The sequence below is a fragment of the Mirounga leonina genome, unplaced genomic scaffold (genome assembly GCF_011800145.1).
Source record: "Mirounga leonina isolate KUSES-001 unplaced genomic scaffold, KU_Mleo_1.0 Mir_115, whole genome shotgun sequence".
NCBI lineage: Eukaryota > Metazoa > Chordata > Mammalia > Carnivora > Phocidae > Mirounga > Mirounga leonina.
In genome coordinates this window covers 37,178,207-37,232,936 of record NW_023270268.1, presented here as the reverse complement: position 1 = coordinate 37,232,936, position 54,730 = coordinate 37,178,207, and the positions used below count along the sequence as shown (strand labels likewise).

The 54,730-nt window shown below is 40.6% G+C and overlaps 1 protein-coding gene across 1 annotated transcript; it reads right to left on the bottom strand.

The window, feature by feature from the left end:
• Positions 1–9,338: 9,338 nt before the first annotated feature.
• ATP1B3 (ATPase Na+/K+ transporting subunit beta 3) lies at positions 9,339–53,904 on the bottom strand. The gene is made up of 7 exons (XM_034996069.1): positions 53,589–53,904; positions 29,839–29,967; positions 24,419–24,526; positions 18,653–18,837; positions 16,470–16,520; positions 12,477–12,563; positions 9,339–10,361 (listed from the first exon to the last, which is right to left on the bottom strand). Exons 1-7 carry the CDS (start codon positions 53,695–53,697, stop codon positions 10,188–10,190), a joined length of 843 nt encoding a protein of 280 aa, XP_034851960.1. The 5' UTR covers positions 53,698–53,904; the 3' UTR covers positions 9,339–10,187.
• Positions 53,905–54,730: the final 826 nt, after the last annotated feature.

Genomic DNA, 54,730 nt, shown 5'->3' with positions numbered 1-54,730 from the left:
AGGACCCTGGGATCATGACCTGAGCCAAAGGCAGATGCTTAATGACTAAGCCACCCAGGCACCCCCTGTGAAGCGTTTTAATAAAGAAAGGATGCTGGGGTGCCTGGGTGGCTCAGTCGTTAAGCATCTGCCTTTGGCTCAGGTCATGATCCCAGGGTCCTGGGATCGAGCCCTGCATCGGGCTCCCTGCTCTGCGGGAAGCCTGCTTCTCCCTCTCCCACTCCCCCGGCTTGTGTTCCCGCTCTCGCTATGTCTCTCTCTGTCAAATAAATAAATAAAATCTTAAAAAAAAAAAAAAAGAAAGAAAGGATGCTGTACTTTGTCAAATGCTTTTTCTGCATCTTTTGAGAGGATCATATGGTTTTTATCCTTTCTTTTATTAATGTATTATATCACATTGATTGATTTGTGGATGTTGAACCAACTTTGCAGCCCAGAATAAATCCCACTTGGTCGTGGTGAATAATCCTTTTAATGTACTGTGGGATTCTATTGGCTGTTATTTTGGTGAGTATTTTGGCATCCATGTTCATCAAGGATATTGGTCTGTAGCTCTCCTTTTTGGTGGGGGTCTTTGGTTTTGGGACCATGGTAATGGTGGCCTCATAAAACGAGTTTGGAAGTTTTACTTCCATTTCTATTTTTTGGAACAGTTTCAGAAGAATAGGTATTAATTCTTCTTTAAATGTTTGGTAGAATTCCCCTGGGAAGCCATCTGGCCCTGGGCTTTTGTTTGTTGGGAGATTTTTGATGACTGCTTCAATTTCCTTAGTGGTTATAGGTCTGTTCAGGTTTTCTATTTCTTCCTGGATCATTTTTGGTAGTTGATACATCTCTAGGAATGCATCTATTTCTTCCAGATTGTCTAATTTGTTGGCATATAGTTGCTCATAATATGTTCTTATATTTCTTCCCTTTTGGTTGTGATCTCTCCTCTTTCATTCATGGTTTTATTTATTTGGGTTGCTTCTCTTTTCTTTTTGATAAGTCTGGCCAGGGGTTTATCAATCTTGTTAATTCTTTCAAAGAACCAGCTCCTAGTTTAGTTGATCTGTTCTACTGTTCTTTTGGTTTCTATTTCATTGATTTCTGCTCTGATCTTTATTATTTCTCTTTTCCTGCTGGCTTTAGGCTTTATTTGCAGTTCTTTCCCCAGCTCCTTGAGGTGTAGGGTTAGGTTGTGTACTTGAGACCTTTCTTGTTTCTTGAGAAAGGCTTGTATTGCTATATACTTTCCTCTTAGGACTGCCTTTGCTGCATCCCAAAGATTTTGAACAGTGTGTTTTCATTTTCATTTGTTTCCATGACTTTTTAAAATTCTTCTTTAATTTCCTGGTTGACCCATTCATTCTTCAGTAGGCTCTTTAGCCTCCATGTATTTGAGTTCTTTCTGACTTTCCTGTTGCAGTTAATTCTAGTTTCAAAGTATTGTGGCCTGAAAATATGCAGGGAATGATCCCAATCTTTTGGTACCGGTTGAGACCTGATTTGTGCCCTAGGATGTGATCTATCCTGGAGAATGTTCCATGGGCACTAGAGAAGAATGTGGATTCTGTTGCTTTGGGATGAAATGTTCTTAATAGATCTGTGAAGTCCATTTGGTCCAGTGTGTCATTTAAAGCCTTTATTTCCTTGTTGATCTTTTGCTTAGATGATCTGTCCATTTCAGTGAGGGGGGTGTTAAAGTCCCCTACTATTATTGTATTGTTGTCGATGTGTTTCTTTGATTTTGTTATTAATTGGCTGCTTCCATGTTAGGGGCATAGATATTTACAACTGTTAGATGTTCTTGTTGGATAGACCCTTTAAGTATGATTTAGTGTCCTTCCTCATCTCTTATTATAGTCTTTGGTTTATAATCTAATTTGCCTGATATAAGGATTGCCACCCCAGCTTTCTTTTTATGTCCATTAGCATGGTAATTGGTTTTCCACCCCCTCACTTTCAATCTGGGGGTGTCTTTGGGTCTAAAATGAGTCTCTTGCAGTCTGCATATTGATAGGTGTTCTTTTTTTATCCAGTGTGATACCTTGTGTCTTTTGATTGGGACAGTTAGCCCATTTACATTCAGGGTAACTATTGAAAGATATGAATTTAGTGCCATTGTATTGCCTGTAAGGTGACTGTTACTGTATATTGTCTGTGTTCCTTTCTGGTCTATCTTACTTTTAGGCTCTCTCTTTGCTTAGAGGACCCCTTTCAATATTTCTTGTAGGGCTGGTTTGGTGTTTGCAAATTCCTTTAGTTTTTGTTTGTCCTGGAAGCTTTTTATTCTCCTTCTATTTTCAATGACAGCCTAGCTTGATATAGTATTCTTGGCTACACATTTTTCTCATTTAGTGCTCTGAATATATCATGCCAGTCCTTTCTGGCCTGCCAGGTCTCTGTGGATAGGTCTGCTGCCAATCTAATGTTTCTACCATTGTAGGTTACATATCTCTTCTCCCGAGCTGCTTTCAGGATTTTCTCTTTGTCTCTAAGACTTGTAAGTTTTCCTATTAGATGTTGGGGTGTTGACCTCTTTTTATTGATTTTGAGGGGGGTTCTGTGTGCTTCCTGGATTTTGATGCCTGTTTCCTTCCCCAAATTAGGAAAGTTCTTTGCTATAATTTGTACCAATATACCTTCTGCCCCTCTCTCTCTTCTTCTTCTGGGATCCCAATTATTCTAATATTGTTTCATCTTATGGTATCACTTATCTCTCGAATTCTGCCCTCATGATCCAGTAATTATTTATCTCTCCTTTTCTCAGCTTCTTTATTCTCTATCATTTGGTCTTCTATATTACTAATTCTCTCTTCCGTCTCATTTATCCTAGCAATTAGGGCCTCCCATTTTTTATTGCACCTCATTAATAGCCTTTCTTATTACAACTTGGTTAGATTTTAGTTTTTATTTCTCCAGAAATGGTTTCTCTAGTATCTTCCATGCTTTTTTCAAGCCCAGCTAGTATCTTTATAATCGTCATTCCAAACTCTAGTTCCAACATCTTACTAATGTCCATATTGATTAGGTCCCTAACAGTTAGTACTGCCTCTTGTTCTTTTTTTTTTGAGGTGAGTTTTACTGTCTTGTCATTTTGTCCAGAGGAGAGTAGATGAATGAGAGAACAAAATGCTAACAGGGTAACAATGACCCCAGAAAAATATACACTAAACAAATCAGAAGAGACCCAAAACTGGGGGGGAAAGAAGGAAAGAAAGAAGGAAAAAAAAAAAGTATAAGATCAAATATGATCAGGCTGGTGAATATATCAGTGCCACACAATGGATTTTGGAAGTATTTTGGTCTGTTAGAAGAAACTGCCTCCCAAAATTTTAAAGAAAGAAAAACTTATATATGTACAAAAATAAGGGTAAATACGATGAAGGGATGGAACATGACTGTAAAGATGAAAATTATAAAAGATTTTATAAAAGGAATTGATAAGATAAATTGGTTGAAAAAAGAAAGAAGAGAAATTTTTTTTAAAAAGGGAGAGAATGTGATCAGGCAGGAGACTAGAACAAAGCCATACATTAGAGATTTAGGGTATATTTTGGTTTGTTAGAAGAAACTGTATCCCAAAATTTTAGAGAGGTCAACTTATATATATAAAAAAATAAGGTTAACTACAATGAAGGGATAGAATATGACTCTAAGAATGAAAAATAAAAAAGATTTTGAAAAGGGATTGATAAGATGTTGGTTGAAAAAGGGAAAAGAAAAATTCCAAAAAAAATAGAAAAAGAAATTAACTTTGAAAGACTATAGAATCATGGGGGGAAAGCCATGGATTCTATGTGCAGTATTCCTCTAGCGCTGGAGTTCTGCTGTTCTCATTGATCGGTAAACTTGGTCTTGGCTGGCTGTTCTTGCTGATCTTCTGGGGGAGGGGCCTGTTGCCGTGGTTCCCAAATGTCTTTGCCGGAGGCGAAATTGCCCCGCCCTTGCCGGGTCTGGGCTAAGCAATCTGCTCGGGTTTGCTCTCAGGAGCTTTTGTTCCCTGCAAGCTTTCCATACAGCTTTGGAGTCCAAGAGTGAAAATGGCGGCCTCCCAATCTCTGCCCCAGAGGAGCCGAGAACTCGGGGCCCCATTCCTCAGTGAGCCCCCAGAGAAAAGCATCCACTGCATATTTTTCTCATTTAGTGCTCTGAATGTATCCTGCCAGTCCTTTCTGGCCTGCCAGGTCTCTGTGAATAGGTCTGTTGCCAACCTAATGTTTCTACCATTGTAGGTTACAGATCTCTTCTGAGCTGCTATTCTCTTTGTCTCTGAGATTTGGAAGTTTCAGCATTATATGTCAGGGTGTTGACCTATATTTATTGAATATTGAGGGGGGTTCTCTGTACCTCCTGGATTTTGATGCCTGTTTCCTTCCCCAAATTAGGAAAGTTCTTTGCTATAATTTGCTCCAGTATACCTTCTGCCCCGCTTCTCTTTCCTCTTCTTCTGGGATCCCAGTTATTCTAATATTGTTTCGCTTTATGGTGTCACTTATCTCTTGAATTCTCCCTTCCTGTCCCTGTAGCTTTTTGTCTGTTTTTCTCAGCTTCTTTATTCTCCATCATTTGGTCTTCTGTATCACGAATTCTCTCTTTGCCTCATTTATCCTAGCAGTTAGAGCCTCCATTTCTTATTGCATCTCATTAATAGCCTTTTTGATTTCAACTTGGTTAGATTTCAGTTCTTTTATTTCTCCAGAAAGGGATTCTCTAGTGTCTTCTGTGCTTTTTCCAAGCCCAACTAGTATCTCTGTAATTGTTATTCTGAACTCTAGTTCCGACATCTTACTTATATCCATACTGATTAGGTCTCTGGCAGGCAGTACTGCCTCTTGTTTTCTTTTTTTGAGGTGAATTTTTCCATCTTGTCATTCTTGCAGAAAGTGGTCACTTTTCTATTTGTAGAGTTGCAGCTATTCTTTTCTTAGATCTCCGGCTGAATTTGCAGGTGTTTAGAATTATTTTGATAGCTATCTAGGTGAATTCCTGGGATCAGACAGAATTAAGATCTCCTACTCCTCTGCCATATTGGACCAAGATTCTTCCTCCTGTTGTTCTTTCTTTTGGGATTGAATTCCTCCATCTTGGCATTTGTCTAGGTCTCTGTCTTCTGTGTTAGGAAAGCCTGTTATGTTTCCTGCTCTTTATTTTTATTTTTTAATCTTTAAAAAAGATTTTATTTATTCATTTGAGACACAGAGAGAGAGAGAGAGAGCATGAGCAGGGGGAGAGGCAGAGGGAGAGGGAGAAGTAGGCTCCCCGCTGAGTCAGGAGCCCAATGTGGGGTTTGATCCCAGGATCCTGGGATCATGACCTGAGCCGAAGGCAGACATTTAACCATCTGAGGCACCCAGGCGCCCCTGTTTCCTGCTCTTTAAAGTGATGGCTATATTAAGAAGAGGTCATATACTGCCCAGGGCCTACCATCTCAGGAAGTGTTTCTGGTGTATGCTGTGTGCACTCTGCTGTTGCATTTTGGCTGTTCTTTTCCTCAGATCAGTTCTCTGTAGTTTCTCTTTGCCTGCAGTGTGGACCGTTTGGACCTTGTCCACTGTGTGGCGAGTTTTAACCAGGTGTGTTTTGGTGTGTTTGTTAAAAGAGGCTAGATCTTATTTCCCCTAGAGCTGAAGGTTTGCAGCACTCTGATCAGTAGACTTGGTGCGTGTCGGGGGTGGGGTGGGGTAGTGGTGTGTGGGCTGGTCTTCTAGAGGAGGGCCTGCCGTTGCACTGACTCTTGATCACACTTGCCGTAGTCAGAAGAACCTGCAGAGCGCAGGGGTGCGGGGCTTGGTGTAAGTGGCTCAAGCCTCCACTGTAAGGCGCTGTGCTGCTCACTGAGGTCAGTCCATGCTAACTCACCGGGGTAAAAATGGTATCAGCCGGCTTTGTGCCTGCCACTGTTCAGGAAGTCCTCACAGAGGAGTGAGCAGTCTCCTCTCATTTGCCCTAGGCATCCTTTAGATCCCTGCCTTTGCCCTGTGTGGGAGCCGTCTGCCCACCAGCACAGTGCTCCTGTGTTTTAGCTCAGGTGCATGGTTGGATTTCAGAACTCCAAATCTTAGGGATCCAGCACTGTGCAGACCTGCGCTGATCCTCTGGGGGACGGTCTGCTATGGCTAGTGCTGGTTTGTCCCAGAAGGGCAGTCGCATGAATGCGGCAGGGGCTTGGAGTTTATGGTAAAGCACAGCAAGAAGCCAGAGTCCCAGGTTAGCTGCAGCTGCCTCTGCTTGTATGCTAATGGATGGCACCTGCCAGCTCTTTTGTCCCGTGAGAGGCTGTGTCCTCTCCCAGATGCACTCTAAGAAGGGGAACGGTCTGTCCCAGAGTGACCCCGGGGATCCTTGGACCACGCTGTCCCCTCCTAGGCCTCTGCCCTCCTTCTCCACGGGAGCAGTGCTACGCCCGCCTGACTCCACCCATCGATGGCACGGACTTCTAAAACTTCAGACATCGAGCTCTGCTGCTTGTAAAAACCTGCGATAATCAGTGCCTCTCATTTGCCCCCGTCAGTGGTTTGGGGAAAGTGTTCTTCTTGTGCGATGCCCTGTGTTCTGCCCTCGCTCTATCTTCTCTATGATCAGGGTTCCCTCCCCTCTGCAGCACCCACGATCCTTTTCTCTCCCAAATCCGCACTTCCTATTTTCCACCATGTGGCCTCTTTGCTCCCTTTAGTTGTGCATTTTGTTTTCTCAGTCCTCAGATCAATTTCCTGGGTATTCAGAATGATTTGATATTTATCTGTGTTCGAGGGATGAGGCAAGCAGAGTCCCCCTACTGCTCCACCATCTTAACTCCCCCCCCTTTTTATTTTGGGGGGGGGGGTTAGTTTTGGTTCTCTATGTTGCACTGTATTCCAGATCACTGATCCGTTCTTCTGCATCCTCTAATCTGTTGGTTCCTTCTAGTATATTTTTATTCAACTGTGATTGGTTCTTAATATTCTTTTTGTTGAAGTTGTGAATACATCCACTCTTCTCTCCAGTCCAGTGAGCATCTTTATGACCATTATTTTGAACTTCAATCAGGTAGATTGGTTCTCTCCTCCCCGCCCCATGTGATTTTATCTCGCTCTTTCACGTGAAGCATATTCCTCTCATTTTGACTTTGTGTATCTCTGAATTAGAATAGCTACTTCTATGAAGAAATGGTCTTGTATGTGGTTGTCCCCTTGTGTAGACTGTGTATGCCTGGCAACTTTGGCTGTTTGCCTAGACTTGCAGTGGCACGGGCTGGGTTCCTGGGGCACTCCATGACGGGGTTGCCCTTGCTGGGACGCTAAAGCTGAAGTGGGCATCGGGTGGGGTGGTCTGTGAGTCTCCATCCAGACAGTACCCTGGCAGTATAGCTAAAGCTGATGTTGGCACAGGCCGTGGCAGTCCTGGGGCTTCCCGAGGGCACCCTGGCAGGACAGCTGAAGCTAAAGTGAGTACGCACCAGGGTGTTCCAGTGTGCACCACACTGCTAAGAGGTCATGGCCTCACGGGCAGTAGACTGATTACAGTGCCTGGGCCCAGCTCCCATCTGTGATATCAAGGTGGAGGATGAATGTCAATGGTAGCGATCACCAGCCCCTCCAACCCAGAGTTCCAACAGCTCCCCTCCATTTGGTAGAGTTTCAGTACTGTAACTTTTATATCCATTGCCCTTTTAAATGGCAGTTTTCTGTGCCCTCAGGCAGACCAATCTGTTCAGTCTTTCAGTAGTATTCCACCCCACTGCAACAGTGTCAGGGTTGGGGCTTCCCTTTGTTACGGTCTTGTCCCTCTTACCATTCTCCATGTAGTCTATCTTGTTGTGCAGCTGTCCAGTTAGCAGTCTTACGGAGAAACTGCTCTATAAATATGTGTAGATTTGGTTATGTCCGTGGAGAGGAGTTAAGGGTCTTTCTTTCTACCTTGCCGTCTTGGACCCTCTCCCCCTAACCTGCTGAATATTTAAGTGTCAGCTCAAGTCAACTGACAGTTGAATCTTCGCCTACTAGTCAAACTAGTGCTAGGCCCAATCACCAAGGATGCAAATCCGGTTGTCTTTAGTCCTTTGGTCCCTTGTTATTCAAACTGTGGTTTCCGAATAACCAGCATAGCCATGCCTTAAGAGACTCCATCTCCCAACAATTTCCTCTGGAATAAGAATCTGCATGTTAAGATGTCTGGTGAAGTTCTGAGGAAAATGTGAAATGAAGCAGAAATGCAGACTCAGAGATTGTGTCCAGAGTCCCTTTCATTCCCAGACTCTTCATCTGCATCACGCTGGCCCAGCTCCTTCCGATCCTCCCGTCCACATGACACTCATCTCTTGAGAGGGACCTTCCTAGGGCGGTAGTACCCCACCTCCTTGGACTCTTGCACATCACTGCCATTACCGTGATTATCACGCCATAGCTTGTGCCAGAGCCTGTTCCATTCCCCTCTCGTCTTCGAGAGCCCGTGTCTTTGTCTCCGTATCCTCAGTCTGACACATCATTACCTGGCACACAGCAGGCCTGAGATAGTTGTTAGCCCCTAATTTCAGTAGAAAAAAGCCAGGAATTGGGTAGGTGAGCTGAGGTCACACAGCAGTCAGGGGTTGAGCCATACCCAAACTCCTGAACCAGGGAGGTACAAGTTATCATTCAGTGACTTCTGTGTATATCTCATCCCAGAGCCCACTGCCCCATTTGGGATATCTCCATTCTTGTTTTGTGTTCTAAGAACTAGTTTGTTTTTATCTAAGCTCATTAGAACAGAACTTTCATCTGTTATACTTCAAAGACGCAAAAATGCAAATGTAATGGAAGCCATAATATGAATTCCCCAAGAGCCAAAACTGACAGTGGACCAGCTTAACAGGCGCTCTAGCTGCAGCCCATGACATTGCTCTAGCATCGTAGCATCTGTAAAATGGTTTTCCACTCTTGAGAAAGCGGAAAGGAATCAAAGCCGCAAGACCTTTGCTTTATTAACAGCTCCTGGTTGTAAAGGTTTCTAGAACAAAGATCTGTTATCACCGAGATCTTCGTGGCAGAGACCCCCATGGGGTGGAGAGGCTGCCACTGGGTCAGTGAGGCCCGTCTGGCCGGTCAAGACCACGTGGTGCACTCGTGCTCCCTCCAGACCGCTGTTCCCGGGCCAGATGGCCTGCATCCCACTCGGCCTGGCCCGCACCAAGACAAGGAAAACCGAAAATGTCAGCTTTGGCCTTTTTACGGATAAAAATAAAAAATTGGCTTCAACCACAGATCATATAGGGAGCACACCTTTATCAATGGAGGAGAAAGAATTATGACAAAGAATCATACCAATACACATGGATAGGAGAAAATATTTCACAATAGTCAAAGAATGCTGAAATAAAACTGGTTTGAAGCTTTGAATAAGTTCCAAGTTTTTATATTTTACAACTGATATTTTTATTAGAGTCCACAGTCTGCTAAATAAAAGCAGTAACAAGATATTTCACAAACTATTATACAATTTAAATCCTATGAATTTAATTTCATAAAAAATTAGGTGCATATTCATCGTGGCTAACTTAAAAATGCTGTTTCATCTATGGTCTAAAATACTTTATTATGAGAGATTTAGATCCAGCACTAAAAATAATCCCATCGGTATATATATTTTTTACATGGTTTACAACATAAAGTTTGTGCTCTTAATCAAAAAGATCCACAGACTAATTCAGCATGTAAAAAATAATTTTACAAAACATCAAGTCAACCTTTCAAATCCACTTTTATTTTGTTTTTCCTCCTCCCATACAGAACTTCTCCCCACACCACATTTCTTGCAGCTAGAGTCACGTGATGATGTTCAGGTACCATTTTATCCCTAAAACGTGGCTGGCATCAAAAAATGACAGTTAACCAGTGTTAAATCTATAAAATATTTACATAGCACAGCACATTAAGCTTTAGACACTCGGCAATTAAACCACATAAAAATAAGACCAGACCCCCATCCCACGTGTTCGGAGTTGGTGCTCACGGCCCCCATCTGGCGACTGTACGTGGTTCAAAAGGCAGCAGAGGCAATCAGGCAGTTACGTGAGAGGACACTGAACACTACGGTCTGGAAGCACATTAGCATGTTACCCCAGTGTCATGTACCACCACCCCACCTTTCTCCAAGGTGGTCTCATGATTCTAGAATGGCAGGTCCAGCTGATACAAAATGAAGACAGACAACACAACATTTGCTCTGTGGAGATTCCCTAATTCCTACTATGCGCGTGCTGTGACTTTGAACACAACTCGTCCTAAAAACTTGTCACGATCATCCTCGTTTTTTAGGTTGGGTGATCCATCAATCTTGCACTCGACTGTTACTTCATTTACGGTACTGCTGGTGTCATTAAAGGAGACCTGGACAGCAACTAATGGCTGCAGATAACTCACCTGGCAAATGAAGGAAAATACGTGAATTCTAATTCTGTGGTAACTTCATTTACACTTTTATCAGGAGTTGAAGTTTTAAAAACAAGTTTTAGTCTATTACATGTTTTGTTTTTCTTTTGAACTGGATACTCATTTATTTTTCACTTAAGTTTTTATGGAAGTGTTCAGATGGCTATGAATGTTCCTGTAAGCACTGCATAGGTTGGGTCTCATTATCATTTTTTAGATACTCTATAATCTGGGTTTGAGTTTCCCCTTGCACCCAAGGACTACCTTACTGATTACTTAGATCTCCTAGATCCTTACTTACAGTTGCTGTGTAATTTCATGCAAATATATTCCTAACTGTATTATCATCACTGTGGTTTCTAGACCTTTTCCTTCACTAAAAGGAACTAGGGGGCTGATTCCAGGACTGGGGCAGAGAAAGTACAAGATGAACATGGACTATCTTGTAGTGCCAGAAAGTAAGGAGGTGCTCAGAGAATCGTGGGAACACGTCTAAGGGACACAGGAGCCAGCCTGAAGGTTTCTCACTGGCCAAATCTGGGACAATTTTAGCATCAAAATAAATAGAACTGACAATAAGAGTCCATGAGACTATAAATAAATGGTGGAGAAGGCAAAGCTCTTTCTCGGAGCAGAATGCCAACTAGTAAATGAAGGAAAGAAAGATGGAATTAGAAAAACATCTGGGAACACTCCTATTAGTTGATTCAGGCAAGAATCAACACATGCTTAAAGCTAAGGGAGAGGGCACCTGGGTGGCTCAGTTGGTTAAGCGACTGCCTTCGGCTCAGGTCATGATCCTGGTCCCGGGATCGAGTCCCGTGTCAGGCTCCCTGCTCAGCAGAGAGTCCGCTTCTCCCTCTGACCCTCCCCCTTCTCATACTCTCTCGCTCTCTCATTCTATCAAATAAATAAATAAATAATCTTTAAAGCTAGGGGAGAAACAGAATTGTGTCGACTCTCCAAGTATTCTCTCCACATGATACTTGCTGATTACAAAAGAAAAAAAAGAACTTCACAGCAGAGAAACCTGGCTGTTAAGTGTTCAAGGTTACCATCACACTAATGTGACCCATCAGTGCCACATTCCTCCTGATACTATGTTCTGAAAATGTATTATTTCTTCTCAGGCATTCTTGCCAAAAATGTACAACCTACATTTAATCATGAAAAACATCAAACTCAAATTGAGGAATATAAACAAAATAGGCCCAAAAAAAGTCCTGTACTCATTTTTGAAGAGTACCAGGGCATAAAACAGACTGAGGAACTGTTCCAGGTTATAAGTGACTAAAGATGTAACAATGTGATACCCTGCACCAGGAAACACTTTTTCTTTTGCAAGAAAGAACGTTACTGGAACAACTGGTAAAATTTCAACAAGGTCTGTAGACTGGACGATAGTATTGTTTTAACGTTAATTTCCTTTGGTAACTCTATTATGGTCAATAGAATGTCCTTATTTTTAGGAAAATAAAACAAGCATTTAGTGTAAAGAGGCACCATGTTTATAACTTAATCCCAAATGGTTCAGGAAAAGAAATTATACATAAATGGAGACTGGTAAGACAAATATTACCATTTGGGAAATCTGGGGAAAGGGTCTACAGGACTTCTTTGTATTACTCTAGCCACTTTATTTTTTCACCTCTGTGCACATTCAATGCACATTCTAAAGAAAGAGAAAATGGGGGGCGCCTGGGTGGCCCAGTCGTTAAGCGTCTGCCTTCGGCTCAGGTCACGATCCCAGGGTCCTGGGATCGAGCCCCACATCGGGCTCCCTGCTCCGCAGGGAGGCCTGCTTCTCCCTCTCCCACTCCCCCTGCTTGTGTTCCCTCTCTCGCTGTCTCTCTCTCTGTCAAATAAATAAATAAAATCTTAAAAAAAAAAAAAAAAAAAAAGAGAGAGAGAAAATGGTATTTTATAAGTTTTGAACTGTAGATGTGGGATCTCTACTTGGCATCACCATTTATAGTTAAAGACCAGAGTAGAGGATGCAGAAGTTACACAGGGCATATGTCTGCCTACCCCAGACAAGTGACATTTCAATACAGATGTGCCAGTTCCCCAAGAGTCACAACCACTTACAAACTTGTAAGTACTTACATGCAGTTTTTTCCCATAATATGGAAAATATTTTAAATCTATAAGTCCATTGGGAGGATAAGTTGATAGAGCTGCTGTGTTTTCAGTCTAAAGGAGAAAACAAGAGAAACCTCTTTTTTTAGGCCACAAAACAACTTAAAAATATATAAAGGAGTATCAATTATGAACAGTATGGTGGTTCTACAATGATGTTCCAACTGCATTAATTACAATAATTATTTTTGAGAACAGACGTGTTAATCTTGGCTTAAATCTCTGACACAAAACTATCCTGATTCTTCTCACATTTCCTGGTATTAGCCTACAAGCTTTTCCAGAAGAGTCCCTTCTAACTTATAGCCAGATCTGTTCATGCACTGTCTAAAAATCTTACCTGCCTTCCAACTACCCAATGCCAGTTCTCCAGCCATTGACAGCAGGAAGGCAGCGGTCTATAGGGGACCAATATATTCCTGAAATGATTTAAATACTGTGCTTCCAGACTGCAAACCATGGCTGCCACACTGCAGAATGCAGGATTCAGGCCTGGGAGGCAGCAAAAGTTTCCTGTGATTAGTAACTAACGGTAACCAGAAGGGGAAATTATGATGCAACTGGCAAAACTATTAGGAAAAATTTAAGGTCCTCCAAGCAAAACTCTTAACCAATTCAAAGACCCTTAAATTTATGAGCACATGCAAATCAAAGTAATCGCATTTACTGCAATTATATTCCATGTATTTAAAAAACTGGTAAATGTGACCAATAGACAAATTAATCATCCATAATCCAACTCATTCATGCTATTATCTCTATTCTTCTTGACAGACAGTGAGAATTCTCAGGTAACACATTCTGAATAGGACTAATTTTAACAACTGTAACTAACACACACTGAGTAGATGACAAATCAATGACAAGAGCGGTGGAAGTTTACTAAGCATGAATTAAAATAAAACATTAATAAATGCTTGAATTCTAGATTTAAATGCACTAATTTCTATTTTCAAAAATAGAAATTTTGAAATTTCAAAGCACACAGCAAAACTAAGCGTCTCCTCTAAGGAGAAGTCCTCCTCCTCTGCTTATGTAACGATGAGTAGCACATGTGACAGACAAGTGACACAGCAAGATGACAGCACAACGCACAGAATGACGATACCCCACAAAATGGGCAAGCTCTCGAGATCGAGGTCAAAGGTAAGTGGAAAGAATAGGAGATAACAAAGCTAAGAGAAACTGTAGAAGCCATTTTCAACCACTACCCTACATTTGTACTCTATAAAGAAAAAACAATCACTGTGATGAGTGCCTTTCCATTAACTATTGCTTTTGCTTAACATATTTTCTCTTAATACATGAGCTTAATTCACAGAAACGGAGATGTTCCCCAACATGTAAAGGAGATTTTCTGTGGATTACATTTTACTGAGTTGGTATTTCCAGCCAGACACCCCATTTAACTTCTTTTAGGCCCAACACCCTTCTGTGGACAGGATCAATTACCAAGACGAGAACTGAGGCTCAGTTAAGATCACCCAGGTGTGACTGACTCTTAACTGTTCTCTTGGTTTGTACCAAAAACGTTGGCAAGCTTTTACTTGTACTTTATGAAATATTGAAGTGCATATCTGAAAAGTGATAACTTGAGGGTGAAACATACATGTCCTAGTTTTCTGAGTATATGAATGACATCTTTGGAAACTAGGAGCAACTAAGTCGAAGAATCTATTAACAGTCACTAAATTTTAAAATGAGTGTAAAATGAGTGTATTTTCTTCTACACACTCACCACCCTTAAGATTTGAACACAAACCAAATGTTCTAAGCAGTGTTTATCTCTGGGTAGCATTTACCAATTTTTTTTCTTCTGCATTTTTCTATATATTCCTAAATGAACAGCATTCACTTTTATAGAAAAATAAAATGTTGAAAAAGACATAAATTGAATATTCTATCTTGTTTTTAAATTAAATGCCCAAGAGCATGTTGTCATCAATATTTTGGTATCTTGTGTAAAACACTTAAGCAGATCAAACTATGTAATACATTTATATCTTCTCTTGTATTCTTAAAAATAAGTCAACTAAAGAATTTAAAGAACACTTGATATAGACAAATGTAATGGAAAACATGATGATGATCTGCAGTAAATGTTCCCATCTGCTCTAGAGCCACACCTCTAAAATGGACACATTCCATCTGATGACTCCTTTGTGACTGGCCTAGTACAATGCAGTTTTAACAAACTTTCTAAAAACAAACTGATTCCACAACTAAATAAAATTCCCATCTATGCTTTACATACATCTTCAAACAACAAACTGAAATTTAGTCATCAATCAGGATTTTTCATTACCATTTCCACCAACTATTCTAGAAGCAAAGGATACACAATAGATAAAAATCCATTTAAAACCCTAAGGGAACAGTTAGACGGAGTTGTTTCTACTGGCCAACGGTTTACAAAACTGACATCTTAGGAAAGGAGTTTACAGCTTTTGCCCTTCTGGCCAAAATGTGTTTTCCTTTCTTAGTAGTGTTGGCTCCACAGAGCCACTCTCCCGAAGCTCATCCACCTAGTCTGCTCACAAGCAAAGCAAAAGCTCCCACATACAGGTACACTGTCATGAAATTAGCACTTCTACCTGGCTGAAGTCTAGCACCTAAGTCTTGGGAACTTTCTATTGAAAAGACTTGCCAAGCAAGGAGGAGAATAAAGAGTTACTTTTTCTGAATCTTTCTCGTAGCCATAATGTTTTCTTGTCTTAAGAGATGAGAGAATCTGCTTAGATTTTCAGAAGGATTTGTTTATCAAGAAAAGCTCAGCTTAGATGTAGCATCTGGTTTTAAGTAACATACTGGCTGACCCGACTCTGGTATAAGGAGGTAAAGTGAATTGCCTACGGTTCACATATGTATACTTCAACCCAGATGAGAAACCGTAAATTTCCTGGCTTTTTATTCTACTCTTTTGAATAAATATTCGAAAGAAATTATTAAAGATATTAAAGCAGGAGTTCTCAAAATGTGAGCCCGAGACCATCGGCATCACCAACACCTAGAAACTTCAGTTAGAAAAGTTTGGGCCTCACCTCAGAACTACTACTGAGTCAGAAACTTTGGGAATGGTACCCAACAAGCCCTCCAAGTGATTCTGATGCATGAAGGAATTTGAGAACCACTGAGCAAGAAATTTCTGCCCAAATAAGAAATCCATTCATGGCTAAAAGGAAGACTGTTTTCTCCACAAACAACTTTAGAAGTAATTTCAGTGTAACATTTCAAGTAAGATACTTTGAACACAGATTTGGGGTTGGAATGCTAAATTTTGCACAACAGTAAAATTAAATTTAGAGGGGCGCCTGGGTGGCTCAGTCGTTAAGCGTCTGCCTTCGGCTCGGGTCATGGTCCCAGGACTCCCTGCTCCGCAGGAAGCCTGCTTCTCCCTCTCCCACTCCCCTTTATGTTCCCGCTCTGTCAAATGACTATATAAAATCTTTAAAATAATAGTAAAATTAAATTTAGAGCTTAACATTTTCTCCTAAGAACTCTTACCCATCATTTACATATTTGTCTTAGTTGCACTTGCAGCATGGAGAGAAAACAAAAGAAGTTATGAGATGAAAACTGCATAGCACTCTGGAAAAAGTAGGGATAGGAGAAATATTGCCACTGCCTTAAGGAAAATGTACCATGTTTCATGAACTCTCAGATGCCACTTTGTACACCAATTTATGTATTATTAATAAAGAAAAAATCTTATGATACACTATTAAGACACCATCCATTATAAGGCCAACCCCCATTTCAGTGTTATTAAGCTAGAAAAAAGTGAATCAATGCACATGGAAAACACATCTTTTTTGATTTATCATTTGCAAATTAAGAACGGCTCGACACCCAAAGTTTGGTGGAATTTTATTCTTCTAAGACTGGCACTACAGAGGACTTTTAAAATACTAAGATATACTAAAGCTTTAAAAGAAGTTGGGTTATTTTTTGAATACTAACCTTTGAAGTACATTCTATCCTTGGTTCTCCTTGAGGTTTTAATCCAATTATCTAAGGTAAAGAAAAACTGGTTAATTGAAACATCACAAACATATATAAAAGAACCTCCTGTTTTGTTGCTGGGGACCCAGGGGTGGACGGGTTGAGAGGAATACCAACTCAGCGTATTGAAACTGTTACATCTGCCTTTTAATTTTATTTTAGAGGATTAGAATGGACTTTTCAATATAATAATCTTACCAATTAGCTGTCTTATTACTGTACTGGGGCAATTTAGAAAAATCCGTTACTGAAGAACTGAGTAAAACATAGTATTGCACTTTGCTACCCTTAAAACAAGAAACAAACAAACCTTTAATGCTAACAGTAAGAACTGCAGAAGCATAAAACTGTTTTTCAGGAAAATGTATTAGGTCCAAAACCTCAACATGTTTCCATAAAGTTTCCATGGAGCCTTACCATGTCTCCACAAAATGCATACACTGGGGAGAATCCCATTTTAAATACAGCACAGTTCAGTTGTATGAAATGAGGCTACTTTCATGTATGGAGTGGATATAACTAACTCTTCATGGCAATTTATCCCATCTCTTTTGTGGGAGGATCTTTTTATGTTTTGAATTTACATGCATTTTATATGCAAATGCCTGTAAAATGTAAACATTCCTCCGGAAAGAGAAGTTTTGTGGCAACCTAAGTAATATCAACAGCAGTAACAATCCTTGCCCATGTGATGGGCTTTGGAACAAACTATACTGGGATTCAACCCCCTGCTATACTCAGCATGCACAGCTCATGAATGATCCCAGCTTGGGCCTGATATGTTGTCTTCTTGTCATGTCCTGAAAAGCTATGCCCCATCAGCAGGTGTAATCCTGACCCTCATCATTCAAAGAGGACATACTGAAAGAGAAAATAAACTTGAAGGGATGGTCCTATAGGAGAAGGAACTGAACTTCTCTTGACTTTATACTGGGAGTTGATTTTCCAGGAATCTAGATGTTATGAAGATACTCCTGGAAGGCTGCAATTGTAAAAGGCATTCCTGTTAAGCTAAATAAATTTAATTCATCTTACAAGCTAGATTGTCTAGTGTCCCATTACTCTTGGCTTATTTTGTTAACCTTCATTTCAATGAAGTCTTGCTGAACCATCCCACTGTAATTATTAAGGTACCTATTATGTGTCAGGCAGTGTTTCAGAATGATCTCTAGAGTGTCCTGGGATCATGAGGAAACTGTCATTGTCCACGTGGGGAAAGGAGGGGAGGCTGGAGGGGCACCAGTCTGGGCGCTTCAGGATCTAGCTGGTTCTTTCATTTAGCAGTGCCAAGGGATGATAGCAATTTGCTCATCAAGGGCAACTTTAGTGAGATATAAACTCATGCATGATCTTGAGAGGTCTACACCTGCTTAAAAAGCTGCTTTTTCTTTGAGTAAATGATCAGGAATAACCACCTCATTCTTTACGGGAGGCCTTACAGGTCTCGATAGGACAACTGTATCAGAACACAGCCCTGCAGTACGGTATTTATAAAGCAGTAAGGCACAGGGGTTAGAGAGCACTTCATTACATACGGATGCACAATAACCCCAAGTCATTTTTACTTACACATAGAGAAGCTAATGAGCTTCTTAACTTGCTAATGGCTATATAATTCAGGCACTTCCTCTGTATACCAAAGCAAAATGCTACTACTTTGGTTACAACTATAACACCCTACTGAGCTCATTATAATGCAGTTTTATTTTTATGTCTACTTTTTAATTATATGTACATAAACTATAAAACTATGCTTTGCTACTAAATATTCAGAAAAAGTTTAAACCAAGACCTTATAGATTCTCAATGGAATTTTAAATATTACAATACAAAACTCAAAGATGAGCACTGCACATTAAAAAAACCATGCTTTGGTTATGACAACCTGAATACCTGCCCCTTGAAGCATTCATCTATGCCTAAATGCACATAACTAAGAAGGGAAAAGCTGACGCTGTTGTACTTCCCTAATCCATGATTTAATGAGCCAGCCTTAGTTTTTTTCTGTATTTTCCAAAGGTCAGTTAATACCATGGCTAATCTTTTATGCGAGTCGCCCCTAAATGAGATAAAAAATAGTTGCCAGCTTCTTCACAGAGGCTACTAGAAAAAGCAGCAGCAGCAGCAAAATATGTACATACTCTGTTCATTTTCACAAGAACACAAGGATGTCCTCTGGAGTAGCCAAACTCTGGGTCATCCACACCACTGCATGCTTGAAGTAAGGCAAGAGGAAACTGACATGCACCATAAACTGGACCCTTCTGTTCAAAAAGTGCTCCATCAGGACAGGCAGTGAGATTCTTCTGTTCTTCTAACTTGTATGCTAAAAAGGAAACATACATGTGTACACAGATCAGCCAGAAACAGTTCTTAAACACAACCAGGAACACATCATCCTTTGGATGACACTTTTCAAAAACAAAAACAGCAATGCTGATTACCAGATTATTCTGGGGAAAGAATGTTAAGTTTGTTCCCTTAACTTTTTTGATGTTTACTCCATTTCAACAAGGACACCAGCTGGATTACAGATCAGTCTCTTTTGTCACCATTAGGTGGCGCCAGCCACGGCTATAGCTTTATCTGAATGCCTCCAATGCTCATGGCCCAAAAGATAGCGGTGGTAACCTATAAACTTGTCACATCACTGTGTCGTACACCTGAAACTAAGGTAACATTATGTGTCAACTATACTCCCATAAAAAAAAGATAGTGGTGAGGACATAAAAAGGCATTGCGGCTGCCCTTACGGATTTTACAGTATAATGGGGAAAATAGACATTAAATCTAACAATCCTAACTGAAGGGCCTAAAGATATATAGTGCTATGGCAGTCTAGTCTGCAGGGCCTGCAACAAAGCTGAGCGTCAAGGGGCACCTGTGAGTTAACGTTAACTTAGAGAAGGGTGTTTTTAGCAGAAACAGAGGTAACATCTTAGATAAACGCCAAGTGATAAAGGAGTCAAATGGTCACAACCTGGAGATGGGGAAGAAAGGAGAGGGAAAGATACATAATGGGTTTTTGGCTGTTTGCTCCACACTAGCGCAGTGTTAGGCAAGAATGGCACAACAGTGAGCAAGCCTGATGTGGTCCTGCCCTCAACGAATGCGTTTACTGAGAGATACTCATAAACAGCTAAGATAGGCTACAGCAGTACCTCAGTAAGAACTACTGGTGTGTGGGTAGAACTGGTACCAGAAAAAGGCCACCTAAAGTGAATTCAACCAAAACAGGAACAAAAATTTCAAAGTAAATGTGTGGAGTTTTTTTAAAGATTTTATTAGAGTGAGAGAGAGAGAGTGTGCGCGCACAAGCTGGGGGAGTGGCAGGCAGAGGGAGAAGCAGACTCCCTGCCGAGCAGGGAGCCCGACGTGGGGCTCGATCCTGGGACTCCAGGCTCATGACCTGAGCCGAAGGCAGATGCCCAACCACCAGAGCCACCCAGGTGCCCCAGTAAATGTGTTTATACGAAAGTGTAGATCTTTACTTTGGAAAACAATTGTCAAAATATCTTTGGTTTCATCTTTTATTTATCAAAAATTAGGATATAATTGTAAATTATGTACTCATTTAGGGGCGCCTGGGTGGCTCAGATGCTGGGCGGGGAGCCTGCTTCTCCCTCTGCCCCTCTCTCTCTCTCTCTGACCTTCATGAATAAATAAAAAAACAAGAACAAAAAAAACAATGTAAATTATGTACTCCTTTAAAAGGAGGATTCAAATATTTGGAAGATAGGGTTAAACTTCTACAACACAATAGGTACCTCATGACATTCATCACTTCCTTTTTGCCTTTGGTGGCACAATCATAAAGATCATTTTGCAAGAAATATTCCGAGGCCTTCACCAATTTCCCCCAAGGGTTTGACTGCATATACCTTTTGGTATAGGTCAGTTCATCAGTGACCATTTTTGTATCATGCCATGTTCCACTTCAATACAAAATCATTCTAATGCAAGGAGTTGTAATGATGAATGGTCAGATTATGAAGACTCCCCTCCCCCCAAGTCCAAGGCATGATGGGACATAGATCACTAATCCCAGACAGAGTAACCAAAGAGCCCTATACACCTGACGAAAGCCTAAAATAAGAAAAAGAAAGGGAAGCCTAAAATAGGAAAGGAAAAGGGAAGACCTGAAAGGAAAGGAAAGCCCTGAAAGGAAAAAGGTTAATCTGAACAAAATAAAACTTTAAATTTTAAGCAGTATCCATTGAAAAAAAAACCATGTATCTTTTAAACAGAGATGGTACCTTTTAACATGAGAAAGGCTTTCCTAAAACTCAGCAATGACAACTGAAAGTTAAAAGGGAGGAGGGGTTGAAGGTTAAATTCGAGTTAAAAGTAAGTCCCCTAGAAAGCATAATACAGTAAAACAGAAAATGAGAGAAAAACAAGAGATCCAAGACCCAACTAACAGAGTAATTCTAGAAAGAACCAGAAAATTGAGTTGAGGAAATTATCAAAGTAATAATTTCCTTGAACAGGAGAACCTAAGCCTTCATCCTGAAAGATCCCCATCAAGTTCCCAGTAAAGTGATTATTTTAGAGACTGAAACCAAAACAAATTTTAGAACCCAAAAGAAATACATTGAGAAACAGAATTAAAAAACCAGCCTTGCAGAGGAGAAAAAGGCAAAAACAAAGGAACTAAAATTCTATATACAGCTAAACTATCACCTATAAATGCAGAATTAGGTCATTTTCAGAAATGAAAGGATTCAAAATTTACATCTCATGTCTCTTATGAAGTTACTTGAAATAGATATACCCCATTAAACTAGGCAGTAAATTAAGAAAAAAGAAGGCATGAGCCAAGAAACAGTGGATCCAACTAAAGTGATAAAAAGGAGTCCCCAAAATGACAGCTGGATAGTTAAAGGCCTAAACAATTACCCGTACAGACTATGGCAGGAGGGGAAAAGCTCTAAAGAGTTTTCCAGAAAAAAAAAGGGACTCAAGAGGATACCTCAAATGACAGTGTACAAAATAAGGAAGTCAGAAGAGTGTCTACAGATGATAGAATAAGACATAAAGACTAAGTATAAAAAGGTGACCAATAATGAAACTAAAAATAGTAATTCAATTATTGAACCCGGTGGGTGGGTGGGTGGGGGACGTCTGAGGCATGTGAGGTAAATTGTCATCTGTCATGGCAGGAAGTAAAGATGATGTATAAAAGTGATAAATCAAGAACCAGCAGGAAAATTTAATATTTAAAGATACAGACAAAAATACCGTAAGAGAAAGTTCAAAACCATGAAGTTCTTTCCCACTGAACATGTATCCAGAATCAGATTATTCACAACCTCCATTGCTTCCTCTCTTGCCATGCCACCATTCTACTCCTCTGGATTAGTGTAATGGCCTCCTAACTAGCTTCCCTGTTTCCCCCCCTAGTCTCAAAAAAGCAGCCTGAGTGACTCTTTAAAAATTCGAGTCAGATGATGTTATTCCCTGCCTAAAAACCTCCAACTTGGTCAGCTTGAAAACCAAAGAACTTAACGATGGCCTCTGAAGACCTATACAACCTAGTCGTCCTTTACTTCCCTGACCTTGAGCTCCTACAACTTTCACCTTGGCTTATTCTATCCAGCCCCTCTCACTTCCTTGATAAACCGTGACATTTTAAGCCTCGGGCTAGTTCCCTCACCTTCAGATCCTTCCTCAAGGATCCCCTTCCATGAGGCCTTCCTAGACCACCCTGTTCAAAACTGTAACCCTTCCCATCTCTCCATCTGTGCCTCATGTCCCTCCACTGCACTCATCACCCTCCCATGCACCACTGGACTACAGACTCCATGAACATGTTTCCTGTGTTCACTGACAGAACTTGGAAGAGTGCTTGACACAAAGAAGGCCCTCCAAAAATATTTGTTGAGTAAATTAATAGGATTGCAGCTAAAGAGGACAGGAAATGGTTTTCATTATAGACCTTTCTTTACTATTTGATTTTTAAATCATGGATTATATTCTGACAAAAACATCCTTAACAAACTATCAAGGGAAGGAGATTTAGAAAGACAGCCAAGTGGATGGTGTAGGATCAAGAGGTTTTTGATTTAAGACAAGAGAAGTCAAGGACTTGGATCCAGTAAAGTGAGGCTCTGTATATATTGGAGAAGGAATAGTTAATAATGCTTCCAAGGCACTGAAAGAAGAAGATCCAAAAAGGAGGACTGGTACAGGTGGCCTTAAATGCGAGGAAGGGCATCAAAGCAGGAGAAATATCACAGACAAAATGGCTGTAACTACAGGTCTGTTTTACTGGTAATGGGAAAACTGGTGGAATTCCTATCTGAGTACTTCCATTATTTCTTTAAGGAGGAAGGCAGGTTATATGAAGTGAGTTATAGTGGGAAAGGTAACGGGTTAGAGGTTTGAGTAGAGGTTAGAAATAATCCCGTCAGAGAATTATCCAGAGAAATTCAATGGGATTGCCAGGTAGTAGAGCTGGTCCACTTGAGGGAGGTGGTAAAATATTCATCGTGCTGATTAGTCCTGAGGAAAGTCTTCAGCAGCCTGCTCAGGGTGCAGCCTCAAAGAACAGGCTTCATCCAAGAATTATATGGTTTCATCTAGGAGAATTACATGGCTTCATCCATGTGCATTTTATGACAGACTGACAGGTGAGGGATTTTAGAGTACTGGCAAAACTAAAAATGAAATGAAAAACCATGGAATTAGGGGCACCTGGGTGACTCGGTTAAGTGACTTCCTTCAGCTCAGGTCATGATCAGTCCCAAATAGGACTCCCTGCTCAGCAGGGAGTCTGCTTCTCCCTCTGACCCTCTCATGCTCTCTCTCTCTCTCTCATTCTCTCTCTCTCTCACATAAATAAATAAAATCTTAAAAAAAAAAAAAAGAAAGGGCGCCTGGGTGGCTCAGTTGGTTAAGCGACTGCCTTCGGCTCAGGTCTTGACCCTGGAGTCCCAGGATCGAGTCCCACATCGGGCTCCCTGCTCGGCGGGGAGTCTGCTTCTCCCTGTGACCTTCCCTCCTCTCATGTGCTCTCTCTCTCTCTCACTCTCTCAAATAAATGAATAAATAAAATCTTTAAAAAAAAAAAAAGAAAGAAAGAAAAACCATGGAATTAATAAGCTTGCTAAAAAGGGAAGTTAGGGAGAAGGGGCTGGGATAAAATAAAACAGTCAGTGAAGTGGAAGTCCCAGTGAGGTAGAAGAATAGTGAGGGAAAGTTAAACAGGCAAACGAGAAGGTTGTGTCAGGAAAGCCTTATTAATCAGTCATTTTGGCAATGGGGTCCTATATGTTCTAAGGATTGAATGTAGAGCTCTGTGCCCAAGGAAGAGGTGAGGTGATCAAGAAGCAACAGGCCAGGGCATGTGATGATTATTCATGTGTATGTTAATACCACAGAGTTAAGTTAAACAAAACAAGAGGAAAAACTGGGCTAGGATGACTATTACAGACTGCTAACTCCAAAACCCACAGTGGATAGGTATTTGGTTTTGTTTTTTTAAATGATAAATACCATTCCTTTCCCCCTTCACAAGTACATGGGATCCAAAAGATCCAAATACTTAAGAGTCATTATTTTGTATAATTTAGTTTTGCTTTAAATACTTTTTAATGCAGATATAAATACATTATGTCTCAACAGACTTATTCATGCACTTACTACAGAAAAGTCAAATCAACTGCCCACTTGACTTAGACCCCTATGTCTTTCCATAAGTTAGAATATTCTTATGACTAATTATAAAATCTACTTGCAAGTCCTCTCAGTGGACTGTGTTTAACAGAAAAAAAAAAAAGGTAAAACAGACTCTAAGAAAGATGTTTCTAAAAGTAATCATTATTTGGTTTTCTAAAAGTAATCACTATCATATGGTTTCGCTAATAACTAACATCTTCTACCTCACTCTAAGAAAACATACTTACGTTTTAGAAACTTCCTAAGGTCTTCAATGTACCCTTGATAGGACTTGGGATCAGACACAGTGAATGAATATTCCAATGCAGTTTGTGGTTTTGGAAAAACCGTAAGTCCTATAAAGAGATAAAAGAAAAAGGGGGAAAATTAACTGCAGGAAATTCTCTTCTTTCTCCTTGCTATCTAAAGGGCAGATCTCATTAAATTATATGGAAAACTGTGTTCACAGATATGCTGAAATTATCAAGAAGAACTTCTCACTCCTGATTATGAAGGCACAGATATTTAAATGAAAGAGAACTGCAAATCTTCAAAATAATCTGACATTATCAGTTAAAAACCTCCCCTAAACCTGATTATCCACAGGTAATTATAATTGCTCTGTTCCTGACTTAAAAAGTTATAGATTTTAGTTTGTACTTCCTATTTTCATTTATTTCTATCAAATATTTTTAGGTTTTGCCAATTTGCTATTAACAGGAGAAAAATTTTAGCCAATCAGTCTCCCTACTTCTGTCATTCAAATTACAACTGTATGGAAACATAGAACTTACTCAATGAAAGAGGCCTATATACAATTTTAACTCTATGGTAAACTATTCTTCCTTCAATAACAAACACTGCTCTATAATTAAAATGTGGTTTTCACATGATGAGTTTGGAATATAACCACCAACAGTTTCATATCAGGAGTCAACATCCATGTATACAGAACATGCTGAATGAGTTTATGAAAAGAAAATGTAAGCATATTTATCTGTAAGAAAGGTAATCAGGCTTCCAACTGATTAGATCTATGGGTGCCTGGGTGACTCAGTTGGTTAAGCATCCAACTCTTGGCTCAGGTCATGGTCTGCCAGGTCAGGCTCCCCTTCCTTCTGCCCCACTGCCCCTTCCCTCGCTTGCACGCACACACACTCTCACTCTCAAATAAATAAATAAATCTTAAAAAAAAAACATTAGATCTAGATTATTAATTCAGCCTTGCACCCAGGCTTAAAAACAGTCCTGAAATTTTCACTAGTCTCTAAACATTTCCCATATCAAAGTTATTAGAGATGCCATGCCTTGCACTGAATCTGAAAATTTACAAATAACAAGAGTTGTTCTAGTTTCCAGACATCTAATTCTTTTTTTTTTCATTGTATTTTAATTCCAGTATGGCTAACATACAGTGTTACATTTTATTGTTTTTGTTGTTTTTTTAAATACAGTGTTACATTTTAGATCAGATCCAGTTTTTTTACTTGCCTGTGCTGGGTTTGCATGAATCTTAAGTTAAACTAGATGCAGTGGTACCCAAATAATGACGAAACAGTGTTCCTACATGGCAGAGCAAATCTTAGTCTACACTCAGCACAGAAGACCTCCTAATTAAACTCTCCATTCACCTACATCAACATACCAGAGATCAGTTGTATTTGGATAATCTCCTATGCCTGGTTTTCCATCCACTGCAAAATCTTGTATCTACAATAGCGTTTTAAGACTTTTTGTAAGTCTTAAATGAAGGAATAAAATGTCTTACTGTCCAACATTATTAAATGACCATCTGCATATGTATGAAATTTTTATTTTTTAAGGTTTTATAGCAGGAAGATAGAATATCCTGCAAGTAAAAAAGTAACAGAATCAAGGCAGCTTGTACATAACTGTATTGAAAACACCTAGCTTTGGGGCGCCTGGGTGGCTCAGTTGGTTAAGCGACTGCCTTCGGCTCAGGTCATGATCCTGGAGTCCCTGGATCGAGTCCCGCATTGGGCTCCCTGCTCGGCAGGGAGTCTGCTTCTCCCTCGGACCCTCCCCCCTCTCATGTGCTCTCTTTCTCGTTCTCTCTGTCTCAAATAAATAAATAAAATCTTTAAAAAAAAAAAAAGAAAAAGAAAAAAAGAAAACACCTAGCTTTAAGAAAAATCCAACATAAAATATCCTGATTTCTAAACTAAAGAAATTTTAAAGAAAACCAGGAAGATATCTATGCTTTACACAAAGACTACAAAAGACTACATTCCTTTACATGACTAATTTCTAAGGGACTGTTTTTTTGTTTGTTTGTTTGTTTTTTAATTTTTTTTTTTAAGATTTTATTTGCGAGAGAGAGAATGAGAGACAGAGAGCATGAGAAGGAGGAGGGTCAGAGGGAGAAGCAGACTCCCCGCCGAGCAGGGAGCCCGATGCGGGACTCGATCCCGGGACTCCATCCCGGGACTCCAGGATCACGACCTGAGCCGAAGGCAGTCGCTTAACCAACTGAGCCACCCAGGCGCCCTCTAAGGGACTGTTTTAATGATTTAATTTACAAAAGACCTGAAAGTATAAAACTGAATTTTTTTAAGTTTTTTTTTTTTTTTAAAGATTTTATTTATTTATCTGACAGAGAGAGACACAGCGAGAGAGGGAACACAAACAAGCAGGGGGAGAGGGAGAAGCAGGCTTCCCGCGGAGCAGGGAGCCCAATGTGGGGCTCGATCCCAGGATCCTGGGATCATGACCTGAGCTGAAGGCAGACGCTTAACGACTGAGCCACCCAGGCGCCCCTAAGATTTTATTTTTTAAGTTATCTCTACACCTAATGTGGGGCTCGAACTCACAACCCTGAGATCAAGAGTCACATGCTCTACCAACTGAGCCAGCCAGGTGCCCCTAAAACTGAATTCCTGATAGCAGTTACTTCTCAGACCTTGCCTGACAATGCTCTTGGACCCCTAGTAACTTGCTACTTCACAGCCTATTTGCAACTCGTAAGTAAAAAACCATGGCACATGTGTATAGTACAAGTGCATTTTGACACGGTATGCTTAATTCCTCCAAAGAGTCTTGCCTTATCCCAAATGAAAGGACATCAAGAGAATGTAAAGACTACAATTAACTCCTCTATCTCCTTCCAATTTAAACCACTGGAGTATGAGAATATGTGCAGACAATGTGCATGTCTGTCAGGGTGTGAGGAGCCGTACGTGTTTATGTTATATGTATGTACAGGTTACTTATATGTACCAATTTCAAACTAGCATTTATTTTACCAGGTACAAACAATATTATTGAAATGTCATTTAAAATTAAAAATATGGTCAATGCAAAAAACCCAGTGTTTTAAATACTATATATACTGTAGAAAATACAAGTAGAAAGAAAAGATATTAACCATAATCACTTTGTAAAGAGAAAATTTTGTTTAACAAGCTAATATATATTCATCCAATATTAAATATACATATATATGTGCATATATGTTTATTAAATTACTGATAAGACTTGAAGTACTACAATACAGTTGTAAATAATTTTTTAATTTTTTTTTTTTTAAGATTTTATTTATTCATTTGAGAGACAATGAGAGAGAGAGAGAGCATGAGAGGGGGGAAGGTCAGAGGGAGAAGCAGACTCCCTGCCGAGCAGGGAGCCCGATGCGGGACTCGATCCCGGGACTCCAGGATCATGACCTGAGCCGAAGGCAGTCGCTTAACCAACTGAGCCACCCAGGCGCCCCAGTTGTAAATAATTTTAAATAACTCAGTTTGAAACTGAAATATGTGGAACACATTTTATTGCTTTTATTATTCATGTGATTATAAACAGGATAATATTTCTGAAACAGACTGGATCATGTTCAGTGGTAATAAAGTCACATAACTTAGGTAGCAAGAAAAATAATTGTTTTAGAATTAAGCTACGTAGGGGTGCCTGGGTGGCTCAGTAGGTTAAGCATCTGACTCTTGATTTCAGTTCAGTCATGATCTCAGGGTCGTGAGAGGGAGCTCCATGTTGGGCTCCCGACTCAGCACGGTGTCTGTTTGAGATCTCTCTCTCTCTGCCCCTCCCCCACTCACACACGTGCACAAAGTACTTGCTTTCTCAAAATAAATAAATCTAGAAAGAAAACAGAGCAACAGTGAGAGATGAGGGGGAAATGAGCATGGAGCTAGTCTCCGATACTTGGTCAAATAAACTAAAAAAGAGAAGAGTGATTCCTGACGTTTGCGCAAATATTAGCAGCAAAATAAGGAAAAATCCTTAGAACAAAATGTTCCAAGAAAAGATGCTTGGGGAAACTGGTGCAGTTTGGCTATTGATAAGGCTCACGAATCCATGCTGTGAGCAAGGATCTAGATTCAGGGTTCCTCAGCATTGACACTATTGACATTTTGGGCTGGATAAGTCTTGTTGCGGGGCGGGGGGCTGTCCTGTGCATTGTAGGACGTTTAGCAACATCCCTTACCTCTGCTCACCAGCAGCACCTCTCCAGTTCTAACAACCAAAACTGTCTCTAGACATGACTACAAGGCCCCACAGGAGCCAATCATTGTTGGATGAGAATCACTGCTCCAGAAAGAAACCTCCCGTGACACTCTTACCTTCCCTGGCCTGCCTGCCCACCCTGCCTGCTATCCAAATCCCCCTCTTCCATGAGGAGCCTGCTCTTCTCTATTATCTCAAGAAGTTGTTCACATTTTGGGGAATTACATATACCGGAGTTCTGCACATTGTTATCTTCTTCTATAAAAACTGCCAGCACCTTGAGGACAAGAGCCATGTTCAACAAAAGCAAAGCTGGCATTCAAAAGACTTTTAAAAGAATGAAATCAGGAGGAAGAAAATATGATTTAAACAAGTGTTTCAGTTAAGATTTTTTTCTGTGGTGGAGTATACTAGAGAATTTTTTTTCCTTCCAACAATCAATGGACAAGAATTAAACACAGTAAGGTAAGAGTATACTCATTTTATTCCCTATTGATGTATCATTATTTAGTATTTCTTACCACTTCCATATTAAGCAATTAAAGATACGATGCTTGTATTTTACAAGACGAATGCTATCTAGCCCAAGCTAGAGCTAAACTATATACTTTATAAGTAAATTACTCAAGGCAAAGTGAAATGCTACACAATATTCACAAAAGCCACTCATAACCATATTGGTCAAATTTGGCTTCACTATAATTCTCCATATTCATTCCTGCTTATTCCTGGCAAAGGACTCAAGATTTATCAGCTCAGGTCTTTATATCAGTATGTAAATATTATAGGTCTTCATATCAGTATGTAAATATTAAAGGTCTTTATATCAGTATGTAAATATTAAACAACAAACAAAAAAATCAAAAATTTCACATTACCTAACCCCAAAGTTTAACTTTTACCTATGTAAAAAATGTACAGTGAAGTACGACCAGATTAAAAAAAAAAAAAAAAGATTTATTTTGAGAGAGAGCGTGCGTGTGCAAGGCTATGAGCAGGGGGAGGGACAAAGGGAGAGGGAAAGCAGCAGACTTCCCACTCAGTGGGGAGCTCATCGCAGGGCTTGATCTCAAGTCCCTGAAATCATGAGCCAAAACCAAGAGTCGGACACTTAACCAACTGAGCCACCCAGGCACCCCAAAGTATAACCAAATTTAGTGAAAAGCCACAAAAACTGCAATATAATTACCTGGACTAGGAATCTGGTCACGGTATTTTGGAACTTCATCGTTCAGAGTCTGAAGCATAGCCCACATTGTGAATGAGAAGAGTGCAGCCAGGAACCCATAAAAGACTAGGTAGAAGAGCAAGATCAAACCTGCAAAAGAAAATAAAACTTAGGAAAATTGGAGATACACACGTATGTTGCATGTGTGTGGGAGGTATGGGGGGCATATTAAAGAAATAAACCAACTGTTATAAGGCTAGGATTCCAAGCTTTGCCATGCACACAGCCAAAAATCTCCATATGCAGAACAATACAAATTTGCCCAAGCAAAAGGTATTTCAGCAGGCAGCACCCACCCATCCCAGGACCCCTCATCCCCACTGACACTTGGATACAGATAGCTTCCATGATCATACTCTGGTTCAAGGTCAGAGCTTTAAAACCTCAGCATATAGGGGAATGTTTCCCAAAATGAACTTGATGTCCTCCAGTGAGATAAAAAGATGATTTTAGGTGGAATAAAACCCTCATAGGCACATGTTCCTTTAAGCGTCAAACAGAAAAGAATTAGTACCTCAATCCCGTATTTCACAATAATTATTTGCATAAATTTAAGTTTTATAAAGTGAGTGGCCTTGAAGAACAGCCAAGAAATGTGCACAGAAGGCAAATCATGAAGATGGTATTCAACGAATAATGTTTAGGAAACACTAGTCAAGTAGAAGGCTCACCCAAAAGCGAAGAAAGGACAAGACCAGAAAAAGTGCCCCAATTAATGGACTTCGTAACTCTACTGCTAAGCAAAAAGCAAGAGTTGGCATACCTAAGTTTCAACATCAAGGGCTTAGTCTTTTTTCCTTCACAATCTGGAAACACTAAAACAAATCTATCCTAAGCCAGTGACTTATTTTGGGAATATCTAAAACCATTTTCTTAAATGTCTATATTCAAAGTTCTAACACCAGAAGTGGTCACCATCAAGATTATATATTAGAATAAAGTCACACATTTATATTTAAATGTTGCAAAATTGATCGAAAGATAATAAATCCCCAGATACAGCAATAGTGGAAACATTTAATTCCCCGGAGCTGAGTTAACATCAGCTTTATTTCCCAGTCTTAAGAACATACTTGTTTGTCTGCCTGACTCTATTACCAGCACAGGGGCCAGAGCAGAGGTTCCTATCTATAATCTATGGACTCCCACCACCCCCAGGCAAGGATTAACTTCAGAGTTTTTGAGATTTCTGGTATAATATATTTCTAAATATACCCATTTTTTTATCCCCTGGAGAATTGCTCTACAATGTTTTTCTGATTTTCAAAAGACCCCATGACCCCAAAACAGATAGTGCCAAAAGCTAGGTAACTTTAATTTCTTAAATGTGGGCAGGAAACTGCCCACCCCTCCCCCACCTTCAAGTAAAGGGGAAATAATTAAAGCAATTTCACCTTAATTTAGACTACCATCCACCCATCCTCCCTTGCCCCAATTACCAGGAGGCCAAAATAGGGAACGAGAGGACAGAAGGAAGAAAGGAGGACAGCGTGTCACCTTCAGATAGCATCACTTCCCTACCACACACAGCGATCCTGTTGCAGAAAAAGAAAAGGAAGACCAATCTCAAAGAAGTGCTCAATTTACTATAGAGGGAAATGAAACACATGCAAAGCCCAAAGGCTATTTTAATGAGATACAGGAGAAATAATTCTTTCAGATCTAGATGTTTATAAGAACTAATAGTTAAAATCCTCCATTCAACAGACCATGGTTGACTAACAAGTGTCAGCTGTGTTCCACACTCTATAAAACTCTACAGAAACATGCAGATTGAGGCCATGGCAGTTTGTTGACTGATGCAGTAGGTAAGTGTGAAACAAAAGTGCTAAGAGTTTAATTATTTAGCTGTGTTTAATTTTAAGTCATCCCAATATAGTAATATACTATTTTCAAAATTTGATTTTCAATTTCCAGGAAAAATAATGTAAATGAAATCTGTAAAAAGTTACAAAGTGAATACACATAAAACAGGCACGAACAAGCTACATCCAAATATGCTTTCTAAAGAACCATTACACAATGAAAAAGTGTTAAAACTTCTATAAAGAGATATGTTCATAAAAGATACACAAATTGGGGTGCCTGTCAATTGAGAGTCCAACTCTTGGTTTCGGCTCAGGTCATGATCTCAGGGTCAGGAGATTAAGCCCCATGTCAGGCTTTGAGCTCAATGTGGAGTCTGCTTGGGATTCTCTGCCTCTCCCTCACCCTCTGCCCCTGCCCTCTAAAATAAATAAAATCTCAAAAAAAAAAAAAAAATACACAGGGGCACCTGGGTGGCTCAGTCGTTAAGTGTCTGCCTTTGGCTCAGGTCATGATCCCAGGGTCCTGGGATTGAGTCCCACATCGGGCACCCTGCTCCGCGGGAAGCCTGCTTCTCCCTCTCCCACTCCCCCTGCTTGTGTTCCTGCTCTATGTCTCTGTCAAATAAATAAAAATCTTAAAAAAAACCCACAAATTAATAACCATGTCTCAAATCTGATGCCATATACTAGTGGCCATTAAGTCAACTATGAATGTAAGGAGTATAAAAATAAGAATAGAAGTGATTTCCAGCACTAAAATGAGTTCTCTACTTGAATATGTTCCTTTTGCTAAGACCCAAACCTAATATTTAAAATTAATCTCACTGGGGCGCCTGGGTGGCTCAGCCGTTAAGTGTCTGCCTTCGGCTCAGGTCATGATCCCAGGGTCCTGGGATCGAGCCCCCCATCGGGCTCCCTGCTCAGTGGGAGGCCTGCTTCTCCCTCTCCCACTCCCCCTGCTTGTGTTCCTCTCTCGCTGTCTCTCTGTCAAATAAATAAATAAAATCTTTAAAAAAAATAAAATTAAATTAACCTCACTTATAAATATAAATATATGAAGGATCACTCATAAGGGTAGCAACCTAACCTCCTTTCTCCTACTAAGAAAATAAAATACTAGAAAAACAAGTTGTAAATTACTACTCTTATATACAGCTCCTTAGATGCAGTTTGCAGATAGGCTTAACACACTGATGGGGGATCAAACTGGGGGCACCCTAGGTTAGTAATGGATGGTGCAGATGGAGCCTGTTCAGTGTGCCACGTCTGTATCAATTCTAGTTAATGCAAGCAGGGAACAGCAAATGAAGCCTAAATCATGATTATATTACTGATGTTCCCCAGCTTAAAATCCTTCAAGAATTTCCTTAGGGATGCCTAGGTAGCTGTTGGTTAAGTGTCTGCCTTTGGCTCAGGTCATGATCCCAGGGTCCTGGGATCAAGTGTTGCGTCGGGCTCCCTGCTCAGCAGGGAGCCTGCTTCTAGCTCTGCCTGCCGCTCCCCCTGCTTGTGTTCTCTCTGACAAATAAAATCTTTAAAAAAAAAACTTCCTTAAGTCATTAACCAACTAAAGAAACTAACATGCACTAAACTCTGAAGAAACATCAGCATTTTAAATAGTATGAGGTCAGCAGAATTATAACCAAAGATGTTTATTCACAATAAATATGAAATACCAAAAGGCTTAATTAAAGTCATAATTGGTGTTTTTATTCTTTAAATTTTTTAAAAGAATTTTATTTATTTATTTGACAGAGAGCAAGAGAGCACAAGTAGGCAGAGCAGTAGACAGGGACAGGGAGAAACAGGCTCCCTGATGAGCAGAGAGCCCCATGTGGGGCTCAATCCCAGGACCCTGCGATCATGACCTGAGCCGAAGGCAGATGCTTCACCGACTGAGCCACCCAGGTGCCCTTGGTGTTTTTATATTATCATTATTCTAATAGTATATATAGAAGCACAATAAATGCTACTTCTGGATTTACACTCGTTAAGATCTAAGGGCAAATAGAACAACTATCAAATGGCTAAAAACTTCTACAGTTCTCTAACATAGGAACTGACTCTCTGCTCTTCATTTCTGTTCCTTGAGAAGCCCCAACTTTTAAATCCCTTTCTTCGCTCTCATTTTATTTTTGTTGAGGAAAAGGATGGTAGGACAGATTCAGCAGGAGGCCATGGAACAGGGTGGGTACATGCATAGGCTATGCTGGAGTCAGACGTAGACTGAGATCCTGGCCTGACCACTTTACTTTCTTGCTGTGACCTTGGAGAAGTATCTACTCCCATCTGAAAAAAAGGGGTAAGAGTAATATCTAAATATTCACATTATAGAAAGGAAACTAAAAGTCAAGAAATTTGACAACATAAAAACAAACTTCGAGGGTGAAAAAAGGCCAACAACAAAACTAAATTTAAGGTTTAAATCTTAACCTAATCAATTACACTTTACTCTCAAAAAACATTTTCACGAATGAGGTTTGTTAATGTGGAGTCTATAAAAGAAACTAAGCAGCAAAAAATCTGGCCAAGGTTTACTCCAGGTCATTCAGGGAAGGAAATATAGGTCCTGACCAGCCACTTTGTTTAAACCCCAACTGAGTGTCCGACAATCAATCCGGTTCTGGCACTAACCGCCCAGAGTAGCTCAGACTCCACTAGCTCAGGGCATGGCCCTCCACAAGAATGCCCTCCCTTCCGATGCCACCTGAACTTCTAAACCAACTGGCTACCAATCTGGGAGGCCCCCAATACTCCTTCAGGTTTGAGAATTTGCTAAAAGGACTCAGAACTCAGGGCTACACTTAAGATTACAGTTTTGTTATAAACGATACACACACATACAGGGTGGAGTCTGGGAGGGAATGCAGTTTTTTATGCCCTATCCTCGCAGAATGAGGGAATATCACCCTCCCAGCACATTAATGTATTCCCCAACCTGGAAGCTCCATTAAGTTTCAGTGTCTAGAGTTTTTACTGGGGTTTCATTACGAGGGTATGATTAAATCACTGGCCATGTGATTAAACCCAGTCTCCAGCCCCCTCCTCTTCCCTCCCTAAAGTTCAGGCTAGCTCAAAGTCCCAGCCCTTTAATCACACGACTGGTCTTTCTAAGGACCAGACCCCAGAGAAGCTATTGAAGGGCCTACCATGAGTCACTCCATTAGCATAATATAGATAACTCCCATCAGGAAATTCCAATGGTTTTTAGAACCTCTGTGCCAGGCACCTGGGACAAAGACCATACAAATTCTTTATTATATAATGCCAGGACACATAATCTGGACACATGGGAAGTTACTAAGCTTCATCGAGGCCTGAACATACATATCCACTCAACACACTTTAAGACCCTGTGATCTAATTCCCTAACTTCTGCGAACTTCCTAGTTACTTGATGGTACCTAGATACTAAAGGACTGTGCCCCTCCTCAGAACTCTAATGACTAGAAACTGCATCCCCTTGGTAAATAAATTAGCATTCTGTTCACAGTTTTTTAAAGAGAGGTCTAATTAAAAAAAAAAAAAAATCCTATGGACAAGTACAGGTTTAAAATCCTTTGTATATTTGTATTTTTTAATTTTTTGATATATTTGTATTTTTAAAGTTTACGTTTTATTGAGGTATAATTCACATTCCCTTCACCTATGAGGGGAATTGCTAGGTCTTATAGTAACTTAGAATAAGTACCAGACTGTTTTCCAAGGCAGCTGTACCATTCTACATTCTCACCAGCAGGGTTCCAATTTCTCCATATTCTCATCAACAGTTTTTGTTTTTGTTTTTTTTATTTATTTGCGAGAGAGAGAATGAGAGACAGAGAGCATGAGAGGGGAGTGGGTCAGAGGGAGAAGCAGACTCCCTGCTGAGCAGGGAGCCTGATGTGGGACTCGATCCCGGGACTCCAGGATCATGACCTGAGCCGAAGGCAGTCGCTTAACCAACTGAGCCACCCAGGTGCCCCAGTTTTTGTCTTTTTATACAGCCATCCTAGTGGGTGTGAAGTAGTATCTCAATGTGGCTTTAATTTGCATTTCCCTAATGGCTAATGATGTTGAGCATCTTTTCATGAGCTTATGGGCCATTTGTATCTTCTTTGGAGAACTGTCTGTTAAGATCCTGGATCCATTTTTAAATTGTCTTTTTATTTAAGTTCTAAAAGGTTTTCTTAAAATATATTAAAGATACAAGCTTCTATTCAGACATGTAATTGTTTACTCCAATTCCATGGGATCTTTTTGCTTTCATGATAGGGTCCCTTTAAGGCAGAAAGTTCTTAACCTTAACTAGTCCAACTTATCTATTTTTTTCTTTGGTTGTTTGTGTTGTTGGTGTCATACTTAAACACCATTGCCTAATCCAAAATCATGAAGATGTGCATCTGTTTTCTTCTGAGAATTTTATAGTTTTAGCTCTAATGTTCGGGTCTTTGATTTATTTTGAGTTCAATTTTATAAAAAAAATTTAAATTTATTTTTAAAATATTAATTAATTACATGGTGTTTGAACTCATGACCCTGAGATCAAGACCTGACTGAGCCACCTAGGTGCCCCAAGTTCATTTTTTAAAAATATTTTATTTATTTTGAGAGAACTGCATGTGAGTGGGGATTGGGGGGGGGCAGCAGGAGAGAGAGAATCTCAAGCAGACTCCATCCTGAGCATGGAGCCTGACATGGGGCTTGATCCCACAACCGTGAGATCATGACCTGAGATGAAATCAGGAGTCAGACGCTTAATGGACTGAGCCACCCAGGCACCCCGAGTTCATTTTTATATATGGCATGAGGAAAGGGTCCAACTTCATTGTTTTGCATGTAGATCCCGGTTGTCCCAGTACCACCTATTTAAAAAATGATTTGTTCCGGCGCCCCTGGCTTGGCTTAAAAAAAAAAAAAAAAAAAAGTCCCCACTGAAAGGGTGAGTTTTCCGGGTGTCTGGGTGGCTCAGTCAGTTAAGCGTCTGCCTTCGGCTCAGGTCATAATCCCAGAGTCCTGGGATTGAGCCCCGCATCCGGCTCCCTGTTCAGCAGGGGGTCGGCTCCCTTTCCCTCTGCCCCTCCTCCCTGCTTGTGTTTTCTCTCTCTCCCTCCCTCTCTCTCAAATAAAATCTTTTTTTATTAAAGTTTTCTAAAACTAATCAGCATGTACTATTTTTATAATAAAAATATGTACATATACACATGCATTTGTATCTTATACGTTTATTAAAATAATTAAACAAGACTAAATAACCTGCCTAAGATTAGCCTACTAGTAAGAGACATTCAGATCAGTACCTCTCCATGTGGTACCTTTACCTGGCCTGCTCTCCCTGGCAGCCTCAAGTTGTTATCTTTTTTTTTTTTTTTAATGTTTTTTAAGATTTTAATTTTAAATAATCGCTACACTCAATGTGGGGCTCGAACTTACAACCCTGAGATCAAGAGTTGAATGCTCTGACTGAGCCGGCCAGGTGCCCCAAGTTGTTACCTTTTATAACCTAAACTCCCATTGTCTGAAAAATATCATTCAAGGATTCTATGTTGCTCCAGGTGATAGAAATTTACAGAGTAAGATCTGTTCCTTCTCTCCAAGAGTTTAGTTATCACAAGTGACAGACGTATAAACAAAGAATTACAGACATCAAGGGCTAGGGTAAAAAAAAAAGACAAAGAAAGAATGAGGCATCTCTAGCAGGGAGAGGAAGGAAAGGGATTTCATCAGAGAAGGCTTCCCAGAAATAAGTGAGTTGGCCCACCAAGGAAGGAGAAGAGGAGGGAGCTCTGAGTCAAAGACCAGACGACTAGAGGATCAGCCACATTGAGTGTAACTTTGCTCCTACCCCCCAATATACACTTGCCCCTGGTGTCAAGCAACTACTAACAGTAGCAACAACATCTACTTTGAAGTGGGAGCAGGGAGTGGATGCTTGGGCTAAAAAACTTGGCAATGCCCTGGGTAGGTTGGTGAAAACCTAAAGGAGTAGAGAGTCCCCATACCTAGACTAGCTTTTGGCTGGCATATGCTACCTACATCCCAGATTCCTATAACCGGAAACAAAGAGGAGGAGCAGAGAACCAATAATCACCAAATATTTGAGAAAAAACTAATCTGATAAAGTATCAAGCTCAACAAAGACAGTGACTAATACCCAGAAGAAGTGGGTGCAAATAGAGCAAGAAGGAAAAAAGTATAAATATATTTAAAATACAGAGGAGAAGGTGAAAGGATAGTTTTAAAAAATCAGATTTCATATCCTGATTATTAAAATAAAAAACTCATTAGATAAGCTGAATTGGAGAAGAGTTAAATTCTAAAGAAAAATCCAGACACCTAAGAAAATAAAAAAGCAAACCAAAGACCGGGAGAAAATATTTACAAAACATGTAACCAACAAAGGACTTACCTGCCTTTAGAATATGTAAAGAACTCTTACAACAAAACAAATTTTTTTTTTTAAAGATTTTATTTATTTGACAGAGAGAGACACAGCGAGAGAGGGAACACAAGCAGGGGGAGTGGAGAGGGAGAAGCAGGCCTCCCGCGGGGCAAGGAGCCTGATGTGGGGGTCGATTCTGGGACCCTGGGATCATGACTGGAGCTGAAGGCTCAGATGCTTAACGATTGAGCCACCCGGCGCCCACAACAAAAACTTCATCAAAGATTTAAGGATTGCAAATAATAAGCTCATGAAAAGGTGCTCAATCACTAGTTATCTGGGAAGGGCAAATCAAAACCACAATTAGCTGCCACCACAGGCTCACCAAAATGCTAGAAAACCTAGGGACTGACAATATAAGTGATGGCCCAGCAGTGGAACAAATGAATTCTTATACACTGCTGGTGGGAATAAAAAACAACAACAAAGAGAGAAAGCCCTATTTTAGAAATCAGTTTGGGGGCTCCTGGGTGGCTCAGTCATTAAGCTGCCTTCGGCTCAGGTCATGATCCCAGGGTCCTGGGATCGAGTCCCACATCGGGCTCCCTGCTCGGCGGGATCGCTTCTCCCTCTCCCACTCCCCCTGCTTGTGTTCCCTCTCTCGCGGTGTCTCTCTCTGTCAAATAAATAAATAAAATCTTTAAAAAGAAGAAAAAAAACCAGTTTGACAATTTTTTGAAAAGTTAGCAACATACACCTACAATAGGATCCAGCTAATCCATTCCTAGATATTTAACCAAGAAAAATAAAAGCACATGTTCACAGAGGGTAAGGTGTATGGTTATTCATAGGAGCTTTATTTGTAATTACTAAAAAGTACAAACAATTGATATGCACATCAACAGATGAATTAATAAGTAAATTCTGGTATAGCCATACAGTGGGATACTATTCATGAACTATTTCTCAAGAATAATTATACTAAATGAAAGAAGTCAGCCCCTCCTCGCCCACCCCAAAAAAGTACACAGTACATTCCATGTATTTAAAATTTTAGAAAATACAAACTGAAGTGTTAAAAAGCAGGTTTATTTTTGCTTGGAGACTGGGGAAGTAGGGAGAGAGGACTGATTACAAAGGGGCAAGAGGAAATTTGGGGAGTAATGATTATGTTCGTTATTTTGATTAGTGATAGCTTCACGAGTATAATATGTATATATGCATATATGTGAGTGTATGTCAAAACTCAAGTTGTGCACTTTAAATATGTGCAGCTTACACGTTAATAAAGTGGTTTAAAAAAACAAATACTTAGGAGAAAGGCTAACCTAATGAATTGGCCAGCTAAAGAAAACTTCAGTGAGCTAAAAGCTCAAATCAAGATTTTTTTATAACACTGGGCAAAAAGAGGGAGGGAATATATGGAAATTATTGAGACATGGGGGACAGAACCAGAATATCAACAACAAATCTAAAAGAAATTCCATCAGAAAAGAGAAGAAGTGAAAGAATGTTCAAAGAAGTAACAAATTTTGTGTAACAAATCTACAAAGAAGTAACAAATTTTGTGAAATGCATTTCAAGTTCCAACAAATTGGAAAAGACTGAAAAATACTGGAAAACATCCAATACCCAGACACAGGTGAAGTTTCAGAACACCAAACATAAAGAGAAAATTCTTAATGCTTCTAAAAAGATAAAACAGGCTCTACCTATGGCAGAGAACTATAACTGACATATCTCACTGGCGAAAAATGAAATCTATTCCAAACTGAGGAAAATTATTGTAAACTAAAAGATCAGTCAATTAGGGGCGCCTGGGTGGCTCAGTCGTTAAGCGTCTGCCTTCAGCTCAGGTCATGATCCCAGGGTCCTGGGATCGAGCCCTGCATTGGGCTCCCTGCTCCGCGGGAAGCCTGCTTCTCCCTCTCCCACTCCCCCTGCTTGTGTTCCCTCTCTTGCTGTATCTCTCTCTGTTAAATAAATAAATAAAATCTTTAAAAAAAAAAAAAAAAAAACCAACACAACTAACAGTTACCTAATACATGTAGAACTTCTGTAGTCACCAGGAAATACACTCTTTACAAACTTGGAACACTGTCCCTGAAGGGACCATGACTTAAGTTAAAAAAAAATACAAAAACAAAAGTTAAAAACTTTTAAAAAATTAAAAAAAAAAAAGGCTACATTCTCTAAAACCAAAGTAAATATATTACAAATTAAAACAAAAATTTAGAAAATAGACTTCTAAATAATCCTTGGATTAAAAAGACAACGAAACCTGAAATATTCAAAACTCAAAACAATAATGTAGTCAGAGCAGAAGCAAAGGAAAATCCTTAGATTCATTCACTAAAAAGCAGGTAAGGTTAACAAAAAGGAGCCAGGTTTTTAATTCAAGACTAAAATAAATTCAAGGAAAGTGGGAGATTTAAGATGAAACAGAAATAAATGCAAAAATATTTAATTTGATCAATAAAACCAGTTTCAATTAGCAAACCTGAGAATAGATGAAATATATGATTTTAGGAAAATAAACATTTCCAAATCACAAGGTTTTACAAAAAATAAACAGAGCTCTAACCCTAAAACACATACCATGTCCAAATGGCTTTAGTTGGTTCTCCCAGTTTTCAAGGAATAGACTTTTTCTATAAACTATCCTTTTAGTATGCTCTGTAAGTTACCTAAATGGTTTTTATAAGGCCAGCATATATGATACCAAAACTGGACAGACAGTATCCAATTTCACACATGTATTTTATTTTACAAACGCTCACATAGAGCTTACATGTGTGAATATTGTGAGAATGACACAAGAACAGATATATAGATAACAAAATCCAAGATCCATAAGATGAAGTTTTACAGGTAAGACAGTTGGCATTTCAAATCAGTGAGGAAATAATGGATTATTCAATATATTTTGGGTTAAGTGATTAGGAACAGCCCATTAAAAGATTGTTAAATTTGTGATGTTAATTTAAAACAAATATTTTTAAATAAAAGAATTAAGAGACAAAAGAGAGCAAAGAGAATGACCGTAAAAAACAACAAAAAAACAGAAACTGAGCTAACAAAAATATGCTCAGTTGCAGTTACCAGAGATATTGCAAATTAAACCACCCAGGTATCAGAATCCCATCAAACTGGCAAAAAATTTTAAAGGGTGATAATATCCAATGCTCAGAAAGTCGAAGGGAAACCAGTACTTTTATCCACTGCTGGTGGGAGAATAAATTGGTTTGGTCTATTATATAAAGGAGAACAGTCTATTAATATAAAAATAAACATATCCTGTAAAGAGGTAATTCCATTTCTCAGTTACCTACCCTAGATAAATAGTGGCACATACACACAGCAGCGACTTTTAAGAGAAAAATTAGAAACAATCTGAATATTCATAACAACAAAAAAAATTTTTTTTAAAGATTTTATTTATTTATTTGAGAGAGAGAGAATGAGAGAGAACACATGAGAGAGGGGAGGGTCAAAGAGAGAAGCAGACTCCCTGCCGAACAGGAAGCCCTATGCGGGACTCGATCCAGGGACTCCAGGATCATGACCTGAGCCAAAGGCAGTCGCTTAACCAATGAGCCACCCAGGCGCCCATAACAACAAAATATATATGTATCTCTTGGATATATAGCTCTACACTATGGATTATGTAATGATTCAAAGGAATGAGATAAATACACACTGACATGGAAACACAGGACACATTAATGGGGGCAAAGCAAGTTTTAGAACATACATTCTTCCTATTACTCATGTATAAGTGGAAAATTACTTATTCCTACATATTCCATATATACTCCCACACACACCTAAGAATAGACATATACATATATATAAATGCACTGAAAAAGGACTGGTAAGAAAACTGATAAACAATCATTTTCTATAGGAAAGACTCCACAATTGGTGAAAGACAATCAAGAGAAACAAATGTATTCATGTATTCTCGGGACACTTGGGTGGCTCAGTGGGGTGAGCATCTGACTCTTGATTTCGGCTCAGGTCATGATCTCAGGTTGTGAGATCGAGTGCCTGAGACTGGCTCTTTGCTCAACATGGAGTTTGCTTGTCCCTAATCCCTCTGTTCCTCCCCAACTCACGCACTTCCTCTCAAATGAATAAATATTTTTTTTAAAATGTATTCTTTTTCTCTAATATTCAGTTGGCAATGTTATATATACACAGAAAGGTCAAACGTCAATGAACATCCATAAACACACCTAGATTCTACAGTTAACATTCTACTATATCTTGTATCTATTCACCATTTATTTTTTAAATGCATTTCAAGTTCCAGATGTCAGTATGTATACTTCACCCCTAAACACTTCATCATGCATATTAACTAAAAGAAATCAGGAAAAAACAATGACATTCAATGAAATACACAAACCTCTAATGTGCCAGATGGGTTTTGACAATCACACCCCCAAAAAATGAATAATCCAATTAAAAAATGGGCAAAAGACATGAATAGACATTTTTTCCATTGATGACAGACATGGCCAACAGACACATGAAAAGACACTCAACATCACTTATCAGGGAAATACAAATCAAAACTACAATGAAATATCACCTCACACCTGTCAGAATGGCTAAAATAAACAAAAAACAAGAGGTGTTGGTGAGGATGTGGAGAAAGGAGAACCCTCATACTGTTGGTGGGACTGCAAACTGGTGCAGTCACTCTGGAAAACAGTATGGAGGTTCCTCAAAAAAATAAAAACAGAACTACCAGGGCCCGTGGCTGGCTCAGTCTATATGGAGCATGTGACTCCTGATCTCAGAGTTATGAGTTCGAGCTCCACATTGCTGGGCATAGAGATTACTTACAAATAAAATCTTAAAAAAAAATGAAACAAAACAGAACTACCCTATAATCCAGCAATCACACTACTAGGTATTTACCCAAAGAATACAAAAATACTAATTCAAAGAGATACATGCAATCTGATGTGTAGCCGTAATAGCCAAATCATGGAAACAGCCCAAGTGTCCATCAATTGCTGAATGGATAAAGAAGATGTGGTATGGGGGCGCCTGGATGGCTCAGTTGGTTAAGCGACTGCCTTCGGCACAGGTCATGATCCCAGGGTCCTGGGATCGAGCCCTACATCGGGCTCTCTGCTCGGCAGGAAGCCTGCTTCTCCCTCTCTCACTCTCCCTGCTTGTGTTCCCTCTCTCACTGTCTCTCTCTCTGTCAAATAAATAAATAAAATCTTTGGGAAAAAAAAGATGTGGTATGTGCATGCATACACAGACACACACATACACACACACACTGGCATATTACTCAGCATAAAAAAATCTTGCTATTTGCAATGACATGGATGGAGCTAGAGTATTATTATGCTAAGCAAATTAAGTCAGTCAAAGACAACATACCATATGATCTCACACATATGTGGAATTTAAGAAACAAAACAAAGGAGCATAGGGAATAAAGTGAAAGACATATCAAACTTACTACAGGGAACAAACTGATGGTTACCAGGAGGGAGGCGGGTGGAGGGGATGATGAGTAAAACAGGTGATGGGGATTGAAGAGTGCACTTGTGATGAGCACTGGTGTTGTATGGAAGTGTTGAATCACTGTATTGTACACCTGAGATATTACACAGTATGTTAACTAAAATTTAAAAACTTAAAAAAGGGTTTTGGTAAGTGCATTCTATATGACCTAAGCACCCAGCAAGCGACATAACATTACACCACCCTACCAAGTTCTCTGGTGCCCCTTCCCAATCCCCATAACCACCGCCTTAGAGGCAAATACCATTCTGGGCTTTTTTCCAGCACTGATGAGTGTTGCTTGCTTTAGAATTCATATAAATGAAATCATATTGTATGTATTCTCTTAGGTAAAGCTTCTTTCCTGCTCAGCCTAATTTGTAAATTCATCCATATTCTGTATATTCATTGTTTGTTCCTTTTTACTGTTGAATAGTATTCTGCTGTTTGGACATACCAGTTTGTTTACCTATTCTCCTGCTGATGGACACCTGGGCTGTTTCCAGTTGGAGCTACTATGACTATTCTTGTACAAGTATTTTTGTGAATGTATGTTTTCATTTCTCTTGGGTGTAGAACTGCTGGGTCATGGGGTAGGTGTATATTTACTTTTATAAAAAACTGCCAGACCTTTCTCCAACGTGGATATACCATGAATTACATTTTATTTTTATTTTTATTTTTTTTTAAAGATTTTATTTATTTATTTGAGAGAGAGAGAATGAGAGACAGAGAGCATGAGAGGGAGGAGGGTCAGAGGGAGAAGCAGACTCCCCGCCGAGCAGGGAGCCCGATGCGGGACTCGATCCCAGGACTCCAGGATCATGACCTGAGCCGAAGGCAGTCGCTTAACCAACTGAGCCACCCAGGCGCCCCCATGAATTACATTTTAAAAATCATTACTGTTAACAGTGATTACCCAGGAAAGCTGAAGAGGACAATGGACTTACTGTTTATTCACACATCTGTACTGTAAAAATTCAAACAACAGTGTTATTTTCATTATTTGAAAAGAACAAAGCCAAGAGTCTACATCTCATTTAAGACCAGTTCCGATTTCTTGAGTCAGCCTACACTGACGCTAACTTCTAAAGAGGTCAGCAAAGCACAGTAGCTGCCTGTTTTTGTAAATACTGAAACATAGCTAGGTCCATTAGTTTACTGTCTATTGCCACTTTCAAGCTACAACAGCTGAGTTGAGTAGTTGTAACGGACACCAGATAGCTGGCAAAGCTAAAGAAAAAGCTTGCTACCTGCTGTTCTAAAACATTTATTTACTTTTTTTTTTTTTCATTTCAAAGTGACATTTAGAAACTATCTTCTGCAACTTTTCTCCTACAGAAGAAACTAAAACCAAGAGATTTTAAATGAGTTATTCTAAGCTTAGCTGATGTGTGGAACTAGAAATTAGGTCTATATTCTGAGCAAGTCCTTGTCTGGTCATCTCAGGATATTAGTATACTTCTACGATTCATGAAGTAAAAAAAATTATACACACACACACGCCCACTGGCTTACTTTTGCTGTGGTGCCCTATCTGGAAACTTCAAAATGAATTAGTTTAGTGGGGCAGAATCATGGTAAGATAAGGGGAATTATGCCTTTACATACAAGTACCTCCACCAGTAAGACTTTCTGTGTGGAGCTATACTAACTAACCCACAATACTCTCACCTTTAGCCAAAGGAATAGGTGAATCACAAGCTGAAACTGATTAAATGACAATTTGTGCACCCCCCCCCCAAAAGAGTGTTCTTACTATGTGTTAGATGCTACAGGCATATGCAAATGTAAATCCTGATTTGTGAGAACATCTAGTTAGTAGGAGCAATGTATATAAACAACCATAATCTAGGATACAAAGTTTTAGGTGTTATAGGAAATAAATGTATTATTTTCACCTGGGCATATCAGAGAACACTTATGACAGCTGACACTCAAAGCTAGGTCTCTGAGGTAGGGAAGAATTCTTGATGCAGAGAGGAAGGGTATGGGGGAGGGAATGAGCAGAGCATTCCATATATACCCATTTTGGCTATGACATGTGGTATATGAGAATAAGGTGGGAAACGACAGGTTATAAGCCTGGAAACTTAGTTTTAAGCCAATACGTAATAAGCGAAGACTGCCAGGCTGTTTGGAAATTATTTAAACCTTCAGAAAGCAGTGGGGATCCAAACACAATTTTGGGGTATGGGAAGTAGCACAATCAAAGCTGTAGCCTTAAAAATAACCTGATAGCAGTGAAGTTACACTGGTTTAGGTCACAATGATTCCAATGGACTCCTTGGATCTTTCTGGGGATGCCTCAGGAGTTAAAAGCTCACCTTCCCCAAAGTCAGTAACACTACAACTTTTTTTTAAGCAGCAGGTAAAAACTGGAAAGCCAGTGGTCTATCTGAATTGGAACAACTATGGAAAAGTCACAAAAGCTCTTCATCTGGTGCTTTAAGTTTTTAATCAGAGAATTTATAAGAAAAGGCACTACCAGACCCTGATACAGCGGGGCCAGGGTTGACGGGAGTATTAAGAACTATGAAATTTGAAACAGATGGTTAGTATCATGAAGCTATGAAAAGTGAGCACCCTGAGCTCCCTCTGAATGTGGGTTTTCATAAGATATGGTGGGGGGTAGAGCAGGAATAGGGCAGAGAAAATTAATTCCTGATTAACTGTAGTAGTGACAATGAGGGTGTGGGTCACAGATTTAAAAATGTTACAGAAGTAGAACGGACATGATCTGGCCAGGTTTAGAGCCCAAATGACAGAAAAGATAGTGACCCCTGTTTACAAAAATTGCAATTATAGGAGCAACTCAGAACTTCAGTAGAGGAAGGGGGAAAAAAGCTGTTTGCCAGGCAATATACAAGGCAGTTTAGTAACAGAGCTACTCAAGACATCTAAGCCTCTTCCTCTGGGGTTTGAGATATGCAGGAAGCATCTAAATCAGAGAGGTGTTAACCAAGAAGTAAAATGTGTGAGTGATCTTTGCAATTGTTTTATGAGATTGCCAGGGAAGAAGAGGAGGAGAAAACAAGGCCAAAGATAGCAGCTGGGAAATACACATTTAGGAAACGAGACAAAGAAAAACAGAAAAGAATCAGAAAAGAAATGATTACAGAGGTATTGGGCAGGGAGTGGTGGTAAGGGTACATAAAGGGCCACTATTTACAGGCCAGAACCTGCCAAAGAAAAGTACCTTATGTCCTGGATGTGGGTCAGTCCCAAAGTCATACCTTACCAAGGCATTAACATGATACTAAGTAGAAGTCACAAATAAGAGCCAGTCTACAAACAACTCAGTTACAAAGTTTAAACAGATATGTGGGAGGCTGCTAAGTTAAAGAATTCTTTTCAGAAATATTATTAGTAAAGCACCCTGCAGGGCAGAGAATGACACTGTTAAATAAATGCCCATTAAATTTGAGAAAACTTAAAACAAACCTTCATGCAGGTCTCATAAGAGCAGTATAAGAAGCTGAATAGAGCAATAAAGCAGAAAGCAGGAGATCTGGATAACTGTTTCTGTTATCCTAATCAGATGCATGGCTCAGGCCTGTCACAAACTCAGCGGAATCTCCAAAGAGAAAGTTAAGTGGAAGCTTCGTCTGAATACTGAACTTCTATGAAAATTCACAGTGCTATTAAAAAGGGGGGGGGGGGTGTAGAATGCCCAAACACTGGGGAACTGTATACTATGATACACCAATTCCATCAAAGACATTTTTTTTTTTTTAAGATTTTATTTATTTATTTGAGACAGAATGAGAGACAGAGAGCATGAGAGGGAGGAGGGTTAGAGGGAGAAGCAGGCTCCTTGCCGAGCAGGGAGCCCGATGCGGGACTCGATCCTGGGACTCCAGGATCATGACCTGAGCAGAAGGCAGACACTTAACCAACTGAGCCACCCAGGCGCCCCCATCAAAGACATTTTTTAAAAATGTTGCAAAAATGGGGCGCCTGGGTGGCTCAGTCAGTCAGTGTCTACCTTCAGTTCGGGTCATGATCCCAGGGTCCTGGTATTGAGCCCCACACTAGGCTCTCTGTTCAGCGGGGAGCCTGCTTCTCCCTCCCCCCCTCCCTCTGCCTGCCGCTCCCCCTGCTTGTGCTCTGTCAAATAAATAAATAAAATCTTAAAAAAAAAAAAAAAAGGTTGCAAAAAGACTAATTACATAGAAACATTTCATAATAGTGCTCATTCATTCAATCTATTCTTATTACCTTCCTACTAAGGGCTGAGCAACAGGCTCAGTGTTAGGGAATCAAAGATGAGTGAATAAGAAACTTATATTCTAGTAAACGGGCAAAAACCTACTACTACAAAAAAATCATAAATGCTATAACAGAAAAAAACTATTATGGGATACACAGGAGTACTTGACAGTCTTAAGGCAAAAGGGGTTCAAAGATGTTTACCAGAGATCAGGCTACCAAAGCTGACATCTGAGGTACCTAGGCCAAGGTGAAGGAGAGAGAGACTCAGAAGCCAGGCCCAGAAGGGTCAGAGAATGGTAGAGAGATGACAAGAGAGAAATAAGTCAGCGAGATTATAAAGAGTGTGTGTGTCACCCTAAGGAGCCCCTGAGGGCAATGGAGATTTACACAAAGAGGTGTGTGAAGCACTTCATAGTCCAATGAAACATCCAATTGAAGATCTCTGTCAGGAAGTTGGTTATATTAGTATAAAAAAGCCATACCAACTACAGATGCAGATTTGGGAGTCTCAACATAGAGATAATAACTAAAGACACCAGAATGCACAAATTCTAGCAGGATGTGTGGACAGTCCCCACAGAAGTGATGGAGAGGGCCAAGGTTACCCCCAACAGATCAACCTCTAAGGTGGCAAAGGAATAAAAACCATTCCCCTTAAATGTTAAGTGGTAAAACTAGGTATCTAACTGTATATTTTAAAATTTTATTTATACATTAAAAAAATCTATTTACAAAAAGGAAATAGACTATTAAAATGTTAACAGTGGTTATTCTAAGTGGCTAAAGATTACAGATGATTTTACTTCAAAATCAGTGCAATAAATCTTTCAGAGTTAGTTTTTTTTTTTTCTCCTTCCATTACACAATCAGTGTTAAATGACTGGTCTTTAATCAAACGTGACAAATCACGGAAATATTGATACTAAAGACAGGAAGGTTTTTAAACTTCTTTAATTCTATAGCTATAAATTGGAAAGTCACTTTCAAAGAATCAAATTACTCTGGGGGTAGAGGAAGGTTGCTCTTTAACAACAATAAAGCACACGGTACCGAAATTACAACATCTAGAACATAACACACACACTTACCCCGTCCCCTCCCTTCCACTACCAGTCCAGGAAGTGCTGTCTCCTGCTGGGTGATGGCTCAGTATGCCTCAGCTGCTGCCGCTGCCACACCCACCACTGACCTTCATTTACAGCCTGCACACAGGGTAAGGCAAGTCCTGTTACTTTCCCAACAGTGCACATTTTTGTAAAGTTTCTTTTTAATATGTCACACTCCACAGGACAAAGAACAACATCTTACAAAACTATGTGATACTGGGAAAATAAACACACTTGCCTTCTCCCCTACAGTCAAACACCCAAGATGGGATGGAGTCTGATCTCCAAGGCAGAGCATTTACTGAGGCATGACCCAGAATGGGAGCAGGTGACTGAGAAAATGGCACTTCATGGATCTATAATAAAAGAAAAGGTACATGAACAAAACGTAGGTGTTAACAGTTTTGGTCCAGAATCCTGCCTATGCTTGGCAATCAGCAACTCAAAATTTTTTTTTTTTTTTTAGCAACTCATTTTAAGTTAATATGAATATAAAGCATCTACTGACAGAAAGCCTTAAGATAATGAACTCCGAAGAAGCCCACAACAGATTCCATTAAATGACATCAAGTTGTAGCAGTTAAAAAAACAAAAACAAAAACAAAAACGGTCTGGCCTTGGAGGTAGTCTAAAGACCAAGGATTCTACTGCTGAGTAAACTTCGACAAATCAGACCTATGAGTTCAATTTCCTCACCTATGAAATGAGGGCACAGGACTTTATTAGTGGCTTTCAAGTTTTTTACCGTGAGCCACAATAAGAAACACATTTTACATCAGGGTATCTGTATATACAAAATACAGAGAAGCTTCATGGAACATGCTTCCTTAGAATAAATTTATTAGGTAGAATAAAATGGTATTTTTACTATTCTATTTCATTATTCTTAAAAATGTTAGTTGCAACACACGGTCCATTACAGTTTAAATAACAGTAGAGGATCTCTAAGCTATCTTTCACTCTAATGGTATTTAATGCATTTAGGTTTAATATTTGCAGTGTAAGTCACAAGATGCTAAATTTTCTTTGTCCTGTGTTTTCATAACACAGCCATTACTTACTCCTGATGTATCCTTACTGTTCAGCCTAAGAAACCAACTCTAGGTACACTGTGATCACCTACTTAGTGTGCTTTATTTTAGAAGGTTGTTGTGAAAATCAAATGAGGTGATTTTATATATGTAATGATTTTGAAACCGCTAAACATTCAAGAAGCTACTCAAAATCTTTTATACAGGGATGCCCAGCTTGCTCAGTGCATGTAACTCATGATCTCAGGGTTATGGGTTTGAGCCCCATGCTGGGTATAGAGATTACTTAAAAAAATAAAATCTTAAAAAAAAAAAAATCTTTTACATAGCCATTTCCAGTAAGGCAATGTGGTGTGACCTGCAGTACTGTCACCTTATCCCAAGTGTAAATGGCAAAACTACTTTTTAAATGTGTGCTTTTAGGGGCGCCTGGGTGGCTGTCAGTTAAATGTCCAACTGTTGATTTTTGGCTCTAGTCATGATACCAGGGTGGTGGGATCGAGCCCCACACCACACTCTGCACTGGCATGGAGCCTGCTTAAGATTCTCTCTCTCCGGGGTGCCTGGGTGGCTCAGTCGTTAGGCGTCCGCCTTCGGCTCAGGTCATGATCCCAGCGTCCTGGGATCGAGCCCCGCATCGGGCTCCCTGCTCCGCGGAAAGCCTGCTTCTCCCTCTCCCACTCCCGCTGCTTGTGTTCCCTCTCTCGCTGTATCTCTCTCTGTCAAAGAAATAAAATCTTTAAAAAAAAAAAAAAAGATTCTCTCCCTCTGCCCCGCCCCCAAATGTATGCTTTTAATATATCCTTATACGATCCTTAGTGTAGAGAAGGCTTTTTTCTACACACCAGCAGATACAGCAATTTTACCAAGGTCAAAAAAAAAAAAAAAGTAACCCCCCCCACATTTAAATTCAAAAGCAACTAGAAAAAAACTGCAAATGAGTTTCTTAAAAAAAAAAAACTGACACATTTCCAAAATGTAAAGGGTACACAAATTATACATGACCTTAGAATTCCACTAGTAGAAACATCTCAAGAAATAAATTTGCACGCTTAAGGCTGAAGGGACTGGGAAGGAAGACCAGTACATACAACAAATTACCGGTTAAAAAAAAAAAAATCAGGAGTTACTCATATTTCCCTGGATATCTCCCATGCATACATAAGCTATATATGTGAATAAACATGTTTGTTTTTAAACGTCATGGTAGTACATGGAACCATACAACAGAACATTAGTCAGCCATTAAAATGACGACACAGATCTTTATTAAAATGGGAAGGTGCCCAAACACTCACGGGTGCCTGGGTGGCTCAGTCAGTTGGGCCACCAACTCTTGGTTTTGGCTTGGGTCAAGATCTCGAGGGTCTTGGGGTCGAGCCCCAGGTTCTGGCTCCGAGCTCATCAGGGGAGTCTGCTTGATTCTCTCCCTCTGCGCCTCCCCCAGCTCTGTCTCTCTAAAATAAGTTAAAAAAAAAACAACAACAACCCTATAAAGCAACACTTATTGTATGATTTCTTTTTGTTTAAAAAAAATTAACATTATATCCTTTTAAGTCTGCCCAAATATATACCGAAATATTAATAGTGGACATCTCTGTAGTGATGAGATCAGGCAGCTAGCCCATACAGTGCCTTTCTGAAAATTAAAACGAGATACCCCTTTCTCCAGGCAGACTCCCCACGCTTGAGGGCACACAGCCTGGAGAGCCGAGTATGGAACTTCAGCCTCTACACACCACACCCACATATATCCTTGGAGAGATGCCCTTATGTTGGAATAGGATTGCGGATAATTTATGACATTTTGCACTGGTTTACTGCTATTCCAATAAACTCAGAAATATACTATTCGTTGATAAGAGTTAACATTTATTTTCAATTTTGAAAAAAGGTCTTGCCTTAATCCTTCTAAAATAAATCCCAACCTTACTTATAGTACTGTAGCCGCCCTTATATAACGACTACACTTTGATCATTTGTGCACTTTACTTAAATGCATATACCCAATAAAATCTCAACCTCAACATCATATAAATACAAAGGTTAGATAAGCACTATCTGCAGTAAGAAATGTCATTCTAACAAAAAATGAAGAGAAGGCACTGAGGAAGGTAGTCTACAAACATTAATCCCTCTCCACCACTCAAAAATTCCTTCAGCAAAAAGGTAGCACATTCTAGAAGCAATAATAACTTCACCATTTTTTCCCCATTTTACTCCGGATGCAAATTTATTTCCTCTTCACATTAGTGGGTTCCCTAAAGACAGCTATCTAAATAAAAATCTTGAGTGTTAGTTAGGCAAGGCATCTGTAAAATAATAAAACCGCTGGACTAGGATTAAAGGACGACCGGGTTCTTTTCTTGGCTCTGTGGAATATGTAATTTTACACAAAGCAAAATCACCACCTCTCTAGATCTCATTTTCCTCATCTCTAAACTGGGGGTTGGGCTAAAAAACCTCCAAGGCCCCTTTCAGCTTGTGACAGGACTTTAAGCCGACTTTCCATTCGGGAGGAGACGATTTCAGTCAGTAGCAACAGTTTATTTTCTGAGTCATAGCTAATTTACTCTCTTCATGCTTCTCTTAAAAATGTCGTGCCCAAATAGTTCTCCCACTCTAGAAATTTATACTCACCCAGAAAAAAAAGGTCAAGACCCACTAACAAAATGTTTTTCAAAAGGCAAAAAAAAAAAAAAAAAAAAAAAAAGCACTAGTCCTTATTCAGACATTAGTACAATTTTTCGGAAGAAGAGAAAAAAAAAAAAAGAGACACCCCCCCCCCCAAGCAGTGGACAGTTTAAATATTTTAAAACAAAGAACTCATACACAGAAAAACTAACATACACAACCATCAGACGCTTTGAGGGCACAAAAATTGTACCACCTGGGATTTACTTCCCCCAAAAGAAGCCTATTTGCTAGGAAGAAAACGTCTGTAACTAAGGAATTGAGCAGGAACCAACCTTTTTAGTGGTCTTTCACTGTCCAAATTCAAGCGCATTTTCGTGTACCAAGTACTTGCGTGATTAACTCACCGCGGCACATTCATGCAACCCACACACTTAACACTCACTCGCACTCTTCCGACCGGGGTGGCAGCGTGGACGAGTCACAAGATAGCGGCGAGAGTGGAAATTTCCTCTCCCCGGGCGTGGGGCAGGGTCTGGCTTCCCCGAACCGCTGGGCGCCACCGGCCGCCTCTGCCAGGGCCTCTCCCGGGCGGCGCGCTCCGTACAAAGGGAGGCCCGGGCGCTCGGCCCCCGCACGCTCGGGGCTCGGCTCCGGGCAGGGGTCCCCGGCCTCCGGCGCCGCTCGGGGCGGGAGGCCGGAGCAGCACGTGCGCTCCGCTCCCGGCCGGGAGGAAGGAACTGGCGCGGCCCGGCGGGGGCTGCCTGCGGGTCCGGCTGCCTCGGGAGCGAGCGGCGGCCCGCCCGCCACGCGAGAAATGAATGGGGCCGCGCCGCCCCTCCTCCGGCGCCGCCCGTACGAGAGTCTGACGGCCCCGGACGAAAACCGCTGTGGGCGGCGGAGGCTGCGGCTGCTCCTAGGGCCCCCGCGCGGGGAGCCATCTCCCGCCTTTCCTTTCCCACCCGACCGCGCCCGGGTGCCCTCGGACCGCGGCCGGCCCCGGCGCCCACCGCCGCCCGCTCACCCCAGCTCTTGGCGGTGCGCCCCAGGAACTCTCCGGTGGTCGGGTTGTAGATGAAGAGCTTCCACTCGGCTAGGCTCTGGTTGAAGGACTTCTTCTCTTTCTTCGTCATGGTGTGTGTGCAGACGGCGAGGGGAGCGGCGGCCGCGGCGGTGGAGGCGGCGAGGAGCGCGGAGGCGCGTCCCGGCTCAAGCGGCACAGCCCGGCGACGGCGGCGGAAAGCGGGACGGCGGAGGGCACCTCCTCGCTGCGGCGAGCACTCGAGCCTACTGCGCCGCGCGAGCCCGGCGGCCTCTCGGGCCGCGGGAGCCTGACGTCTCCGCCCGCCGCAACCAATCCGCGAGCCTCTCGGCCCGCGCCGCCGCCGCCGCCGCCACTGCCTCCCGCCCGCCGCCCGGCGCAGCCGGTCTCGGCGAGGACGCCCCGCCCAGGGCCGCGGCCCCGCCTCGCCCCGCCCTCCTCGCCCCGCGCCTCCCCGCCCGACTGGGGGACGCTCGGGGCTCCCTCTCCCCTGGTCAGGGGAAGCAGAAACCACACAGGGCAACTTTAAAAATCATGAGGGCTACATAAGCACATTTATAATAACAAGCCCAACGTGGGCGTCCCTGACCCGCAGGTTTCTCCGGAGGAGGAGTCTGGGGAGATGCTGTGGGCGGCCGGGCCCGACCGCCCCTCCGCTCCTTGCCTGAGGCGGCGCGGGACCGGAGAACACGGAAACGACTCCTGTCCGCCCGAGTCGTCTTCACCGAGTAGGGGACTTCACCGCCCTCTCCCCGACGGCCTCGCAGACCGTCTCCAGGCGCTCCCCTTGGGGCTCTATGACGTGACCGATAGATGGTCCGCCGTAGGCTCCCGGGGGGCATCTAGTGTGGTACATCCTGCTGCTCAGAGAAAGTCCTTACTTGGCTTTTTTGAAGGATTTAACCAGGAATCGCGGGTCAATGGAAATTTCATCCTAAGTATGTCTAAGTAGTGATTGAACAGTAGAGTCTTCTCCAGATTCAGTTGACTGTATCAAGGAAATGAGTATATACGCTTTCCTGAGTTTCCCGCCAACTGTAAGACCTGCTTTTTCTGAGACAGGGTCTACAGGAAATCAATTCTTCGTTTGGTGTTGATTCCTAAATAAAGTTCCCGGCTTTTCT

Excerpts from the sequence above, each read along its gene's own strand:
- ATP1B3 (XM_034996069.1), bottom strand. The coding sequence starts at position 53,697 with ATGACGAAGAAAGAGAAGAAGTCCTTCAACCAGAGCCTAGCCGAGTGG. Across the intron at positions 29,968-53,588 it reads GCGCACCGCCAAGAGCTGGG|GTTTGATCTTGCTCTTCTAC; the intron begins GTGAGCGGGCGG and ends TTTCTTTTGCAG. Across the intron at positions 10,362-12,476 it reads ATTATGGGAAAAAACTGCAT|GTGAGTTATCTGCAGCCATT; the intron begins GTAAGTACTTAC and ends TTCATTTGCCAG.